The 57,491-nt window shown below is 38.6% G+C and overlaps 2 protein-coding genes across 4 annotated transcripts; one reads left to right on the plus strand and one right to left on the minus strand.

Annotated features, from left to right (window-relative positions):
- Positions 1-6,587: 6,587 nt before the first annotated feature.
- On the plus strand, positions 6,588-20,133 carry LOC115754381 (vacuolar sorting protein 3; the record flags this gene model as incomplete). The annotated part of the gene is made up of 14 exons (XM_030693380.2): positions 6,588-7,871; positions 9,838-10,113; positions 11,051-11,247; positions 11,399-11,540; positions 12,345-12,617; positions 12,705-12,777; positions 14,977-15,025; positions 15,447-15,735; positions 16,156-16,211; positions 16,595-16,663; positions 16,772-16,883; positions 18,480-18,569; positions 19,551-19,721; positions 19,962-20,133. Coding segments are annotated over 14 exons (3,174 nt in total), but the record flags the coding sequence as incomplete, so codon positions are not given.
- A 2,480-nt stretch (positions 20,134-22,613) lies between these two features.
- Positions 22,614-38,620, minus strand: LOC115754382 (peroxisome biogenesis protein 1). Of its 3 annotated transcripts, XM_030693383.2 has the most exons (18): positions 38,276-38,620; positions 36,227-36,400; positions 35,545-35,641; positions 34,571-35,053; positions 32,499-33,233; positions 31,181-31,272; positions 30,257-30,330; positions 29,907-30,129; positions 28,870-28,963; positions 28,585-28,739; positions 27,522-27,752; positions 25,993-26,193; positions 25,396-25,521; positions 25,240-25,301; positions 24,550-24,667; positions 23,461-23,745; positions 23,302-23,365; positions 22,614-23,030 (listed from the first exon to the last, which is right to left on the minus strand). In XM_030693383.2, the coding sequence occupies exons 1-17, from the start codon at positions 38,480-38,482 to the stop codon at positions 23,327-23,329; spliced, it is 3,396 nt and encodes a 1,131-aa protein (XP_030549243.1). In that variant the 5' UTR covers positions 38,483-38,620; the 3' UTR covers positions 22,614-23,030; positions 23,302-23,326. The 3 variants fall into 3 exon arrangements, 2 of the variants coding, with proteins under 2 accessions (XP_030549243.1, XP_030549242.1); XM_030693382.2 differs by lacking the exon at positions 22,614-23,030 and having other exon boundaries at positions 23,049-23,365; XR_007197782.1 differs by lacking the exons at positions 22,614-23,030; positions 23,302-23,365 and adding an exon at positions 24,819-24,959 and having other exon boundaries at positions 23,727-23,745.
- Between the last annotated feature and the right edge of the window lie 18,871 nt (positions 38,621-57,491).

The raw sequence follows: 57,491 nt of genomic DNA on the forward strand, positions 1-57,491 counted from the left end.
TTAGGATAGTTTGCATTTACTTATGTCACTGCATTTAAAATGTTTTCATGCATTGCATTTACTTTATTTCCATTAAAAAGCCAAAATCCAAAAGCGAGAACAATTTCTCTTGGCGTATGCTTCCTGCGATTACCTTGACCTCTGGATGTTCAATTAATTGATTGTGCAATCGCATGATAACCTTTGTTAGTGACTTAGGTTAAAATCAATTAACGTTGCTTGACAAAAATCATTTTTATGAAATAAAATGGTATCGAAAGGGCGTAAGAGTAATCTAGCGTAAACAAGTCCCCGGGCTTAGTATTTCTGGTACATAGAAGTAATTTAGTTCTCCCATTAATTTACTTAGGTTTCTAATCGACCTGCCAAAAACGATTAGTACAGACTCCAATTTAAATATCTTTGCATGTTAAGTTGCGATTTCGTATGGACTTGGAGAGTCCGAGATAGGTTAGTTGAATAATTGGCCTCATAATCCATTAGCGTAGAGTTTTCAAATTTTAGGTCGCGATAATTATAAACATAAAATAAATTATGAAATTAAAATGATAAATAAAAATTCAAATGGCGGATCGAGTGGCCAATGTACGAGTTTGGGATGAGCTGCCGCTCGGCAGTGTTGATGCCGAGCGACTACCGCTCGGCACGGCAGCCCTCTCGGCATCAATACTGCTGAGCGACGGCCCGCTCGGCACTTATAGTGCCGAGCGGGGGAGCGCTAGCGTTTGCGGCAGCCGGCCGGGTGTGTGATTGCCGAGCCGAGCTGACTATCGCTCGGCATTATGACTGCCGAGCGACACCCGATCCGGTAAATAAAAAAAGTCAACACTTGGTTTGGTAATTACTTTATTTTTTCCACCTAGTTTGGAAAAAAACCCGAAAACGTCCACAGTGGAAACTAGGGTAATTCATTGGCGACGTGAGGAATGCGAGCAGAAGCGATGAGCAAGGTAAAAAGGAACAAACAGCTCAAATGCAGAGAAAAGAAAAACAACACGAGAAAGGAGGTTCTACATGAAGTAAACTAATCCATCAGCTCAATGGGAGCTCGCCGGACCGAACAATGAATGATCTCTATCCCGCGAGCCCCTTCGTCGAGATAGAATAGCCTGGAGAGACTAACCTGTTCGAACTATGACTGGCTGTAAGCGACGACTAATAGGCGGTGGTGGGCGATCGTAGTATTCTCTCAACCAAGGCGCGATCGGTTTTCCTCTTCTAGTGCTCGGCTACTCCAAAACCTCCCTCTGTTCCCTTTCCATTTTTAGAATCGCCCACCGAACCCACAGCCTGCCCTCTCACTCCTCTTTTATGCTTATCTTGCCTCCTTCAGCAAGTTTCATCATGTGGATGGGAGTGAATTCCATTTGATGGGGACGTGAGTGAAAGAAGACCATGGGGGAGAAGTGAGATGTAATCATGTACAGAGAGTTGGTAATGGGGAAACTGAGATGGGGAAGCTATTCTCTCGTTCACGAAAGTGGGGTGAATTGTGGGCTGAAGATAAAAGAAAAAAAGAAGAGAAGATGGGTTGACGAGAAATAAAAAGAGGAGATGGGATGAGGAAAATAAAAAGGAGGATGGGCCGTCTGGAGGTGAAAAGGGAACATGGGCTAAGGAGGAAGAATAGAAAAGAAGAGGTAGGCTATCCTCTTGGGGGAAAAAGAAGCCCAGTTGGGCTGGCCCGCCCGGGCCTGCTCCGAGTGAGAGGAATAGAAAACGCGGGCCGAGTCTTGCCTGAATGGGCTCGAGCTGGGCTGACCATATCAGATTTTTTCCTTTTTTTTCTTTTTTTAAAATAAATTTTTAAGACTTGTATATACACACACACTTTTCTTTTCCATTTTGGGAATAAAAAGAAGAGAACACATATATGTATAAAACACATAAACATGCATAATTAACAAATTAGACAATATTCTAACGGAAAAAGTAAAATAAAATAAAATAAGATAAAACAAAACAAGGTACGGGATCGCCAAAATTAGGTGTCAACATGATCCAATTCTCCACTGATCACAATAGTCCAAAAGTCCTTCGTGGAATCTGGCGCGTCCAATCAAAACTTCAATAACTCCATAGCTAGTTGGACACACCAATTGAGAGAACATTCACAGGACAACCTCTACCATCAACCGAGACGATGCCGCTGTTATAAGTTTCGCACTTCGAAAGCGATCTGTTCCTTTACTCTGAGTCTCACGCAGATGATGTTGTTTCCGGGTTTTGTTTTAATGCGTTTGTCTTTGCAGAGTTCCCGCAAATTTATCATGGAAATCCATTCGTGTTTGAGAACACCCAGAAGATTGTCTTTTTCTCATCATCAATTCTTCAACGTTGATCCCAACTCATCATCCAAGGTCGGGAATTGTTAGGAGTTCAAATTAGTCCACCAAACCCTTTTGCCTCCACTAACCGAGAAGTCCGGCTAACCCGAGAGCCATGAAGAGTTCACCCGCAAGTCCCCATCCAAGCCAGTCCGAATTCAAGGCTTGGTCGTCAAGTTTCGGCGGAATTCAAATTGGAAAGGTTAATTTCCTATCTTGAATTTTTGATATATTGAATTGCCTATCTTGAATATATTTGCATATCTTACGTTTGCATATTTGAGCATATCTTGCATAGCATCAAAGTAAATATTTTTTCAAAATACAAGTTGATTAGGAAATTTTTCTTTCATAGTCCGCAACTTGTCACACGATCGAGAACGTCCATCTTTAGGATTATTGATGGAATACTCGATTAAGCAAGGATTTGAATTTAATCGTTAATCGTTTGATTATGAATTAAAGATTAACTCAAATATTCGCGAAATATTTCAAAACTTGATTGATATATCCACTTTCTTGATTGATATTGGTTGGCATATTCACTTTCCTTATTTTGGTTGATTGTCATACTTTTTAAAATATATTCGTCGCATGATGTAATCTCGAAAATTCTAAAAAAATTGCATTCGTCCATTTTCCATATTTAAAAATTACATATCATTTAACAATAGCATCATGTAGATAATTGCATATCTAATATTTTTCGTAAAATAATTAGGTTAGATTTCATTTTAGGATAGAAAGTGCATGTTTAAATAGAATCTCATGTTAAAAATAATTTATCTTTAATATATTAGGGTTTAGGTCAATTTAAACTCTAAAATATACAAGATAAAAATTATTTTGACATAGTTCTATTTTGGGGAATAAATTCATTTGAAAATAAAATAAAATAAAAATTATTCATCCTTGCCACGTCATCCATGCCACATCAGCCATGCCATGTCATCTTTGCCACGACATCCATGCCATGTCATCTTTGCCACGACATTCATGCCATGTCATTCATCTTCGTTATGTCATCTCATACCATGTTATACAGGTCGTATGTTAGTTTGCATTGCATGTAGAATTGTATGCTTTGGTTAATTTAATTGATTCCAACATCGCATAATCAATTTAATTAAACTAAGAACATATCTTTATACATTAGTTTAAAATTGTATATTTAAAATTTTAATTAATTTATAGGTCACGAAGTTAATTTTCATTTGCATGTCATCTTTTGCACGTCATTTAGCTTAGTCTTGCATTTGCATCACGACATTCATCATATATAGTATAGTCTTTCATGCATTCATATAAAAATTGAAAATAAAAAAAAATTGTGTGATGCGTGCTCCCTTGATTATATTAACTTCTAGATGTTCATTAATTGATTATGCACTCGCATGATAATCTTTGTTAGTGACTTAGGTTAAAATCAATTAATGTTGCCTTCTCAAATGATTTTTCATGAAATAAAATGGTACCGAAAGGGCGTTAGAGTAATCTAGCATAATCAAGTCCCCGAACTCTTAATCTACGGTTCGTAGGAATAAAATAGTTCTCTCGCTATTTTATTTAGGTTTATAATCGACGTACCATAAATGATTAGTGGCGGCTCTAAAATTAAAATATATTGCATATCAATCAATTGAACCTTAAGTTGCGATTTGGTATGGACTTGGGAGAGTCCGAATTATATTAATTAAATAATTAACCCGATAATCCATTAGTCTGGAATTTCTTGAATTTTTAGGCCCGTGAGGGGCCAGGCCAGTTCCGGTTTGGAACCGGACGTTTAGAGCCGGTTCTGAAATTTTTTAAATCGTAATCGGCTTGTGAGGGGCCGGGCCAGTTCCTTTTTGGAACCGGCGATCCCGGTTGATGGGCTGGTTTAGATTATTTCATGAGCCGGTTTCGAGCCCAAACCGCCCCGTGGCCATGTTTACATCTTATGCTAGGTATGATTAGGGGTGATCGGTCCCCGGTCCCATCCGGTTCCCCTCAAGAACCGAGAACCGGACCGGTAGTCTCGGTTCTTAATTTTCAGGAACCGAGAACCGGACCACCGGTCCAGTCCGGTTCCTGGGCGGTTCTATTGGACCAGACAGATGCCAAAAAAAAAAAAAAATACACCATTCCTAACATTGAGCACATGATTTGCCGTTCAAGGTGTGGCAAGTCAAGGTTTATCCCACAAAGAAGGTGAGCCTACAACACTCCGCTATGGAGGATCAGCAAATCGATGGTGTGGATTTTGAGACCCGTCCGGTATTGTCGCCCTTGTGGGTGGTGAAAAAGCTTTAGGTTTGATTTAGAATAAGCCTTGCTCGATGGTTGTCCGTGGAACTTTGTGTGTTATACTTCCCATCGTTGAAATTTTGGTCGTCCGCTCTCTAGTTCGAGTCACGTCTGCATGACCTAGAAAATAATTCGATCGGTCCGGTCCGGCGCGATCCGGTCTTAGGACCCTAGAACCGGGAACCGGACCGTTTCCTCTAGAACCGGGAACCGGACCACCGGTCCCGGTTCGGGTGGTCCGATTTGCTCACCCCTAGGTATGATGTCATAAATAATTAACAATCATTCTTCACGCTGTGGAATAATTAATTATATGATGCCTAATCTTATATTAAAAAATTAATCATTAAAAGTAGGATCGATTGTGTGAATCGCTAATCTTTCGCTACGGTTGATAAAACTCCATACATGAGGGGGCGATGAATGAGCCATTGTTTATACAACTTTCGTGAAGCATATGAATTTGTGGAGGGAAAACTTGTCAATAGACGCTCTGTTTAAAAATATAGGGATTAAAATGAGATTGACATTTGCTAAAAAAATCCTAGGGGGGGGGGTAGGATAAGGTCGGATAGGATTTCTCTTATCCGTCATATAAAAACTAACTTTCTTGTCTCATTTTTTTCTATTTTCATTTTATTTATTTTTTTTTGCAAAAAGGTTTGAAAATCTAATAAAATGTGTATATTTTCAATTTTTTTTTGTGTATGAGAACATTATTTTTATAGTAATAAGATCGGAATATTTCATGAGCATCACGTAAGGCATATACGTCCTTTATATTGATATACGGTTTCTACCAAATGCGGGATAGGATAGGATATGAGAATATCCGACTTTAAATCCGTAGTTCACCAAATGATGGATAGGATATAATCAAATCCCTATATTTCTTATCCTATCATATCCAATCCTATCTTGACCAAAAATCCCGACGACCAAACGCAGCTTTAGAGTTTGAATGATTGAGAATAGACAACATGTACATCATACTCATACATATGACAAACCTCGTAGATAAATATTGTAAGATATTTTAATATATGTTAGATATTAAAATGAAGCCTCTTGCTTGATGATTAATGAGGACTCGTACACAAGGACAGCCTATCATAAAGCAAAGATGGACCATTTTGCTCTTTATTGTAACCTCTACGAATTTCACTTTTTTTTTCTTATCTTCCATATGTTATTTTTTCATATATACTAAATGTTTAAGTTTTTCCATAACCCACCACTTAATTATCGCGAGGCAACACTCTTTTTATACGATTATTTTATTTACCATAACTTTGTGGAGCTACTAAACATGCACGGGTAGCATTTATAATCAGCGGCAACAATTCTCGTCGCATCATATCGATCGCATTGTGTCGAGACACGACAACAACATGAATATGACTAATTCGAACATAGCATATTTAGTAAATGTATCGAATTACCTCAATCCACTTAGTAAAGCAGGTTACACGATGATACATGAATTCATTTATAGATAGATATACATTAATTTGCGTATACGCTAAATATATGTATACACGATAATTAATATATACAACTCCATATTATAATTGAGCATATTAATGAGTAAATGTTTTTTTAATGTTTAAACTTTTGTATCCCTTCATACATTCATTTCTTTATTTTACCCTTCAGGCGAGGCCGTGTAATTGATCTGTTACAAAACCTTTGATGGTCCGATTGAAGTGCAAAATAAAATTTTCGTCTTTTTTACAAGAAAAACATTTTTACATTTCTCTTTCCCTGAAAAAAAAAAAAACATATGTACACTTTATTTTTTAAATGGGCATAATAAATACGTTTACCACTTCTGCAGAGCCGGAAAAAGAGGGTAATCGGCCGCCGGCTCTGCTGTGAAATGCGCTTGACGAGAAGAGTCCGCCAACAAGTCATTTCACAGAACTGGTAGTTGTCTTGTGTGCAACTCTCTCTCTCTCTCTCTCTCTCTCTCTCTCTCTCTCTCGATCGAAATCTCCGACGAACTATCTCGCCGGCGTTTTCTCCGATCAGTCAAGCTCCGTCGATGGCAGCTTCAGTTCCTTCCTCCACACCCTGACACCCCTCCGCTTGCTCCCACAAAGCCCTCCCCCCATGGCAGTGGCGGCCAAGTCCCGGACCGTCGTCGAGCCCTTGGCCGCCCAGTTCGATCTCTCCGATCACTCTCACTCGCCCGTCCGATCCGTCGCCCTCTCCACCCTCTCCGATGCCCAGACCCTAGTCTACCTCGGGACTCAGTCCGGCACCCTCGTGCTGCTCCAAGTCGTCGCCTCTCCCGAGGCTTCTCCTCCCTCCTCCCTCGGCGACGGCTCCAGGGCTCTCTCGCAGCCGCGGCAGCTCGGAGGGGGGAGCGTCTCTTTCCTGCGGAGCGTCACGATAGCTCGGGACTCCTCCGTGGATTCGGTGCATGTCCTTGCGGAGATCGGGAAGGTGCTGGTGCTTTCGGACGGGTCTCTGTTTTTGATTGATTCTCTTCTGGCGCAGCCTTCGAAGAAAATTCCGCCTTTCAAAGGGATATCAGCGGTCGTGAGGAGGTTCCGAGCGGGTGGTGCGACTGGGGGCTCTGATTTGTCCGATTACTCCGTGAATGCTTCGGATAATCCTAGTGCTGGCTCCCGGTTTTTACAAAAATTGGGAAGTGGCATTCGTGCGAATGGTGTAAAAATCAAAGAAGCAGAGCAATCGAGCCAGCAACCCGAAGGTAGCTATATTTTTGCCATTGTGATCGGCAAAAGATTAGTCATAGCCGACTTCAGCGCTATTAGTGAGTCTTTGGTTGTTTTAAGAGAGATGCAATGTGTCGAGGGTATTAAGGCGATGGTGTGGCTGGATGATTCGATAATGGCTGGCACGGTTAGTGGGTACATTCTATATTCATGCATCACGGGGCAGAGTGGTGTAATATTCTCATTGCCGGATGTATCTAGTTCGCCGCAGCTTAAGTTGCTGTGGAAGGAGTGGAAGGTTCTGTTACTGGTGGATAATGTTGGAGTAATTGTTGATTCATACGGCCAGCCTGCTGGTGGGAGCCTGGTCTTCCGGCGTGGTCTTGAGTCAGTAGCGGAAGTATCTTCCTATGTCACGGTTGTGAAAGATGGGAAGATGGACGTGTATCATAAAAAATCTGGGAGTTGTATTCAGACTCTTCCCTTTGCTGGGGAGGGTGTTGGGCCCTGTTTTGTTGCTGATGAAGAAGATGCGAATGGCAATCTGGTTGTTGTAGCATCACCCTCTAAGGTACGAATAAATCTGATCCAATGATGCTGGACATGATTTTGGATAATAGGAACGTATTCTCGACAGATAGGTTAGATAAATATATATACACTTTTGAGTCATGGCTAAATATATTTGTTAATCAATGATGGTAGAAGTTTTTCTTTGTGTCAGATATCAAATGTGCTGTTATGAGCGATTGGTCTGTCTCATATATGGAGAATGTAGCCTTAACTAAGTTTCTTTGATTGTTAAACAGAAGATGCATGTGATATTGCAGTGTCATAAACTTGTAATTAAGATCTTATACTTCCCAGTCCTATGGATATTAGATGTAGATGGTGATTAGTGCTGTCTAATTTCTACGCTTCAAGTAAATTCCGCCACAAGTTAATGTCTTTTACTTTTTCTTTTTTTTCCTTTGATAGAAGAACACCATCAAATTAGTAATTAAGTAACGTTTCAAACCGGACGAAATTACGCCATGATAGCTGAATATATGGAAAAATGTGTAACTATAACTTCTTTCTTCTCATTAATGTTTTTCTTTTAAGAGTGGATGAGTAGTTATGTGGGTTTCTGATTTTAGGCAAGACCAGGGGTTCTAAGGAAAAGAATATTTTGAAGGAATAATATATCGATTATCTTATACTGACAGAGAAGGAAGAAAACCATTTCTTGTTTCCCTTGTACCAAATATGGAGTAGAGCACCTACTTTTTCTGGTAGATCTTGTTTCTTGAGTGTACAATGTCTTTACGAGTGTTTGTAAACCTGGACGGGGCCGACTTTTTGAACCTGTTGGACAAGGAACCAGACCATGGTCCCGTCCGGTTTTACTGAGTCACCCAGCCTAGTCATGAGCCGTTCAAACTAGTGTTGACCCAGTTCAACCGATCATCAGTTTTACCGGATCTTTGACCATATCGTTGACCTTTTGAAAATATTTAAGATGGGCCGGGGGTTCGATCCCTCAACTTCATGGAGGTGAAAAGAGCATCTTATCCATCTAAGCTGGTAACTCATATTTGCCTAAATGGTATACTTGGATGTATTGTATATTCTGTGGTTAATTGTCCAACTTGTAGACCTTGCAGTTCAGTTGGTTGAACCGTACAGAAACATACTTAGTAATCTCACATGGACATCTGCTCCTTTGGCAAAGATGTTGCATAATGGTTTTCTCATAGAAAGATAGTAAATACTGGAGAAAGAACTAGTATATCCTCCTTTCCTCTTGTAATATCTTTGTATGAGCTTGTCATCTACTCTCTTTTGAGAAGTTATCATGCTTAAACTTTGGTTCTTGGTTGCAAAAGTTGTGTTTGTGGACTACATTTTCTTATGTGGTGACTACAGAAAAAGTTTAGTATGAACTTTAGCAATTTAGGCCCGCATGTCTGGATGAAACTATTTTCAGGCTTAATGTTTTCAGCTGAAAGTTTTTTCAAGGGAAACAATTTTCTCAATAAATTTGTCCAGTATTTATTATGTGCACCAAAAGAGAATTTCTTTCACAAAGTTTGGATGGGTGGTCAGTTCGTTAGTAGAGTCCAGGGATACCAGTGGGCTAGTTCTGTATAGGCTGGGGGGATTTCTGAATCAAACCTGATTAATCATATTGGAAGAAAAGTGGCTCAATGAGGCCCAAACTCAGTATTAATTGAGATAAATGATATGGGGAAATATATGATAGGAAGAGGTTCTCATGTAAAAGCTACTACCTGATGCTCAAATGAGTAGACTGCTTTGCGAAATAGTCTTATAAATACTAGAAGTTGGGGCTTAGGCTAGACTTCACTTCAGCAGGTGTGGTTGGGCAAAGTGCTGTGCCATTGGGATGTGTTTCAATGTACTTTTAGCTACCTAGTGGTGTCTGCTCTTCTACAAAATGGATTTGCTTCATTTTTTTGTTATTACGAAATTAATTGCATAATCTGATGGGAAAGTATATGATTAAATTTCTCCTTGTTGCGATTGTTTCTTAGGTGTTTTGTTATCGAAAGGTCCCTTCGGAAGAACAAATCAAAGACCTTTTAAGAAAGAAGAGCTTCAATGAAGCGATATCCCTGGTGGAAGAGCTTGAGTCTGAAGGTGAAATGTCCAAGGATATGCTCTCCTTTGTTCATGCTCAAGTGGGTTTTCTGTTGCTTTTTGACTTGCATTTTGAGCAGGCGGTGAATCACTTTTTGCAGTCAGAGATAATGCAGCCTTCTGAAGTCTTTCCTTTCATAATGCGAGATCCCAATCGCTGGTCACTGCTGGTAGCGGTCACTACTCTTATTACCATCTTCTTGTCTCTATAGTAGTCTGTTATAAGTTTTGTTAAAAAAGTGTGTAGTAACATTATGGCCTGAATCCTAGAATAATGCGTAACATTGCATGGTGTGGGGAAATTGGAAATTGGTTGTTGAGGGCGTATCGAAAGTTCTGCAGAAGAAGACTTCTCTTGGCAAACAATAACTTTGGGAATCCCATATAGATTATGACTTGAATCAGGTCAATTCTTTTTCGAATTTTGAATAAGAGTCAAGAAGACCTTATGAAAATGGAATATTTTCGCATGGAAGATGTAAAACAGATATTGGACAATCTAGAGAACACATATGCTGATCTTTGTTCTGCATTATCTAATGCTGAATAATCAGCACAAATGGAGGTGATTTTTGTTCTTTGTGTGCCTTCGTGCGTTTTCCCGCCTGCGTGTTTAACACCATTTTAACAACCTTTATATCATCTCTAGTGCAAATGTTGAATGTGGGGAAAATTTTTTTTTCCTCTTTTTTTTTTTTTGTTTTGAAAAGTGTCAAATGAGAGCTGAGAAGACGTAGGTGGAGTTCTAGCTTAGCATTTTTTCCATGAGGTTTTAGAACCAGGGGCAGCACAATGGCATAGACATGGTAGGATTAGTGTCTTCAAGGAAGTGCCACGAATAATTAGAATGGACAAGTTTTCTTGAGAACCAGTGAAATATTCATGTTAATCCAATCTAAGAGCTTGGAGTTGTTTCTTGGAAGTACTGGATGAAGTCATGTGAGTAGTTTCTACATTGATTTATTATGAACCTGAAGAGAAAGTTCCATGATAGTAGTCATGTTATCAAGTTTTGTTAAGTTTGGTTTTCTATTTCATGTATTATATCTTATGAGCTTCTCGAGTTTCCAAGAGTCTTTGGTGATATAGAGCAGACTAATGTTTTAGGTTCCCAGAAATCGATATTGGGGTTTGCATCCTCCTCCTGCACCTCTTGAAGATGTTGTTGACAATGGATTAGCAATTATTCAAAGAGCTATATTTCTTAGAAAGGCTGGTGTTGAAACTTCGGTGGATCATAATTTCCTTCTGAGTCCTCCCAATAGAGCTGACCTACTGGAGGCAGCGATCAAGAGTATGACAAGGTGTGTAATTCTTGCTCCGTCTATTTGTTGTTCTCTGGATCTATTTTGTTGTTTCCTGTCTATGTTCCTACTTCCTTTCCATTTAGGCTGCTGATTTTGATGTTAGAATGTCATTTAATTGCATCTTGAGTATAATTTCAATGTAATGCAGGTATCTTGAGGTTTCTCGGAAGAAGGATTTGACCTCATCAGTGAAGGAGGGAGTGGACACACTTCTGATGTACCTTTATAGGGCCTTGAACTCTGTTGACAAAATGGAGGAGCTTGCTTCCTCTGAAAATAGTTGCGTTGTGGTACGTTTCTTGATTAGCTAGGTTGGGTAATGGAACATAAGATTGTGAAAGATCCTTCAAACCGAAGGTTTTGCACATGATGGGAGAACACTTGTGAAAGTTCAAGTGGCATACTGTTTAAACTTCGCCTCCATCACCATAAATTTTCAGCTTTTGCAATCTGCCCCACCAGATTTGATGATTGTCTATGGAGTCAGCAAACTTGTCTCTCTTGTTGAGTTTTGACTGAAAATTGATTGGGGAAAAAAAAAAATAGAAACTTCCATCGAGATATTATGGAGAGTCTGAATTGAGTTTCACTAAGATTATTTATGGTAGTGAAAAATTATTCTAGTATCTTTGATTCTATTGAAATTTGTTAAACATAAAGAATGGAAGGGCAATCTAACACGTTTTTCATTTCTTGAATGGCCTGTGAGCTATCCGCAGAATTCTTATACCAAAGAATGGGGACACTTTTTATTCTCTCTCGGATTTAGCAGAGAAATCTCCTGAGATGTGCCTGCATTTAGATGAAGCTACTCCTGGAATTGAACTAATAACTTATTCTTTCAAGAATAATAACTGTATCATGGGTTGAAATCCAGTTGTCTTATTGATTTGGAAATATCCTTTTTAAGTCTTCTGGACCTGGAACCATTTTACAAGCCCCGCAATGTCACTCCGTCTGGTTTTAACAAACATGATATGGTAGTTTTACACATTGTAAAACAGTGCCCCATGTTTAATGTGTTGCAAGTTGGAATTGCTGTTTTCAGGAGCTTGCCTCAAAGATTGACTGTATGGTGCATGTGTGTGGTGCAGGAGGAATTGGAGAATTTGTTGGATGACTCCGGGCATCTTCGGACGCTTGCTTTCCTGTATGCCAGTAAAGGCATGAGCTCAAAGGCTCTAGCTATATGGCGTGTCTTGGCTAGAAATTATTCATCTAGTATCCGGAGGGACTCTGCATCCGATAATGAACTCCAGAATAGGAGTTCAAATACTCTAAATGCTCGGGAGACTGCTGCAAGTGAGGCATCAACGATTCTTGAGGAATCTTCTGATCAAAATTTAGTTCTGCAACATTTTGGATGGGTATGTGGTAATTTTTGAAGTTTTGAACTATTTTTCTACTGTTTATTTTGCAATTGAACCGCTGAAGGAGATGTATCCTGGCCTTAGATTGCAGATATCAACCAGGTTCTTGCTGTTAAAGTCTTGACATCTGAGAAAAGAGAAAAACAACTATCACCAAGTAAGTATCACATCTGAAAACCTTTTGCAGCCTCCAGCAACTAACGTCGGGGTGTTCAACTTGTACACTGGTGCTTATTGGTCCCTTTGTGCTTTACTTTTTCCCTTTCACAGGCCTTTTGCTGGTGCCTTTTAATTTTTTTCCTCCTTTTCTTAAATAAGTTTTTTCTCTATCTTTTTTTTTTTTTAATGTTGCATATGATTGCCGCCAGCACCATCGTCGTCATCATCATAGGTGTAGCCATCTTTGTAATGGTTATCTCCATCATCTTCTTTGACAGGGATAGGTTGGAGTCTTACCTATCTTTACTCATCTATGGAATTTATTGAGTCAAAAGGGTTGATGCCTGTGTTGGAGAGACATTAATAGAGGGAACAATCTTACTGAAGTCCCAAAGTAGCAATACTTCTTTGTTTCGGGTGGGCATGATAAATCTAGGATGCCCCAGAAAATTCTTAGATTCTAGAACTCACTACTCAACAATCACAATGCGGTCTGCCATAGTCATTTTCTTCCAACAGTGATACTTGGTCACCACTTCTTAAGATTGTAGTCAAGTTCCCTTGATGGATAAAGCTGAGAGTTGACCTTAGCAGGAGCTTCCTATCACCTCTTCTAGGGTACTCCAACAGTGCAAACTCATATTCCACTTCTGGGCTGTCTGAGCCTCTGTTTTTAATTTTAATTTTTAATCTTTCCATGTTCCATTCCACTATTATAGAAATCTTAGTAGGAGTTACAATTTGACCTGCATTTTTTTGGTCACCTCTGTTAAGGTATTCTTTCAGTGCAGCAGCTTCTATGCATGTCTCCCAAGAATAAGGTTCTTTTGCAACAGCTTGACGTCTCAAGTAGTTGCTTCTAGTGGGACCATGTGCATTATCTGAACTAGATAACTGAAGTTTGTACTTCTAAACCGCTGTGCCGCATAGCCTCCTGTGTATTTTCTTAGGCAATCAGTCATAAAAGAGATTTATGATGTAGACAACATAGAAATTCTAATCCGCACTGCCTCATAGCCTGCTTTGATGTTTTCTTAGGCAATTAGTCAACAAAATGAAGATCTTATGATTAAGACGACATTGAAATTCTAGAATTATTTGATTCAGATTCTTATTGGGCTGTTCACAGATTTAAAAGATGAAAAAAATGAACTGGAACAGCTGAGGCTTTGAGCTGGAGCACTTAATCAATATGACTTGTTACATATGTATAAATGTTATGCTGGCAGTTTGTTGCCTGGCTTAATAGACATGAAATGGGATTTGATACACCTAATGGAAGACAAGAGTAAGAAAATCAGTATAGATCATGTGAAAACAATGTGTACTTTAACGTTCCTAATTTTAACTCACACCTCGTCTCAAACAAATTAGAACCTTTATATGATGCAATTTTTAGATTAAAAAGTATGGGCCATTGTATTTACTACCATGGAGAATTCTTGCTAGAACTTTCTTAATAGTTAAGGTGAGAAAATTTGAAAAAAAATTGCATATGGGTATGGTCATAGTATTTTAGGTTGTTTAGTTTGTTTTGTGTTATAATTGTAAATGTGTGTCCTCATTTGCTGGCCTTTTGGGTTGAATGAAGTGAACTTTTTATGCTACTATGTCTGTTTTGATGAGTGAACTATTAAATTATTTAATTTAGTAAGTTAATTTTGATCTATTTTTTTCCTATGATGGAGAAGGACAAAATAGCCATAAAGTTAAGCCAGATTCCTTTCCACTCCTCTTCTTCAACCAAACATGAAATGACTAAATTCCCTTCATTTCCTTTCTTTTTTTTCCTTAAGCATCCAAACAACTATCAATTTCAAATCCTCTCCTTTCCTTTCTTTTCTCTCTCGAGGTCATTATCCGAATCTTTTCTGTTCCCTCCCAATCACTACGTAAAACCAAGCATTAATTTGATCAAACCTCCGTACTTGTAATTTAAGATTCTGTGGTTAGAGGCAGCTCTGTTTTTCCATATGGACAGTTTGAATAAGATATAGTTTGGCCAATTATTTGTTATACGATCTAGCTTTACTTCTGTAGTCCTTATTATAAGTTGAAGATGTAAAAGATAGCAGGATATGTGCTTTTCGATATGGATGTTGTCTTGCCCACTGGATAATATTATTAACTGAAACTCCAAAATTCGTATGCACAGAGCACTTTTTAATTGTGTTGATCATGGTATATTCTTTTGTAGGTGAAGTGCTTGCAGCAATTGATCTTAAGAAAGTTGAAATTCGCCAAAGGTATGACAGAATTTAGTCTGGTAAATTATTAATACAAAATTGTAGTAGCAAATAGCCTTGTCCTTCAAGGACTTTTGAGATTTGGGAATACTAGGGCGAAGTTCTTACTACAATCATTTAAAAGAAAGGAATAAATACGAAGAAGCAGTTGAATATGTCAACGTCAGGATGAGAAAGCAGTGAAAATGTCAATGAACTGCGTCCGAGTTCTTCTTGACATGCTTTGTGTTCTGTCTTGTGGGTTATGACATTTTTAGCTGTAGATTTATCCCGTATTGGAGTAATCTTCTCTTATACTTCCAATAGCATCTTTGACTCAGTTTTTGTGTCTTGTTTAGTTGATATTTGGCATTTGTTATTTTCATGCAAACCTTTTAACTGTCTGTATTATGATGTAGTTTAATGAGGATTGGTTTCTCAGGTACCTTCAGTGGTTGATTGAAGATCAAGACTCTGATGACACTCACTTCCATACAATGTATGCTATTTCACTTGCCAAATCAGCACTCGAGTCTTATGCAAGGGAAAGTATGTATGGTGAACATTATGTGGGAAACACAGGAGAAAAGAGCACCTATGATTCAGGATCACATTCAATTTTCGAAAGCTCTGTCCGGGAAAGATTACAGATATTCTTGGAATCCTCTGACCTCTATGATCCATTGCAAGTCTTGGAATTGATTGAGAATTCAGAGTTATGGTTGGAAAAGGTTTTGCTGCTCTCTCTTTTCTTGTTTTTTAGCTATGAATTTATAAGGCTTGCCTGCTTATAGGGCATGGCCCTGATGGTAGGGCATGGCCATGATGGTGGGACATGCATTCGGCAAGTCAAATTGAAGGCTTCTTCATAATTCCTCCAATGCAGTTCTGTTAACTTGTTACTTTTGAGTTCACAGACATGTCTCTTTCTGGTGTTTGAAGCATGATTCCTTTTCTTGTGTGATTTTTCCTCAATTTGAGGCTATGCCACTGTTTATCTTCCTCTGCATTAGGGATATAACGACGGTTGCAACCTTTCGTTCTCCTTTTTATATTTATATGGATGCATGAGTATTCTAGCATTTTAAATTGAAAGAGGGGTATGTTCACTTGTTACTTCTGGCTTTTGACAATATTTTGTTGTTTGGCAGGCTATTCTTTACAGAAAATTAGGGCAAGAGACATTGGTTCTACAGATATTAGCCCTGTGAGTTCTGTAACATTTTCAGTAATTTAACAAATAATGTGGTCATCACTTTGTACATTAGTATATATGGTTTAGGCTATATTTAGTGGATGATTTGTTGGTCACATGAAGGCGGCGGAACTTTCTTCTTTTCCTTATTGTTATTTTTTTTTTTTGTGCTCGTCATGAAAAGAGTTAGTTTTTCTGTCCTTCGCTTTTGTAATGCCAATGATGGTGTGGTAATTAGACTTCGTTTACGATGAAAGAGTTGCATGGTCAATGTTTTTAAAACTTGACTATGAAGTTTTAGGATGTCATGAGCAAAAAAATTACTAAAGCGATTCTGTGTGCATCCACTCAAGATGATTGTTTAATAACTAGTTGTTGTATGTACGGGGGCTCAGGAAGCTGGAGGACAGTGAAGCTGCTGAACAGTATTGTGCAGAGATTGGCAGACCAGATGCCTACATGCAGTAGGTTTAATTCTTTTGGCTACTTTTCTTTGGATTCTGAAAGAAGAATGTACAGTAATGATAATGAAAATTTATTCTGCGATTCTGACTTAATATGATTTAATTCAGGTTACTTGATATGTATCTGGATCCACAAGACGGTAAGGAGCCTATGTTTAAGGCAGCTGTTCGGCTTCTCCACAACCACGGTGAATCTCTTGATCCTCTACAAGTTCTTGAGGTATTGAACCCTCCCTTGTTTTCTATATTCTCTCACATTGCTTATTTTACATTGATTTCCTTCAAAATTCGTTTTTTGTGGTGTGGTTCATGCCATGTTCAGTGTGATGAAACCCTCTATAATTACAGTTTCCTGAAATTTAATAATTAATGTAGGTTCAAAATGCTTATGTCGGGTATAAGAATTCTTGGAAAAAGAATCATGGCAAAGCCCCAGTGTAGGAGGTTACATATAACATTATCATCAAATACACCGTCCTTATCTGTGTTTTCAAACTGGACCGCGAAATTTCAACTGGTTGAACTGGAAATCAAGGCTGAGTTCCTCTGGCTAGCAGTCACGGTGAAAACCAGAAATGAATCAGGTTTGACGACAGTTCAACGGGTAAACTGGTAACCTGATCGACCTGGTTCAAGTGGCTAAAAAATTCTGAATTTGAAAAATAAAAATACTTTGGCATGTGTGTGGATCAGCCCAACAATCCCATGGAATTGTACTCCACCCACTCATTTAAACCTCATAGTCACTTTGTGATATGTCATTTTTTTCTCATTTGAACTTTTAAACATTCGACCAAAAAGGAAAAAAAAAATTCTAAACAAACCTGAAAAAAAATTAAAAAAAAAACTCAAGTGGGCATATCAGAGAGCTATGGACCTTATATGTCTTCACTTGCAGGCATGTGTTAACTGGGCTAGGGTGAAGTTCTTGTTCTGATCCACCGTTAACTTTTGTATAACCCTCACATTGCATGATGAAGTTATCAAATTCTGACCTAGCAGTTCAACCAGTTAAACCGGACTACTCACTGGTTTTTGCTCTGGTTCACGTTTGAAAACGCTGGTCCTCGTCGATTCTATCCGGAGTTTTTGAGTCAATATAGTTTTGGATTAGTAATTGTTAGATTAATTACTTACTAAACTAAGCCTTAATCTACTAGCTTAAGCTTTTAGAACATTTGGCAGTGGTCCCACAAAATCTCACATGATATCAGAGCCGGAGGCTCTGAGTTCAAACCTTTTCAGGTCCCATTTGCCTCCCCAATTAAATATATCCACGCCTAGCACTAGGAAAAAAAAGACCCAACTAAGCGTAAGGGGAAGAGTTGGAGTAATGAAATATTAAACTACGCCTTAAGCTAATAGCTTAAGCTTTTAGGATATTTGGCAGTGGTCCCACAAAATCTCACAGGAACTTTGGAAGGTTAAATTAGGAGTAATACTGACGTTTTCCTTATGTATGGTTTTATCTTGCTGCATGACATGTTTGAAGTACTTTCAATGTGTATTTCGCAGATATAAAGGCCTTGAGATGTTGCATGGATGTGTGTTGTGTACAGTTCTCACCATATTGTAACAATAAAATAATAGTCCTGGACATTGCAGGAATATTTGACACCTTATTCATGGTTTAAGTAGGGTAAATTGATTTGGTTTTGGTTTTGGTTTTAGATTTGGTCGTTTTTGCTAGATCTGGACACTTCTTCAAGTAGTAGATCGAGATACTTCCGTGTATCCTCATGTGGATTGAATACATCTTTTGTTTTCTGCTTGGTTTGCTTGCCTGAATGGAACATTATTATTTTATATGTTGCAGACATTATCTCCGGAAATGCCTCTTCAACTGGCCTCAGAGACAATCTTAAGAATGTTGAGGGCCCGGCTGCATCATCATCGTCAAGGACAAGTAAGCTTTAAGAATGCCAATTTCCTTTAGTTGGCTGATTTAGGTATGAAATGTGCTCTGTAAGATTAACCTTCTAGGGGATTAAGTTGCTGGTGAACTGATCTTTACATGCTTCGATATAGTTAACCACTTCATTTTTTGCTAGACTATATTTATTTCCTGTCGTTTAGAAATGGTCCTAAATTTAGTTTCCCCTCTTGGTTTTAAAGTAATTTTCTCTTTGGTGTGAAGTCCTTTTCCTTGGTACAACTATTTTCTGCCCGCTACCATGAATGAATCTTGCACATTTCATCCATTTCATGCTCCCACTAAGCTCATTTTTCACCAAACATTTGGTCCATGTTCTGATTAGATAGCTTAAAACTGGCTTCCATTATAATGCGATACATAGGCCAAGATGTAGCATTTAATTACCTAGTTGTGTGAACATTTGGTCACAATTGAATATCTGTGTACTTTTTTAGTTTTACTTCGAGCATCAAGCTATGAGTTGGCCTTCCCTACGTAAGGAGCTGAAAGGAGAAGCTTTGGAGTACATATTGGAAAGTACTCAATGGCGTGATCCTCTGTTATAAGGAATGTCGCAAGAAATAGTGTATTTGGGGCAGGGGTTTTTCTTTTCAGTTTCGATCCATGTTGATTGAGCATCTATATTTGGTCATAGGTCTACGATTCAAACTGAAGTAGTCTGAATGGTTTACTAATCCCAGTCTTTATTGATTTATTTTTGTTGGATTTTTCTTTCTTTTTGCTGTTGTACGTTTCTGATGTACTAGAACTGTGTCTTCGCCCACATCCTTTTTTATCTATTAGAAAAAGCACATTTCCATTGATAGATAAATATGAATGTGGGAAGCATCTTTATACGCAATTTGTTGTTTTCCATTTATTGGTTGTCTCAGAAAATGGCAATAAATTTAGTTATTGCTGCTATTTTAGACCTTTTTCATCCTTGTGCTTTTGTTTGATCTTTTATGACAGATTGTACACAACTTATCTCGTGCTGTAGACCTTGATGCAAAATTAGCGATACTGGAGGAGCGATCACGACATGTACAGATCAATGATGAGAGTCTCTGTGATTCATGTCAGGCTCGTCTTGGGACTAAACTCTTTGCTATGTACCCGGATGACACAGTTGTCTGCTACAAGGTCAGTGATATACATTTGTTGCACAACTACCCAATCAAATAAAAAGAGAGATAAACTGCAATTGTTCCAAAATGATGAGGTCTTTTCTAATTCATGAACCTTTTCCCACTGATTGTTTTATATGTGGCTGATACACTCAAATTTCAGAATTATATTTAATACAATATGGTGTTTACAGAATTTATTTTGGTAAAAAAAATTCTATTTATTTAAATGGCTGAAAGTTGGATGTTTCTGCAGTGTTTCCGGCGTCAAGGTGAGTCAACTTCTGTCTCAGGGCGTGACTTCAAGAGGGATGTCTTGATAAAGCCAGGGTGGCTCGTGACCAAATAATTCTAGATGTGGTATTTGAATTCTCCAACTCATTGAAGGCTGAAGAGGATTATCATTTCCAGTTACTTCAGCGTTCTGGTCTAGAGTTGTATGGAGTCAGCTTGTGGACAAAATGGAAGGCGATTGTCTTCGGCGAGGAACATTGACGACATCTGTAATTTTGCCTTCTGCCATGCTTAAATCAGAAGATTCTTTTACCAATTGGGTATTCACCAGAGGATAATGTACAAGGGTTTCCAACGTCAATCGAGTTGTCACCGTCTCAAGCTGATAGCAACAATTTTTGGTCTAACAGAGTCTTGAGTCAGTTCTTTTCGGCATTGTACATCCTTCTTGACAAGCTTCTTGCATGGTTCTATTAAGGTGCTCGAGATAGATCCCGTTCAGGAGTGCTCTGTTTCTCTGACCCCTTGATGGGGATTAGGCAATAGATGTATATGAATTGGAATTATACAAGAAGATGATGAATAAGCAATTTTGTATGGTCCTTTTTCCTTTTTGATGGATTGTTTGTCCATGTTCGCTATGTATGGAAGAAAATGGAGACAGTAGCGTGTATAAAGAGGACGAGAAGTTTCATAGCTGAGCACTCTAATCAGATGCGCCATACAACTATTGTGCAGAGATTTTACCAAAGAAAGTAAGCGGCCCCAGATTTTTCCATTTTGGAATAAGGCATTCGAGATTCTTTGAGGACTCGATTTTGAAAGAAGTTTTCTGATGACAATTTGGCTGCGTCATGCCATGCCATGCCATGCTTTCGTTGAACCTACATCGTACTTTTTTTCTGCCAAAATTTTACTTGAAATTGAAGCAAAGAATTTTGTTGTGTATATGAGCAAGGAACCTAGTAATCATAGCTTCCTAGATTTACGGAAATTGCTAGTCTCCAGCAACAAATATGATTAAGAAGCATGAGTTACATCTGACCCTCCCTACTAGTAGAGAAGCTATGACACATCTAAAGAAATCAGACCGAATGAGTTTAGTTGTCAGATGGGGAGCTACCTAGGAATAGGTCAAGATAGTCTTCACATATGTAAAGCCACGATTAGCTAGTTGAAATGAGTTGTACGCACACCTTGAATTGGGTAAACAATTCAATGCCACAAGGCGTTTTGGCAGGGGAAAAGTATGAAAAATCAGTCTAACTTTTCATCCCAAGAGCAATTTGCATTCTTAAATTTTATTGTATACAATTTACACCGGACCCGACAATGGCGCTATCGAGCTCGAACCAGATATAGTTTGAGCTCAACACTAATAGATTTGAAGGCCCAGCCCTTAGATTTGGTGGCGATGGCCCCTCCTTAGTCACTGAGCTTGACATCATAGCTCAAATCTTGGTGGCCATGGAGGAGTCATTGAGCTCAACGCTGGATGAAGGTTGTGAGTGAGAAGGCAGTAGTTCAGCCGTCGTGGAGGAGCCATCGAGAATTCGAGATTTATGCTAGACAATGAAGTAGAGAGAGAGAGAGAGAGAGAGAGAAGTGCCATTAGGGGAGGAGAGAGACTCAGGCTGGGTAGGCTCCTCGTCGAGGGTGATGAGGTAGTGGCTTGACTTGGGTGGTGACACCATAGCAGGGGTAGAGACACCTTGATGAGTGTCGGTTGCGTCACCGAGGATAGATGCTAAGCTATGAGTGTATCAGATTAATAGATTTGGGTAGGTGAGATTTTACAATAAGTGGCTTTAGAATGGTCGGAGGGCACAAAATCATGAGAAAATGACAATTCCGTAAATGAGATGAAAATTATAATCCTTTGTGATGCATCTTGAGATGGAAGCACAAAAGTGGAGATGCTTATCGTAAATTTTAAAATCTAAGAATGAAGATTGGTGTTAACATAGAAGTGAGGATGGTTTGATGTTTAGTACTCTTTCAATCTAATCGACTTGTTACAGGGTAAACTTTGTGTGAGATTGGACCTCACTAAGTTGTTAATGGGCTTTCCATTTTAGCTACTTACAGCAGTTGGCGAAAATAGTGATCAAATGATCCAATTCTAGCGCTTTTTGTTTTTTTTCTCTCATATATCTAGCTCTCATCTTTCTGACTTTTACTCTGCTTCTTTGCAAAACGCATGAATCAAACCCCGCACTTGTGATACTAGCATTGCCACCCCCGACTTCCTTTACCAACGAGGCCATGCCTATTGGCCAATTCTAGTGCCTTGACCACTAGTTATGTTGACCAGCCAAGAGAAATGCACTACTTCTCCAAATTACAAAAGATAAATTCAGTTTATTCACCTTTACCAAAAAAATAAAAAATTCAGTTTATTCACAAGCCAGAACAAAGTGCACTCTCCTCACCACCATGCCTCGCTCTTAAGCTGGTCACATAGTCCTCTCGTGCCTATTAACATATTCATGATTTGTTTGAATTGCTCTGATAAGACCAGACTTGCAGAAAGACTCTTCCAAGCCAAGAACAAGAACAGGCGACGCCCAGGAAGACTCGCCGTGACAATACGAAGCCCTGAATTATCTGATTCCGAGCACACTTCATTGAACCCTTTCGTTGAATAAATTAACGTATAATGTGATTCGAATAGTGCAGACAACCCCATAAGAATTTGGAGTTTCTGGAAAACTGATGGTGGACCGTACCATTGACCTGCCGGAGAGATTATTCTACTAGGCTAGTAGTAGCATTACTTAGGCTCATAATTTTACATGTCCCTCGCCAATGCCGGACCTTAAGTCCACAATTTGTGAGACCTTGTCGTTTCTCAAATGAACAACATTTGGGTAGGGGCAGACGTTAATTATAATCAGAGATGAAAGGTTTTTAAAGATGGGATTCCACAGCTTCCGTTGATTTTGTAAAGGGGTGAGATTGGTCTCCTCAGTTTGAATGCGGTGCTCAAAGCCAAAGAAGCTGTGGAAATGGCAGCTTCTGCCAAAAGGTAATCTTTGCATCCTCATATGTACAACTCCGAACGCAAAGGGATAGCCCCACCAACTGCTCACTGCTCAAAGTTCGAGAATTGAATTGAAAAACCAACCTGAGAGCCTGCTATTTTATTGATTTATTTCCGAATATGAACATCCTATATATGTCGCATACCCCCGATGAGAATGACTATTGCGAGGATTAAACTACAACAGATGCATAACAAGCAACTACCAGAATCCCCAGTTAAATTTCCTGATTGGGGATGCACAATTATAGTGTTAGGGAGAGAACAGAATTCAAAGAACGACAAGAATATATAGCCGTGACGAAAAAAGAGGCGATGCCATGGAAATGATTCCAGTTTCCTTATTATGCCAGAGTTGCCCTCTTTCCTTTTGCATCTCTCGACTGCAATGAGTAAGTTGTCAACGGATTAATGTGGGGAACCGTGTGTGTGTGTGTGTGTGTGAGAGAGAGAGAGAGAGAGAGAGAGAGAGAGAGACCTGAACAGCAGTAGATCTTTTTGAATCGAGAAATTCGCTGTAGATGCTATACAGTCTCCTCTTCTCAGCATCTGAGACTGATGGCCTCGCCTTTGAAGCAACGGACTTCAGAAGACTGTCCGTTATAATTGGCTTTTTCCCATGCTGATCAACATCCCCCCTGTCGAGAAGATCATGCACAGCTTGAAGCTGTGCATCTGAAAGCAGAGCTTGAAGATCAGCTCCACTGAATCCTTCTGTCATATGAGCTACGGCATCTAAGTCCGCATCGCTGGCCAAGGGAAGCTGTACAAGGGCATTAAAGCAGACACTTAGGAAAACATTTTTTTTTTTTTTGGTCGAAACAGTTAGGAAAACTTAAGCGTTGCCCAATGTTGCTATTTTTACTGCCTGATTATACTGAATTGAAATAAACTAACGAAGTGAATCCACCCAATATCTTCCTATTAGTGAAAAGAAAACAAAAGGAGAGGATGACAATGTTTAGAAAGGTTATACAAAATGATAAACAAAGCTAAGTCTTAGTCCTGTTTCATGGATTAGCTATACAGGCCTTTTTTAACTTCTTTCTCAGCAACACCAGTAGGTGTTACATCAATCAATCTCAAGGTCCAAGGTTGAAAGTGATTTACTGTTGGACATCCGAACTTAACTGAGCGTCACCTGAGCAGGTTGTAGATCCAACCCGCACTGCTTTTTACTATGTTTTCCTCTAATTTACAGCACCCTAGGGTGGTTTGGGGCAATACGACTTTTAGAGAAGTCATGGGAGAAGGAATTTTTACTTTTAACTTAGCAGATTGCACCAAATGTACTCTGACAGATGCCTTAAGTTCTTAACAGTATCTTCAGCCACTCAGATTAACTCTATTTCTAACTCTATTTATTTTTTTGTGTTTTTCCTCAAACAATTCTCTGTTCATATGTAATCTAACTGATACATCTACCTCGAAAAAGTAGGATTGTGGATATATAGTTCTTTAACATGTAACCCGATAAATTTCAATCGGTACAACCTGTTTCAGACCATATCAAAGATGAAATGCTAAAAGCAAGCACTTTGCAGATGGATGGAAACTAAGTTTCTACCTTCCTCGATAGAACTTTAAAAATATCCAGCCTCTCCTGTTTAGAAGGAAAATCACAGAACAAAAGTCGGTCAAGCCTGCCAGGTCTCAGAAGCGCAGCATCAAGCAAGTCCGGTCTACTGCTTCACATAAAATGCAACATGATTAGCCCTAAAAGCACATAACTAGACACATATGAAATAAAGGAAAAGGATCCCTATAAAGACAAAGTGAATTAGAATTATTAGGTGACAGATGAACCCAGACCCCTGAGGAAAACAAAAAGAGCACCTCATGCAGCAAAGATGTCATGATATAAATGAGAAATTGCACTAGGCTCGATGTCACAAGACTGAAACGATCAGCATCAGTTGATGCTGTTGTAGAGGCTCAAGACCAGCTTAATACAATTATTGTAATCAACTTCAGCAACTGAAAAGTAATTCACACAACCCAATTTGTTACCTTCTCTGATACGTATGTAGTTTATCCAACACTGTGCATCCGAGGTTAGAACAGTTCTAAATCAACAAAAAGTCATATGCAGCAGTTTTCTGCCTTTAAGGATTATTACAGTGTCTCCACACTAACTGTTTCCTAGAAAATGTTCGATGAAACATTCATAGCAGACATGCAATTTCCACTAGCAGTATATAGTTAGCGGGCTAATGGAAGAGAGCATTTTTGTTACCATGTGCAACAAAATTATTACCTTGTTGCCGCAAAAACAAACACTCCGGTTAAAACTTCCACACCATCTAATTCAGTCAAAAACTGCAGCAAGGAATTACATAACATTAGTAAGTCATTCAATTAACAAGATTTCACATGACCACCTTACAAGTGCTATTGAATGCAAGAAACTAACTTGATTGACGACACGGTCAGTGACCCCTGTATTATCATGCCCCCTCTTTGGAGCAATGGAATCAAATTCATCAAAAAAGAGAAGGCAAGGTGCTGCAGCTGCTGCCTTCGAGAATATATCCCGAACCTGTAATTTTTTAATTGTGGTAAGTCTCAAATATGCAAAAATTGTCCAGTTCGTTGACAAAATCAATGCCATCCGTATGCAGAATAGCAAATCCAGTACAAATTTGATCGCCAATTACAAATTCCTACTATAAAAGCTTCACATAATTTACATCTTAATCTTTCTCTTAATCAAATGTTTATAGAGGATCCTCACGCATCATCAATCCTTTTAACTTAGTCACTTAAGTGGTTATGAAAGGATCCTCATTGCTGTTGTAGACATAATTCAAACACCTTGGCTGCCGTGGGAGGATCCTCATTGCTGCTTTTAGTTTATACTATTTTGACTGCTCGCATACATGAAGGGACCTCTATTAAATGCATACAAAAGCACAAAATCGCAAAATGTCCAGAAGTAAAATAATTTAAGACATGATTGCACAACATGGAATACAATTAACATTGTTGTAGTTGAAACGAAGCCTCTTACAGCTTGCTCAGAAGCACCAATGTACTTATTCAACAGCTCAGGGCCCTTCACTGATATGAATCGAAGAGAACAAGCTGCCGCAGCAGCACCAACAATGTGTGTCTTACCACAGCCTGGAGGTCCATATAAAAGAATGTTTGACCGTAGCCTTAGAGGAGCTTGCGAAAACACATTTGGGAACTTCGAAGGCAATTCGATCATCTGATATTTCACCAAGTTTAGAGACAAGGAGGCATGCAAAAACACTTCATCAGCACATGTATGAATGACAAACACAAAGATCAGATAGGTTCATATAACAAGCTAACATTAATGATATTATTAGCAAAGAGTTTGTGATAATTTTCGTACAACCAGTCTCTTCAGAGTAAACAAGGACTGTTTCTCAGAAATTATGTAAAACCACATCAAGAAGCAAATAGATCATGTTCATTGAGAATCATGCGGGTTTAATATAGTATTATTGACCTTTTTTTTTTGGTTGAAATAGTATTATTAACTTGAAAAGGTCTGTTCTTCATTAAATTCCTAACTTTACTAAACCCAATCTAGAGAGAATTAAAATTCAAGGGAATCGTGGCATAAGATACAGAAACTAGCGGGCTTTGGAAAGGGAATAAGAACTTAACCTTCATGCAACAACTTAAAGACCACTTCAAAACTAGTAGAATACATTATTCTCTCATTTACTAAAGCATCTAGTAAGCTCCAGGGGCACCCACGTTAATACTCCAAGGTGGACGAAGGAATCTAACACATCAAACGATGAACCACCACCTAAATCATCCTACAATAGTAAAAGTTCACAATATGCTGACTCTCCAACAGAAACATAATCTCATTTAGGAGTATAGAAGATTCTCATCAGTGAGGATGGCCAATAACGAGATTACAAGCAGACTGCAATACATTCATGGATGAGCCTTCATAAGGATATCAAACAGGTGAAGGCAAATGTCACGACCTAAGTGCAACTTGAGACATGCATGAAAAAGAATGGAAGGCTGTATTTGCCAGAGACTCAGTAGCTCCTATCAAATGCTAGCTACTTGGAAAGGGGGGTTTACAGTATACTAGCTTTCCTTGCTTCAATAATGCTCAAATTAGTGGTCCACTTCTACAGCTATCGCTCCATAAAAGTTCATGGTATAGGCATCAGGTACTATCTAAAGCCCAACATATAGGGAATGTGTTTTCCATTGACACAGGAAGAAAAGTAAGACAACAAGAGACTTGACTTTGTATTTTCTTGATATCCTTGAAGAAACCTAAAGAGGAGTAACGTGTGTATTGAGATGCAAAAATAAAAAGAGAAGAAAACAAATATTGAAGTCACAAACTTCAGCACACATACCTTACCCAAAAAAAAACTTCAGCACACATAGAGTTGCCAATTTTTTTGGGCTAGTCTCCATCAGTCGAAGCACACAAACATAAAAAGATTTATTGCAATCATAAAAAAAAAAAAAGGGAATTTCGAAAGGGTCAGTAAGTTTCTTCATATAACGAAAAGGTAAGAAACATTTTACCTCCTTAATGGCATTCCTGATATCACTAAGTCCACCAACATCATCCCACCCAGAACGACCACCTTCAGGAGCATTTTTTGTGATATCGCGCATAGCAACTGGAAGGAAGTCATGCAGTGCTCTCAAAAAATCATCTCTGAGAAGACTTATCTTCTCAGGCCTCTTCAAAGACAATGAATAAGGCATAAAACGGCCAACCGCAGCATGAATAGCTCGATCAACTAATATTTCCTGAATGAAGTCAATAAAAGATTTTGGCTCCATTTATTTTACAGGTAAATCAAATGTAGAAGACAACTAAAATACCAGGCTGAAAAGATGCAGATAAAATCGAAAGCATGCACAACATCAAGTTCACAACAGTGATATAGCTTACAGACAAAACGGTACATATCTAAAAGGCCATTTTCTTTTTCAGAGTTTATCTATACTTTATATTATCTGCTCAAGGACTAGCCTTAATGTACTACATTTCCCTGATCAACTTCGACAAAGTCTCGTTAAACACATAGATATCTAGATTAAATCGTTCCTCTCGGAGTTTTAAAGAAAAGGATTTAAGTGTTTGAAAGGTGTTTCTCCCACAATGATATAGAGGAGACCGTGGCTCATCTTGTACACCAATCATGGACAAAGCACATCTCCAGAGCCATTTATAGAGAGGAAACTGTCGCTCATCTTTTGTACACCGATCATGGACAAAGCACATTTCCAGAGCCATTTATACTCCTTGAACATTGTTACGTTACTTGTGTTTTCTAGATTTTATTCCTTTCTACTTACATGGGGGCATTATGGTCATTGTACAAGTTATATATTAAACAGCAGTAGGTATAGGGAAAAGAACACAGAAATTGAGAGCCGTTCTTTTGGCTTTACGTTTCTTTCTTCCTCTATTCCTCTCCTCTTCTCGTTTTCTCCTCGTTTCCTTCTTCTCTCTTTCCTATTTACCGCAGGTTCTCTAATCAGCTTTGTGACAAACATCTTAGTTTGGACTCAGATTCTACTGAGCAGAAAATGTTGGTTGAGAGAGAGGGAGGGATCCAGGTCAAATTCACCATACCAAATCATAGGCATCATAACCATCACATTTGGATGCCACTTCATGTAGGATTTCGTCAGTGCAATCTAACAAACGCTTCTGCATCTCGTGATTCAATATTGCTTCACGTTCCTTGGCAGCAGGAGCAGGCAATTGCACATGGAAGTCAAACCTCCCTAACAGTAATAAAATTGACAAACTGCAGTTAGAGTATTGAAAAAGAACAAAAGAAATATGCAGGAAAACCATATATCACGAAACGTTCTCTTTCAAGAAAAAAAATACTCCAGCAAACACAAGGCGAACCTGAGGAACTCAAGGACTGCGGAACTTTATCTAGAGCTCTCACTGTTGCAAGGAAAGCAATGGGACCGATTCGACATGAGCTCGTCCTTTTTTCCTGGTTGACATTTTTAAATGAGATATGAATTGCGATAATATATCCAAACAATGCACCATAAAATACTAGTACTTTCTGTCATTTTCCTACTCCCCAACTATTGAGCAGGAAATGCCTCAACAAATTTGATGCTCCATATCCAAAATCAAAGTAGATGTTTAAATATGTGTGATTAGTTTTTTTCCAGAGAAAGAAGACTGGAATTGGGGGTTTAGGAACATGGCTCAATCATTCACTTGCCCCTTGAACTCGAAGCTTAGCCAAAACTCATCCTTGTTGCTAGGTTTCCACTCCTTGTCTCAGATAAAGGATCTCACTAACCTCCACGCCATGAATCTAATTTTCACTAAAACCAAATGAGCTCTCTCAGCCATGCAAGAATCAAATCACGCAGTCATGCGCGCTAGAGAGTCCTTATAGCCTTGCTCTTGAAAAGTAGCGATAAAATGAACAAACCTTTTTGTTACAGATCAGAAGTAACAGTCTTTGCTTTCTCAGCAATGACCTTTCTCTCTATTTGGAAGTTATAATCGGCAATACTTTTTTGCAAACCAATAGCCTTTAAGCTGCCAAAATTGGTTTCTGACATAAACAACATATAAGTAGCTAGATATGGATAAAGGGGGCATGGAATACATATGGTGAGCTACAACAATGGTTAAAGAGCCTAACACAAACAGTTTGCAACTTGACCAACTACCACTAGAACGGAACTCCATTCGCAGTTTATAAAGTCTCCTTATAAGCAGCATTAACGACCCCTTTTTCTCATCCTCTTAAATAAGCAAAGAAGACGGTATGTCCCAGCATCTTGGAGTATTAACACATGAAAGATGGAAGAATATTGCATCTACATCTTGTAAATACTTCAAATAAAAGGGCAATGCACAAGCTGAAAACATATTCTAAATCTTCACTTAGCAATTTGAGGAAACTAGCTTACCGCATAATCATCCACAATGTCAATGAGAAAATCTGTAAGCTCCATAGCAGAAGTCGACGATACTGGCCCTTCTGAATCAGAAGAGGAAGAAATGATGCTATCGAGATCATCGAAGACAACAAGTGAAGGTGCGTGATCTAAAGCATTGGTTATGTATCCAGATAGTTTCTGACGGATGAGGGAGCCCTTTTCTAGGGCAAACCGAGAACAATGAATAAAAACTCTGCATAGCAAACAAAAGGCTGGACTTAGGTCTCCAGTTGGTAAACTCTATTCAGGCTTCGCCAAAACTACAAAAACCAGAGAAGTCATCTCACGAGAAGAAAAATAATATGAATTAGTTTTCATACATGTGAGCAAAGATGTCAGGCTGATACTTCAAGCTCTTTGCAACAGCTCCTGCCAGAAGTGTCTTCCCAGACCCCTAATAAAAGATAATCATGACAACTATTATCAAGTAAATTACAAGATACCATGCTCCAATGAAAATGTTAAATACATTAGGCCTAAAGCACAATGCATTTAAAAGAAAAGGACCAAGATCGAAGTCCAAACTAATTGACTAACATTAGGTAGTTCACATGCTAACTTTTGCAGACATTTACTTCTACTTATCTAATCAAACAAGGTCAACTTGAACCATGTCAGCGGAGACTATATTGTCAAGATAAACTCCACTGGTAAGACCGAGTGAGAAGTATAAATGCGCAAGTCACCTCAACAACTACTTAGGCAAGGTGTAAAAGAGCAAGCACCTGGGTGTACATGGATATAACAATCCCCAGTTAAAAGGTCCCATTTGGCATCTCAACAACCTACTGATGAAGATAGCACATACTACAAATGATTCATGGACGTGTATGGCATAAATACCCAAAATCTACTAACAATTAACATCATGATGAACTCAAAAGGATTGTTTTTGGCAAAGAGATGCTATAAGTGATTAAGCTGTTTTGGAATACATATCAATGATATCATGAACTTAAATTCGGTAGATTAAAGAGCAACAAACATAAAGCATGATTCACAGACCTCTGAGGGCTAGAGTTGAAAAACAAAAACATTGGAATGCTTTCTAGGTTACATATAGCAGGCCCAAAAGTGCAAATAAGATTGTAGTACATAGAGTACAGAAGACGGGCGCATGCAGCAATCCCACAGTGCTCCCCTCCACACCCAATAATGATTAAGCTTGTGTTAGTGTAGTCACACATTGCTAACAAAAGTTGATCCCAAACTGTTGAAATTTCAAAATTTGCAGATGTACTCACAGGAGGGCCATGTATGAGGACATGTCCAGGCAGAGGAAGATCATACTTGCTGAACCACATCCCAGAAGCTGAAGAGAGCAAAATCATCAACCCTGCATTATAGAACTATAATGATGATGGGATCTGTCAAAAGGTAATTACATTTGTCCTTCTCTGTTTTCCTTCAGGTAAGTATCAAATGTATAAGAGAGGATAACAATCCGCCAAAATCAGAGAACACCATAAACAGCAGCATAAAGCTGTCAAGAAAATGTATGTCTTCCCAGTTCCCGCACAAGAAGTACATTGGCAGAATGGGGGACCAAATTGATTATAGCCCTATATGAACGTACACCACAATGCACAAGTAGCAACCTTCATAAAACCAAAAAGCAGCATGCAAGAGGGTTTCAAAGCCCTGTCATTTAGAGAAGAAATAAAGCCGAGCAACACAAATTGAAGTAAAATGCACAACAAGAAAGTAGCATTCAATACTTTGGAATTTCCAGCAAATTAATTAAGTCAAAACACAAAGAAAAAAGAATCCTTGCAGCATCTTTGAAACTCAGCTTCCGCATATAGATGATGATCAATCTGGATCCATAGATATTTAAGCAATACAAAATACACGTAGCATAAGAGTTCCCTCGATGAACATCTAATGTGCTATTCTGAACTTAAGCGAATTCCAGATCCTGCTATAAACTGAAGAGATTGACATCAAGTCTGAAATTTAATTTACCTCCTAAATGAGGCCTTTTCCAATCACATGTCATCGTGAAAATATGACACAAATTGTCAAGCTCCATTTTATGATAGAATACCTAAACTAGTGCTTGGGATTTCAACCTCCATCTGCTTGTCATGATGAAGCAATGAGAGGACGTCCCTATGCAATCAAATTCCAAACACAGGAGAGGTGATGCTTTTAATATCTATCACACAGATCACATCGGTAGGAAAACCTTTTTTTCTGCATCAGTTACAGTTTAGGCACACCCAATTGAAAAGTCAAATGTCATAACACTTTTCTCTTCCTTTTCTGTCCAAAAACAATTCAGTCCTTAGTCCTAGTCTGGATATCTTTATATGTCAGCTAGAAAAAGTGATGTCTCAGACAAACTTTTAAGGTTTCTATTTTCTAGTCAGAATGAATATTTGGTGCTTTAGGAAAGGACTTCAAGCTAGTAGGGGTATCCTGTATGTATACAAGTTCCTCTCTATCTCTCTCGCAGAGCAGAGTTATGTGCTCAAGTATAATCACTATAACTTTCAATAGTTACAATAACAAGTAAAACGTAGATGCCTACAGCTCTAATTTCTAAGAGGAAGTACCTACGGTTGACAACATCAAAAGCAGCTGTCTGCATCCAGCTCAATGAAGATAAATCTGCATCGAAGTGCTCCTCGGAATTTCTATCTTTGATATAATAAAAGGAAGCTGGGTCACCCCAACCCAACTTTTGGCCCAAGAACTTCATATCTTCATTGCGCTTGTCTTTCGCTTCATTTAATGCTATCTCGTATGCACTGAACTTCTCATGTTGGGTTAACCCACCAGATATAGCCAGTGAGAACAATATTGAAGTTCTCTGTTCTTCCAATTTAGATCTGTTAGCCAATAAGTTGTTTAATAACTTCTCCTTTCCTGAAGATCCAAACATGTCCATTTTTACAACAAAATGAAGCAAAGTCTGATTCCCCAAAACCAATGAAGTAACTTCCTCCTGAGAAGTAGAAGCAATAGCATCAAGATGTGCCAAAAGCCAGTGCTTAAGAAGACAATGTAACCCAGAGCCATATAAATTCCCATCGTCCTTGTTTTCAGAAAGCGCATGAGACAGGGCATCAACGACTTTATTATGAGAAGACCAATCTTCAGATTCCATAAGAAACCCCGTGTGCGCATCCAGATGCATCTTTTTCTTGCTTTTGTATCTGTGCAGATTAAGCTCTCCTTCCCCATTTTTCTCAGGAGTTTTTTCCTTCCCTAGCAACTTAAAATGGGCAGGAGAGACCAACATCGACGAAACATTCTTGTTCAAACTTGTAAAGGAACTCTTCACGTGAACCCCTACAAACAAGAGGGAAAATCATTTCATGGCTTAACTACATGAAATAAGTCAACTAAAGGAAAATACACATTAGCAAACTCAATTGAGATATTACAAGTACAGAAGCAAATAATACAAAAGCAAAAACTTGCTCAGTAGCCAGCCAACCAAAGTTAAAGATGACAGACTTTCAGAGACCAGAATGAAAGGATACATGCATGCACAGGCACCATATACAATATCAGGTTTTGTTTCCCCATTGCCAACAGAAAATACAATACTGACACATATATCAGTTGACACTAAAAGAAAATTAGAATACAAAAGAGCTATCGAATTGATAAGTAGGTTTAACTCATTATGCACTGGTAAAGCATGGGAAGTTTGTGACACTGATCCTAGAGATAATATATGTAATGAAGACATAAAGTTTGTAATGTAGCACTTATTCATCAAATTTAACAGTTATCAGGTACTTGCAGCATCATCCTCCAGCAATATAAGCAGTGCCCCTTTTGTCTTTTGGTCCTGGGACTAGAGATTTAAAGTCATTTCTTCTAATTCACCTTCAATGGTTAATTGTCTTAAGTAAGTTTAGCTGTTGGCGCAAACAAGCAGATAACTTTAAACAGCAGTTTGCAATGATACCACAGCGTAATTACGAACTAACAACGATATTATCATCTCTAAAGAGTTCCCGCGAGAAGATTTTATAGGTAATCATATATAAGCACCAAAACTCAATTTTCCAATGACCATTCATGATGTGGGCACTTTGGGATTTAAAACAATCAAATAGTAAAATGAGCTGAAAGGGATTTTGGATCTTTTACATAGTAAGAACCTATCCCATGCCAAAATAAACGATGTTATTTCCTACGTTGAAAATGGCCATTTCAAATTGGAACCAATTTAACTTAGCCGGTAGACTCAGCAGAGAGACATTGCAACACAGAATTTCAGGGAATAAAGAAAAATGGCATCCCGCTAACTTTACGGGAGAAATTAGAAACGCAATTCTCCATCAATAAATCTTCCGCTGGAGATATTACTTCACTGATATAAGAAATTACTTAATGAACTCCAAGTAACTTGACCTTCATTAGTGAAACTATCACCAACAAAAACAGAACAATTAAGAGAAAACAAGAAGCTGCTAGAGCATTAAAATAACATGAAGTACTACCTTATGATAAAAATCAAATAAGCATTTGTGCTCTAACACATATACTGAACTGTGGAAAGAACATATGATTTTCATAGGCATGCAAGCAAAATTTTACTGCAGTCACATTATGCCAAAAATCAAAACAAATGGAATCATTACATTGATTCAAGATCTAGGAAACTTACGTACACGAATGAAGGCCAACTCCAAGATACATGCAAAGAGACTGCGAAATCATAATATGTCCTTTGGCCACAGATTCAGAAATCAAAAGACGAACTACTGCATTACATACTTCATTCTTCTCGATTCCTCTGCTCCCTTCCTTTCCATTCAAATTGACTTTTGGTCTGAAGGAATTGATTGCAGGATTCTTGTTGCTCTCCTTTGCTGAAAAGGGCATAATAATAACCGTACTAAGAGGATCACAGCCAAAGCTCCTAGCAGTTTCTGGATGAATATAAGCTATAGCTGTGAGAACTATCCCTAGCTCAACACCATTGACTTTATTCACGTGTATCAATCTCTCATCTGGTTCTTGAATTCGCAATAATACCCTTTGTGGTTGTTGCTTCCTGTTGGGAGACTGTGTGGAGTGATCTTCATTTCTCGGCAAATTTTTCCTGCGTCTCTTTGGGGCAACAGCAACTTCAGTCCCAGGCACAAGTTGGACTGAGAAAATTCTCACATCAGTCATGTTAGTACAAACACACTTACAACCACAGGTTACGCATCTATACAACAAGTTTACACATTGCTTCACCAATCAGGAATGGCGGTGCATCAACTTCCACATTATCGAGAAATGATGAAATAGACCCTACAGTACATGCAGTTGTACCATGAGAACTTGCTCTGAAATGTTGCAAGAAGTAGCACACAACGCAACATTGAAGATAATCACTTTAGTGAAGATACATACCGAATCCTAAAATCATACCGCAAAAGCTAACACTTCATCTTCATCACGTTTAAGTTTGAGTAATCAGAGAAAAAGGTGCAACTAAACAGCAAAAAACTGAATCTCTAATCAGTCTGGAAAAAAAAAAGGGCAAGGTAGTGATTCCATGAAGCTTAAACATCAAACACTGCAACAATTGCTTGCTAAAGTGCCTCAACTACAGTAAAGATAGACAAAGCAATTGATGAAGATCTCATCTTACCTACAGCTTTCTCTGGGTATGTTGAGATAACACGAAATGTGATGGCTTGGCCATGCAACCACAAGGGGAAGTTCGCTGTTTCATGAAGAACCCGCACCTGCAAGCGAAAGAGAACCATGTATCATAGTAAGAAATTGCTCGGATGCTGCTTCAAACAAGGATGCTACATAGCCATTGTAGCAGAAGTGAATTAAGAATATGAGGTGACACCAGTTACTTTATTGAAACGGCACCAACGTAATGCACAAAACTGATATGACCTGTCTTAAAAGCTTTAATTAAAGAGAAAGAAAAGCATGCCATAGAGCTAGCCAAAATTCATCAATATCCCCTAAAACTTTCTCTGTTGATAAGACTCATCCCCAACCTCCACCCCCTTCCTAAATAAGAAAAAGAGCTTAAAGAGAATAATAAATATATAAGCAAACCTTACCAAAAAAAATAAATAAATAAATATATAAGCAAGATATAAGAGACTTAAGACTTTCTTTTAGAGTCTAACATAAAGCCCTAAGGAACGTCAAATTATTTAAATTGCCAGTAGCAAAAGGCATCAGTGCGAAAAATGTTGGTCCAAAACATGGCTTGCTCATACTCAACAAGACTTCCAGAAAAAGATATCCTTATGCCAAGGTTCATAAAGTAGCTATGACCCAGAATCAGAAACTGTTGACAGAATTACCTGCTTCAATATAGCAGCCTCAGCATGCTCTGAGTTCAGCTCCAAAACTTCCCAATCATCCTCACTAAGCGGCTCCACCAGAACTAGAGTAGCATTGGGCAAGTTTGATATAACCCTCACTTTAACAGTAACTCGATCAGGTAATGAAATGCAATCAGAAAATTGCTGAGAAACCTATAAAGAATATGAATCTGTAGTCACAAATATGGAAGATGAAAGTTCCCATCACCAGTAATATGAACACAAAATGACATGTATATTATGAGTCTCCAAAGGAGTAAAACATGTCTGAATGAAAAAACTCAAAAAGTAAGTTATAGATGTTTGTTGCAAGGAGAAGAGACAAAACACGGACATTGCATGAAAAGAAAACCATAAATCTAAGAGGATTCTATATTAAGGTCTATTGCATCAATATCATCAATGGAAGACATTAAGATTACATTTTCACCGTATGTATTATTGTGCATGAGCAAGCATGCAACTCATCATCAGATACAATGGTCATACAGCTCTTTCTAGCGAATGTTCTATAAGATATAGAGAGAATCTGGGATTGAAGAACTTGGGACATACATGACACAAGCGGTGAGATCAAAAGCAAGTGATAAAGTTCCAAGATCTAGAATGCCAAAAAATGAAGATAATGAAGCTAACAGAGAACAAACTGAGGACGAGGCTAATGGTCGCAAATCTAGTGATGAAGGGGATAAAAGCATGGATGGTGACGATAATGATGTAGATGATGTGGTTGATATTCGTGAAGATTGGGCTATCTTAGAACATAAAGTTTGGATTTTGCCTGCTGAGTTTGAGTTCTAAATTGATAGAAATCAGATTCTTTTCTATTGGAAGTTTCAAAAGCGTCCTTAATGTTATGTGAAACTCTTGCATGATATTTTATCTCAGGATAATTTTGAAAGTCATTTACACATTTTATAACTTGTTTGGCGAAGGATTTATTGCAAATATTCAACGTAGTGCCTCCATCGCTTGAGCAAGCACCTCCCTCGGCTGGGTGAGCACCTAGTTTAATGCCAAGCGCCCTAGGCATTTGGGAGCTTCTAGTGACTCAAGGCGCCTAGCGCTTTTAACAACTCTGATCCTTTATATCTAGGACTAGATGGTTTCATCATCCATCCAAATAAATAAATTGTTTCCCTGGTGGGATCTTTGTAGTACAGACCATTTTGACTCTCGGAAAAAGCATTTCCTTTGCTCTTACTCTTACCTATGATCCATTAGTCATTCACACAGTTTTATTTTGAAGATTTATGATCTTAACGCTCTTCGAGAACACTAAACCAATGGAAACAACAAGTTGCATTAGGCAATTTTCAGTGATTATAATTATTTTCAATGGTATAATATTCTCAATTCACTCAGAGAAGGCAAAAGTAGAAGTGGTACATGCCGGACCAAACTGGTAGCTGGCATTTGCGCAGACCAAAGTACAAGAAAGAGCCACTGCACGCGAGTAACAGGACATATTTCAATCTTTCAAAAGCTCTATCTTAAAACAAGTACTTGCATTCTATCTCCATAGCTTTACCACCAAATCCAAATAAACCATTTCCACTACCCTTTCTACTGTCCCTCTGGCCCTGTGTCAAAACAAGACTTTAACATAACCTGCTAAAACACGGAGCCACTCTGCCAATCGCAATCAATGGTTCACCAAGTAATTGCTAAGCCAAAAATCTACTCCCAAACAAAAAAGAAAAAAGCTTCAAGAGCAACCGCATCATCTCTAATGAACCAGGACCCACATCAAGAACTATTCTTCCCAATTTCTCAGAATAGTAAGAACACAAATTCTGGACAGAAAGACACACACACACGAACGCCCAGTCCGTCTGTGCCAACTCAATTGAATCCTCACATTCAATTTAACGGGATTTCACACGCTAAGTGCAACTAAGCCTCGACCCAAAACCACTCGTGCCAGAAAAACCGGAAAGCACGCTACGTCGCACTTCCCGTATGCAGGTCAAGTAGAAATAAGATTGGAACACTCTTCCTTTCCCGCACAAGAGGAGCAAGAGAAACCTCGATGGCCGACGAGGAAGACGTAGCGCCGGACCAGGCGACGACCCAAGATTCGCGAGTGCGAAGGCAGCGGAGCTCGAGGGTTAGGAGGTGAGGAAGGAGCCCAGAAGGCGTGGACTGCTGGAGGGTCTGTATCAGCGACAGAGGAAGCGACACGAAGCAGTCCTCTATGCCGCCGACCGCCCTCACCTCAAACTCCAGACCCATCTTCTTCTCCCTCGAGCGAATCGAGCGCTCCGAGCGCAGCGCCGGGCGAAAAGTTTCTTCAGCAGCTGGGGAGGTCGGGCATGTGGAAGAAGCAGAGGTAAACAAATGGTCGCCCAGGAAGAGAGAGAGAAAAGTTTGTAATATCGAGGAGATAAAAACCCGGTTTTGGGTATCTTCAAATTTTATCAAATAAAAATATTTTTTTATTTTTTTGGTCAAAAAATAAAAATAATTTCCTATGTAAGAAAAGTCCGTAAATCTGCAAATTGATTGATGAGTGGCACTCGGATTTTTTAATTTGGTGAGATCAAAGTCGGTTTGTTCAATGAAAATAAATAATTTAAAAGTAATAAAAAAAAACTCTAAATAAAATATACGGAATTATTTATGTTAGTACAGCGTGTCACGTAGGATGGTCGGCTCTAACTAAACTAGTGCAGCGTGTCACGTAGGATGGTCGGCTCTAACTAGGCTTCCATATGAGCAATTTTTGATCAAAATTGATATAATTGAAAAATTTATGACTAATTGATAAGTTATCAAAAGATTTAAAATTTAATTGGTAAAAATTGAAAAATTCGAGGTTGAATTGGTTGTGGCACTGTCAGATTTTGTATTTTTGTGGACAATTTTCTCATATATATCTGCTCCATCCACAGTAAGTCCAAAAACTTGTCGGAGGAAAAATGGTAAGATCTCTTCGATAAAGGAAATCTTACCGCCCTCAACATTAGGCGTTTAACAAATGGCTTGTGTACAAATTTTATTTCATTAGCCAGTGCAGACAAGACAACGGAGATGGGCTGTCGTGAGCCCGAGGGACCCGACTTGTGTCGGGACAAACCATGCCGAGCGCACTCAGGAAATGAGCTTCCACTGCGTTAATGCAGAAAATATTAGGTGAATTGGTCTTTATCACGTAGGCAATAAGACACTCCACTTACAGATCGCTACGCGTCCGAGTGAGGCCGGCATTTCAGATTTTGTCTCATCATCTCTCCTCATTTCATCGTCCACTCAAGTGGCTCCTGTTGTGTTTGATATTTCTCAACTTCTTCTTCTTCTTCTTCTTCTTCTTCTTCTGCAATGTCTCTTTTCACATCAGCAGTGGCTTCGCCACCTACTCCATGCCTTCAATACCACCCGGTTGTCCGACGGCTTCTTCACTGGCGAGTCCTCCGTCGTCACTCCAATCATTGATTTCTTGCCCTTGCCAGATCCGGTGAAGGCCACTGTGGCCGATCGCCGGCTATGGCTGATGTATGAGCATCCGACACTTCGAGACAATCATTAATCTCCGATCTGGTTCCGTCGGCAAGTCCAACGACATCGTTGTTTGTTCAAGCCAAAATTGATTTCTACAACTTGCTTCGGTAGTGTGAAGTAACCGATATGAAGGTTAGCAACATGCCGACTAGGGAGCTACCAAATGTTGACCTAGCTGATTAAGTCCGATTTCCCCAAGATAGTTGTTGATTCCATTTCGGACCAACAACATACCAACGCTGGACTAATTTAGACTATTTCCTTGGTTATTTGAAGACTTCCTATAATCCGCTAATCTAGTCTGGTGGACGAGATTTCTGGAGAGTCTAAGTGAAAGTCTTTATATCGTTATTGTTTTCTGGTTTCTAGTTGTCATTTAATATTGTTCTAGTTAGTAGGAGTTCAATTACCTTCTGTTCCCGAGTCGTCTAGTCCTCATGTCCCTTATTATTATTCTATTTCCTACGTTTGAGTCCCTCTATATAACGAGGAAAGTTAACCATTGCAAGGCAAACTTGATTGAATAAATGAGAATTCTTTTTCGTGACTTGAATTATAAACCCTTCGGCATTTTTATCCTTGGAGAGTGGATTATTCATTGGTGGTAATCTAAAAACCCTTTAACCTCATCGGTGGCGTAGCTTATATACTGTGGTGGTGAGCTTATATCCAATTTTGATCTTTATCCTTGGCTGGTGGTATCTTTAAACTTTGGTGGTGATTGTACTATCATTTCATTCTGTATCATCGGCTGGTGATTCGTCATATACGCCTCGACATAAATCATATTCTATCGGTTACTTACTGTATTTACACACTCTTACATATTCTATCCTAGCCGATTGCAATTCATAACGCGCGGAAACCCTTATCAACGAAATCACTCGCCCATGCATGCATCAATGACCTAGTACCAGCCAAAAGCCAAAGGGAAAGAAAGGTAAAGAGAGACACCAAAAAAAAAAAAAGGAAAGAAGAGAGGAAGAAATGGTGAAGAAGAAGAAAAACATAAGGTGTAGAAGAAAGAGCCAAAGAGACCGATCAATAAGGCCAATTTGGACACGTGACGAGAGCTAAATGGAGTGTCTTACCGCGTACGTGGCAACACCGGCCCGCCCCATTTGTTTCTCGTGCGATTGGGGAGCTCAAGCGATGCATCAAAGCGAGAGAGACCGAGGCGGAGATCATTATCATGATCACGACCGGGAATGACCCGGTCGGGATCATGAAATGCTGTCCTGGCGGTCCATGGTTACGGTACGGCTTGGAGGACGGTCCTGCTGTTTTGGACCGTGATTGGGGTGCTCAAGGAAATTTCGCTCTCTTTAGCTTGCTTGCTTGAACGAAATTTATCGCTCTATATTCATAAGTAATTCGTGCATGTATTGTTGCATCTATGACTTTGCAACTATTTGGTGCTCATCTCAATCCTTACTTTCTGTATAATTTATTTTGTGTTTGTTACATGTATACTTCTCGACATGTTTAATCTAACATAGCTTGTGCAACTCAAGAGATTAGTCAAGATGGTTAAATTCAACGCCAGACGTTATGACGGCGTGTAAGTTCCATCTTTAAGATACCTTTATTTGGGCCATTCATGCAGGCCTTTTTGTCTCGGTAATCACGCAATTGCGGCTGGACAAGAGATCGGGATGGGTTAGTTTTCATGGTGAGAAATTGGGAATGTCACACAATCTATAATCATATATTTGAATTTTCAGGACGCGCGACTTTGAAATCACGTTTACACATAAGCCTCATTTCTTCGTTTTTTTTTTTAAACTTAGGCCTCGTTTAGCCGTAAGACATTGTAATCATCAATGGAACGAGTAGGATACCATTCTTAGCGGACCAAAGTTGAAGAGATTGGCTTGACACGTGTTGCAAATAATTTCTCACCCGATTTGGATTTCCGACAAAGCATGAAATCGAAGTTGTGCTCTAGTTCCACCCTTCAAAACTTCCGACATGTAGGCAACTTAACCTAATTCCTTTGAAAAGGCTCTCATCGACCCCTCTTTCGGTCTATCTACATTCCAGGAAATTCATACGCTCCCCTATCAACTTCGGTTATCACCTTCCGTGCCTCCTTGCCAAATTCAGGATATTCCGCTGCACGGATCTCGTTTCCGGACGGTGAAGTGAGACTAAGCTCATGAGCTTATTATCCTACATTAAAACAAATTGATAGGATCCCCTTCTGATGTCCCCATGCCCCTCCCACGTGGCAACATGGGGTGAAAAAGGGAAACAGGTAGGCCTAAGTGAAGTTGGAAATGAAATAAAAGATTAAGTAATTGTATGGGATTTAGGCAAGTGGCATTGTATAAAATGTCACTGCTACATTTAGGAGTGATCTTTCCCTCTTTTGAAAAGGAAGTTTTTTGTGCTTTTAGTTTCTCAGAGCTGCTCTTTTGATACCTTCGAATATCTAGTGACAATACTTATTACGATAATTTATATCAATGGAGCAAATAATTTCACCAAAAAATAAAAAAAAATAAACAGGCTTTGCAGAACGATATGATCTATAAAACAATCGATAAAGTTTGATTCCTTGCCTCAATTAGTAGTAACTCGAGAGTCCACTTCTTCTCAGTATTATGTGTGAAAGAAAAAAATGTAAAGACTACCATTAAAGCGGCGCAAGCAAGACTTATTATATCCATGAAATCATTGCGTCCACTACAAACATAAATAATTTTTCGCGTTTATCATTGGATGGGTGATATGTGTGCTCGAAGATATTCATGTAACCACATCCATCCGCGTGTTCACCCTCTTTGTCTCTTGAAACTTATTAGACTCGAAAACAAGTGCACGTTTTTAAGACCCCCAAGTTGGACAATTAACAAAATGTCTGAATTTTTCGAAACCTCATGGTCAGATCCAAAATCCAGTTGCGACTCCGAAGACTTTTTGCATTTCATTCATCAAGAAACCATTGGTATCCATAAATTAATTTCCTTAATCTATCAACTACACATAAGGAATTTTATATTATCCGCCAATAGCTTCGCCGAATTCCACGCTCATCCGTCTCGTTTTCTCACTCAAAAGAATCCATTGGAAAGAAGAGAAAATGTTATAAAACAAACAATTCTCTCTTTCGCCTATTTTTATCTCGTGCTATTTATAAAGAAGAAAAGTTTCCAAGTTTTATATAACACCAGTAGATTGGTTCTTTTTTTTTTTTTTTTCATGTGCCAAACAAGCATAGTCAAAATAGGGATCGGTGTACTGGACGTACCAAAACTTGTCACGAAGTTGCAATTGAGTCCTAAAGCTTACAAAAAGCGCAATTGAATCCTAAAAAAATAGCTTACATTTTAACAAACATTAAAGAAATTGTACAAAGAATCAGATTTGGATTAAAACAACATCTTTTGGGCCACGTCATCACCACGAAGGATAGAAAAAAACCACGTCGGTATTTCCCGTCAATCAAATTGGATAGAGTAAATTGAAGGATTCAAATGCCCCAATTTAATAAGTTTTAGAATTTTCTTGTACTTTTTGTAAGTTTTACAAGCAATTGCATTTTCGTGACAAATTTTAGGACTGTCGGTGAACTTATTCTGTTAGAATATAGTTAACTTACTAAAATCATGCAAACATTTCAGGCACGGTAAAAGTAAACCTCAAGAAGCTCCTTAAGCTAAAAAAAACTATGTAGATGCACATGTTAGCACTCCTTTTTAATCCGATTTGGTGAGATGGTCCGAAGTGCACGCGCGACCTAGAGCAGAATCGAGGGCACTGAAACAACAACAATCTAGATAGATGCATTATGCATTATTCGTGCGTAGGATGCACCACACACTCAATCTCGACTCGATCGACTCATACGTCACCGAACCTCTATAATTTGCCGCCATGCATGTGACGACTTGAATTTCGCCTAATTAAATTAATACGCGGAGCCATTAATTTTGGCTTCGGGTAAGACAGACTTTAGCTTTTAGGCTTAAGTTTTGGCGTAGTCGTCATTGAATCAAATGTTGTGGCAGGCGCGACAGTATTTAGAATGATGAGCCGATGGGCAATCGGTATTTGTTTTGGGTCTTGTTGAATCGGTTCACGTGAAAGTTGATCCGGGTTGAACCCGCGAAGCCCCCCAATCGACCTAGCCCCTTCCCCCCACTATACAAGGCGTCGATTTTCTCTCTCTTCATTTTTTTTGTGGACAATTTCTCTCAAGCTCTCTCAACTCTCTCTCTCTCTCTCTCTCTCTCTCTCTCTCTCTCTCTCTCTCTCTCCCTCTCCCTCTCCTTTGCCCAATAACTTCCCAGGCTTAGGGTCAGCAGTCCCCCGAGCTCGAGCCTCGACCACAGCCCCTTGTTGGATATTTCAATATGTTTTGAAATATTAAAAACTATATTATTGCAACGGCTTTTTACCGTCATCAATTCATAATATTTTTTGTCCTCCATTAATATATAATGCAGTTCTATAATAATTTTTCAACGGCTATATAGTGGTTTTCTAACGGCTTTATAACAACCGTGTAATGGCTTTGTAATGTCTAACTTATTTCTTCATAAACTCTCTATTATTTTACAATGGCTTTATAACTATATCTCAATGGCTCTATTTTGTGTGAATATAATTGAATTTCAAGAGACAACCTTAGTGATATTCAAGGAATTGCTAACAGAATTTCCTTTCATTCTTTTACTTTTCCTTGCTGGGTTATACATATAACATTATTCCTGTTCTTTCTAATATTTAGTACGGAGTATAGAAGGATGTCTGTTATATCTTTGGAGGATAGCCGCTTGAAGCTTTACGCACCGAGTTTCATACTCGGATGAGTGGAATTATTCTTAAGAACAGTGCTTGCACACCTCGGACATTTGATCTTCCTTTTCTCATCTTTTCCAACACCTTTCCTACAATTCTTATTTTTCATGTTATTTAATATTTTTTCCAACAATCTTAGGGATAATTACCTTATGGATTTTCAACCTAGAACTACCATTGCTACCACTGCTTTGGAATTAAATGAGGAATTGGAGATGGTGTAGGACAAATATCGCATAATCTTTGGGCGGTTGTCGTAGAACATTAGCGAGCATTCAACATAGGCGAAAATGCTTGTCAAGAGACACGTAGAAATCAAAAGGGTTGCTCTCATCTACTATGGTAAGCTCGTCGTGTTCGTTGATGTCGTCGACCAGAACCCGGACCAGGTATGCAGTCCTCCTCTTTCCCATGGCAAGCTTGAAGAAAACCATCTATGGTTATCTATAGTACTGTAATCCTGTCTGATTTTTAAGGCCACATTTGATGTAGCAAAGCGCCTTTACAGTTGCGAATCTGTGGTTGTTTGATGAAGTTTTCGTAAGATTTTAGGGGGGTGGTTCTTGTTTTGTCTCATTGCACTTGCGTACAAGAGGACATGCAAATGAGCGCGTAACAATCGTCCGAAAGAAATTAAGTTAGGTGATTTTGGCTGTTGGAATGACGTTATTGTGTTCAATTGAGTAAGATTTTATGAATCGCTTGTGCTGTCGCCCAGTTTCCAGTCTGAATTGCTATTTAGCACTTACAAAGGCTGTCATCGAGTTAATCTGGTTGAGCATATATATTTGTTGAGCTTGTGAAGAGCTTTGTAGCATACGAGGGTTGACTTCAGATGACGGGAAAATGGTTCTCTTTGTGGAGTAAATCAATATTTCCTATGTTTTTAGCTTCTGCCTATTTCTTTTTGTATAGATAGGGAAATAAAATTCAATGCAACTTTTCATGTTTAATCTAGAAAGATAGAAGGACTTTAGGATTACATTTTGAGCTTGAAACATTTATGGCGAAGTTCCATGGGAAAGTTTATATGAGGTTCTTTGGGGGAAAAGTACACTAGAAAGGTCATAATTTTTGTACATCATTCACTTAAATGCTGTAACTTGCAAAAATCGTTCACTTGAGTGTCATGTTGACGTGGACGCCAAAAAAACTGATGTGGCAGTCGGAAAGCCGACGTGGCACACCAGAAAACTAACGTGACTCGTTGGAAAGCCGACGTGGCACGCCGGAAAGCTAACGTGGCTCGCCGGAAAGCCGACATGGCTAGCCGGAAAGCTGATGTGGCTCGCCGGAAAAGTTGTTGTAGCACTCAAGTGAACGATTTTGCTCCAACGTGGTACTCAAGTGAACGATTTTTAAAAGTTATGACACTTAAATAGACGTTTTAAAAGTTATAGCACTCAAGTGAATGCCGTACATAAGTTATGGCACTCATGGTGTACTTATCCCGCTTCTCCGGTGTGAGTAGTTCCATTTGATAATCCTGGTGGTGCATGTGTCTTGGTTGCGTGGCACTTCTCCATTAGTACAAAACGTGGGTCTTCCCCACTGAGATTTATAGCATTGATGCACACGTTACTTAACATTAATCACTTGATCCGTTCCTTGAAAAGTCAGTACTAGTGTGGCATCGGAAGAGGGATGCTTTCTGCCACCATAACTACTTTGCTGTTGTCAATATTGACATGTGCATTTTGTGCATTCTCGTTTGTACTTTAAAGTGGTGTTTGTGTACATCCACTCTCGTACTTGGGGAAAAGTACACTAGAAGTGCCATAACTTGTGTATGACGTTCACTTGAGTGCCATAACTTTCAAAACGTTTACTTAAGTGCCATAACTTTCAAAAATCGTTCACTTGAGTGCTATGTCGAAGCAAAATCGTTCACTTAAGTGCTACAGTAACTTTTCCGGCATGCCACGTCGGCTTTCCGGCGACTACAGTAACTTTTGCGGCATGATACAGTAACTTTCCGGCATGTTACAGTAACTTTCCCGGCTGCTACGTCGCCTTTTCCGGCTGCCACGTCAACATGGCACTCAAGTGCACGATTTTTAAAAGTTATGGTACTTAAGTGAACGTTTTAAAAGTTATGACACTCAAGTGAACGCCGTACAAAAGTTATGGCACTTCTAGTGTACTTTTCCCCCCGTGCTTGCTCCCGTGCTTGCAAGTTGTATGGGTGTCTCTACGCAAGCGTATTCATAAGTTGTGCAGTCCCCGGATTTCTGAAGCGTTTGACCTTCACCTTTCGAGTTTTTCTTGCGCGTATTATTGCTTCGATAGCTTAAAAAAATTATATCTAGTGGATTTTTCCATTGTATTGGAGGATACAATGACGTTCACTGAATCTCAATTTCAGATGAGAAAAAATTCGAGAATGAATAAGTGTTCACCTTTGTGGGGATGTTGTAACTTGGAAATTATCCAAATAAAATTATGGAGGAAATGACAATCCTACTAGATCAATAGTTAACTTGGTTGAAGCAGATGATCTGATGATGTAATTTTTGCGAGCATTTTCAAAGCCAATATTGTGGCCATTGTGAGAGAATGGTTGGTAGACTCAAGTGCTACTGGACATGCATGTACAAACAAAGTGTTGATCCTCATATGATCTAGTAGGGGAAGTAAGATAAAAATATCTTATTTTGGTAAGTCAAGAACTACTCAAGTTCTAGAAAATGGAATGAAACCAACACTTTACGTGTCTACGCATTGTGATTGCCAAGTGGCAATAGCCATTGCAAAGAATGAAACATTCAATGGTAGAAAGAAACACGTCCACTTGAGACATGATATGACAAAGCAATTGCTTCAAAATGAAATTATGTTCATCGATTATATTATGTCATAAATGGATTCAGCTGATTCTCTAACTATTCATCAAGGGGAATGGGACTTAAGCCAGTTGAAGAAAATCAACAGTGATGGTAACTCGACGCAGCTTTCAGCAAAGATAACAAGCAAATGCTTGCTTAAGAGAGAAATATCGAAAAGTCTGGTAATAAAATAATAATCCTCCAAAACATCATAAACACACCTTTTATAGGGTGTTAACCCCAATCCTAACCCTAGTAGGATTCTAAACATCAAAATTCAAAATTACAAATTGCCATTAATAGTAAAATAAATCCTAAAAATACTATATAAAAAAAACCTATCTAGATGATCCCGAATCGCCAAAATCCATCGTTAATCACGGCCAAAGGTGTGAATATTGATCAAGACCATTTCGCTTCAGCCAACCGAATTTGAGCCCGATCCGATGTCGTAGGCCCGATTTGCCGGTTCTTAGCACATTACCGTTTCGCCTTTTGATTGGATTTTTGTCTCGTCCAATCGATCCGAAACACACTACTAATACATTCCGCATTATAACCCAATCCATGTGATTGGTTTATATGTGTAATAACAAGTCACTTGTTGATCTAATTATGTACTATTAAACTTTATGTCCCTCTTAAGGTGAGAATAGTACAAGATTGCAAGGAAAAAGAGGTTGAGTCAAGCTCTTAATAAATTTCATAGCCATTATTGGTGGTGTATTATGCTGCAGAATATATTTGATGGAATCACCTATATAAGAGTGGGGTGGGGCTGCTCCTATGAGAACTTTTTGTGAAAATATCTAGAGCATTTATGAATAAACCAAGCACGTGCATGGACTATTAGCGCAAAATCGCATTGAATAACAAATCTTATGGGAGTGTGATGTGATTGGTAAAAATCATAATTCAGAAAAGGAATTCTTTGTTCATAGAAGTTCTAATTTCACCAATGATTTCGTTTTCATTCTTTCTAGTATTGGTTCATAGTCTAATAAACACCAGTACCGATGCATTACACTCCAATAACCCATCATTGCATTATTCTATTTTTTTTTCTTTTCAAAACCTGTTGAAATATGGGGGGATTCTTGGATATTTCAATATGTTTTGAAATATTAAAAGCTATTATTATTGTAATGGCTTTTTACCATCATCAATTCGTAACATTTTTTGTGCTCCATTAATATATAATGGTTCTATAATGATTTTGCAGCGATCATATAATGGTTTTCTAACAGCTTTGTAACGGCCGTGCAATAGTTTTGTAACGTCTATTTATTTCTTCATAAACTTTCTATTGTTTTACTTATAAAGGTTTCTCAATTGCCCTATTTTGTTTGAATATAAATTGAACTTCAAGAGACAATCTTGGTGTTATTCACGGAATTACTAAGAGAATTTCCTTTCATTCTTTTACTTTTACTTGTTGGGTTATACACATTACATTGTTTATGTTCCTTCTAATATTCAGTACGGAGTATAGAAGAATGTTTATTGTATCTTCGGATGATAGCCGCTAGAAGCCTTACGTACTGAATTTTGTACTCCCAGGGGTGGAATTTTCCTTAAGGACAATGCTTGCATGCCTTAGACATTAGATCTTCCTTTTCTCATCTTTTCCAACACGTTTCCTACAATTCATATTTTTCATGTTATCTAATATTTTTTCCAACACCCTCGCCTTCTCGCCCTTGACCAGCTCTCTCGCTCGTTCGCCTTCTAGTTCAAAACTCGATCGCGCGCAAGAAGAACGAAGCCTGAGCTCGTTTTGGTGACAGTTCGACTCCCCGTTTTCTCGTGCTTTGGACCAGAGGTAAGTAGAGCCTCTAACTTGCCGTCTATGTTGTCTACTAATCGCTCAATTTAGCGCGAAATGCTGATTCAGTTTTGGGTTTGGCCAAACACTCTATTGCTTGCATGTTGATGATCCTTGTTTGCCTATGACTGCTGTTACTTGAATTAGTGTCTCGTGGTCTTGGGTTAGTAGAAATGTAGAATCTAGGAGCTGATCTTCTTGCATGCTGTCGGTTTGACATGAATTGAGGTTGAGGTGAATACGGTTTTCGACCGTGAGCTGTCATAGCTTGATTGTGCAGTTCTGTGCTTTGCATGTTGTAATTGACGGGCTATCTGGCATCTCGTGGTGTTAGGTGATTGGTTTGCAGTATCTGATCATCCTGCATGTGAATCCTGTGGTCCGATTTGGTCATAGAACCGTGTAATCGAACGACCATGAATACGTATTGTGAACCATTTGTCTTGGCACGGTAGCATGGATTATTGATTGTGGAGTCCATCTTGATGGTGGCATGTCACGAGTTGTGGTTATTGTTGTTCATTCATGCATGGGCTGTAGGTCAACGGGTCGTTGCATTAAAAGATGAAACAAACAAATGAGTGCGCATGAATGAGAATTGAATGCGATATTTCAGTTCCCCTGGTATTGATGCTCTATTTCAGTTCGTCTGGTAGCGCTACGTTACTTCAATGTGTCTGGGAAAGTTGTTACGTTGGATGCATTCTAACAATACCTCATAGGAGCCAAAGGAAATTCGGGATGCCGTTGATCGGATGCCATGGAGTGCGAAGCTCGAATTGGTTCCTAAAGTCCGGATTGGTCCTAGAAGAGATTGGTAAGTCCCGAAGGTGATTGTTGGGTTGGTCCTATAAGATGGGTTCGTCCCACTCGACAATGATAATGAGACAAATAGTGTGTGGTTCATATGGATTGTGGCTTTGCATTGCATTGAAGGAGTCTTGTGATGACACGGAATAGCGAGTCATGCGTATGCTCATGCATGTGCTATTCACGAAACCGGTAAAAGTCGTATGGCATGAAAGTAGAGTCTTTGTTGGTTTTATTCTATGTCGTCTGGAGCCATTATTGTCATGTTCGCTGAGGGTCCTTGCCTGTTGCTTTGCTCGATTGGGTGTTTGATGGATAATGTGGTCGTCTGGTTAGATGCTTTGCTTGTTGAGTGTTATACTCACCCTTGTTGATTTTTCACATTTTATACTAGCCGTAGTATAACAGTAGTAGTGACGGCAGCACTGGTGGCCAGGAGCAGTGGACAACCAATGGTGGTTAGTGTGTACAGACAAGCTTTTGGAGGAGTCACGGCTGCGGTTACCTTTTTAATGGCGTCGTAATGTAGATAAGGATGACAGAGATGGTGGTAGTAGCATGAACAATGAGGAGGGGAGTAGATACCCTTTTGCCTCCTAGTGATAGTTTTTGATGATGACTAGTAATCACATGTAAATAACCGGCTACGATATCTATGCATATGAGATCGGGTGTTTGTGATACATGTTGGATGATATTATTAAATGACGAGTACAGGTAGTGAAACCTATAAAGGTCATAACCCTTAGCTACACGTTATCTATTGATTGGTTGTGTTATGGCCTCATGAATGATTTGATTTTATTTGTATTCCACATGGCCTCATGAATGATTTGACTTTATTTGTATTCCACATGCGCCATATATTAAAATAATAGATTAAAAATGGGCGCGCCTTGTACGGTGACGCCCTTGGATGTCACAATGCATGTGACATGAACCAAAGGTCATCATGGGCCGAGGAAGTGGCCAAGATGATGGGACAAGCCTTGAAGCCTTTAAGGGCCCATGAATTTCATGGGAAAAATTACTCCGAAAAGTCTTAAACTTATTGAAATTGTATTAATTCATTCATAGATTTTTTTTTGCCAATTAAGTCCTAAGTTTTTGCAATTGTGCAAATTCAGTCCACTTTCTTGGCTGGCGCTAATGTGAAAATTTGTTAATAATATTTTAATAATTTTTCTTTTTTTTTCCTTGTTTTGTTCTTTTTTTTTCTCTATGTTTTTTTTCCTTCCTACTTCTACAGTGACCGGCGAGGGTCGCCAAAGCTTGCCGGCCACTAGGCGAGGCCGCCTCGCCCACGACCACGATGGCATCAATGGCCACAGTGGGAGTAGGGAGGAAAAAAAAGAAAGAGAAAAAATTTAAATAGTAAGGAAAAATTTTAAAAATAAAATATTATTAAAAATTATTCACGTCGGCGCCAATCAGTAAAATGGGCTAAATTAACACAATTGCAAAAGGTTTAGGACTCAATTGGCTAAAAAATTATTTAGAATTGAATTAGCATAACCGTAATAGGTTTAAGACTTTTTTGGTAACTATCCCAACTTCATGTGTTCTCCACAATATCCTTGGGGACAATATGGGAAATCTAGGCTTGTATTCTAGAGTATTCCTTAAGAGTTAAAGCGGTTCATTGGTAGATGAGAAGATGGACATCCACCGTTAGATAAGGGGAGATGTACAGCTGAAATGAAAGGAGTCCATGTATAAATAGGGATCCCTCTCTCATTTTATCACCTAACAATCTAAACACAGCATATAAGAATTCAGAGTTTCTCTCCACAAGGTTTTCTCTCTAAAGTTCTTCTGTAACTGCGAGTAAGGCTGATTTGGGAATGGATTTCCTAAACTTCATGGTACGGAATGCTAGAATCAGCATGCCACATGCATGCCAATTTACTAGCCTGGCACAAAAGTATCATACCATAATGGACATGTTCTTTTATTTTTTTGGTCCTAGTGGTGCCAATACAATCATATGTGAGATTCCTTGTGTAGTCAAGTTCGTAATAGGGAAATTGTCAGAAGAGAGGATTGCAGCGAGTCGATGATGGCTAATGAGAAAGCCAGAGAAGGAACACCGAGGAATATACCTAAGTGCACATAGAAGGAGCATGAGAAGTATCCCACAACAACACAAGAAAGGTTTGGTCAGTGATATAAAAGTAAGCATCAATCCAGCTAGTGATGTACTAACTGAGACACATCAATTGCTGGTTGAACACTATTTCCAAACCCCTTTTCATAAAATTATTCAAATTCGATGCGAGGTGATAGATTTGTTAAGTTTTCATAGTCTCTTCGCAAAAAATGGCATTATTGACAATTTGAAACATTTGATCAAAAACATATTCTCATATGTAGCTCTCATTACGATTATTCAGTATCTTGGAAATTATGTAAACAAACATAAGCTATATGACTTTACCAAAAAAAAAACATAAGCTATATGAGATTCTTAGGCCTTAAACAGTTAAATTGATGAAGTCCCGGATTCGAATCTCCCCGGCTACGGCTTGGAGAACTTAACTGGTGGCATTGACGCTCATATCCCCACCATCCCGAGGAATAGTCTATTGTAGGTGGAAAATCTCGGTTACCAAAAAAAAAAAAAAACAGAAGCTATATGAAATTAATGAGCAAATGTCATATCCGTAAAAAAAGTGGGGTTCTACAATTAAACCTGATATCGAATTTAAAAGCGCATTGTGCAGGTTTCATATTTCGAAGTCAACAAAAAACAAAACCTTATGTTTCCTTTCAGTCTATTGGGTCGAGGATGTCATTTATTTCAACAGTTGAAGCTTTTTTTAACCACCAGTATACAGTTGAAATAGGACATTAAAAGGAAATTTAATAAAACAAGGGGTTACGTCAAGGCTCGGGGCAGAACCATATAACGTTCAAAGGAAAAAAGGTAAAATGATAACATTTAATCAATAGAGTGTAAAGCCATGAGACTGTTCATTAAAATTATCTCAAGCATGAGTCCGTCAATATATATTCAGTTAGACTCACATTTACTCAAAAACTTAAGTTAATGAGTTATGAGCCAACTAAGATATATTAAGCGATGCCTCTTTGCTCGGTGCATCGTGGTTTCTCCCCCCTCTCAACTCGGGCTTTTTTTTGTTAGCGGATATCCCTACTTGTTAGCCCGCTTGTTTTTTGTTTTCTCTTTCCCTGTTCTAGTTTGTTGGCCATCTGTTTTGGCCATCCTCTTGATGTATTTTACAACCGGTACACCGTCGAACTCTCCATGTCACATTATGTGACATATTGAGTTCATGGTTTTTGTGTCCGGTTCTTTTGTATCTAGCTTGTTGAAAGATCAATACATACTTGCCTTACCAAAAAAAAAAAAAAGATATATTAACCGATCAACACCACACCAATTCTCCAATGTGGAACTTCTTTAACATGACTTACTTGTACATCTCAACAAAGACAATAAGTTGCTTATTACCTAGTTAGTCAATTGATGTAGTAGAAACGGATGATAGCACAAATCTAAAGAAAACGCTAATTTCGTAAACACAAGTGACAACTTGCAAACGTACAAATTTGTGAGATAGTAGAGCAATTTCTCACAATGCATTAAATGGTCAAAGGAGGTAGATTTCCGACCAAAAAAATAATAATAGTGGAGGTAGGCTGTCCTTACATGAATATCGTAAAGCAATATTTACACCTAAAAGAAGCAAGAGCGGAATATATTCACACTGAGAAATACCACTAGATAACCTAGTTCAATAACTTTTACGTCGAAATGAACAATAAATATGTAACCCTCATTAGATCTAAAAGATAAAAGCTGATAAAATTATCCCGACCTCTAAGATAATTACATAAAAAATTTAAGATCTCAAACAAGCAGAATAAATCGTAATCTCGAATCTTATCACATCCTGCGTTATTCAGTGTCCTTTCTTGTTCGGAGCCTTCAGGCCATCAAACCATACTATTGTAGCAAAGAAATTCTTGAGCGAGCAAAAGGTATGGGTTTAATACACCAAGAAAAAAATTAGGTACTTTCAATAAAACAAAGGGTTTAACTTTAGCCATAAAAATCCCCGTAATGTCCAAGGGCATAGGAAGGTATCATTAGAAAAAAGACCAACACAATAGTCAACCTAAATATAAACACGGGTCTTGTGACTAGCTAGAGCTTGCCTGCTTGGACTTGTTAGGAAGACCAAAGCATGTTTTGGTTAGGTCTAGACAAAGAATAGTCCCTTTTAGGCTCGAAATTGGCCCACTTAGGCCTGGTCAACGCCCGCCTAGGCTCAATTATGGTATGAAAAAGGACTTAGTGACCATTACATTATCTTATCACCAAAAGATTATTACATTATTGTGGAGAAGTTTTGACAAGGGCTTTTGGGGTGTGTTTGGTTCAACTTTTCCAAAGGGTTTTGGGTCTCTAAAGCCCCTTGGGGAAAATATTGAGATATTTGACAAGCCTTTTCAAGGGCATTTGGATGATTTTTGAGAAAAGTGTCAAAAAGTTTTAAACCTATTGAATTGGTATCAATTTAGTCTTAAATCTTTTCCATTGATGTCAATTCAATCATAAACTTTTAATTGGTGCCAATTTAGTCCTAAACCTTTTACATTTATGCCAATTCAGTCCTAAACTTTTTGCATTTATGTTAATTGAGTCGATCAAGTCAATTTTGGCCTAAAATTCGCTGACGTGGACGTCTATTGTCCTACGTGGCACCGCTGGCCATAAAGTAGATTTTTTTAACATTTTTTTAATAGTTTTAATAATTTTTTAATGAATGAGAGAAAATAAAAAGAAGAAAAACTAAAATATTCATTAAAAAATTATATAAAAGTATTAAAATAATATTAAGGAATATCCACGTTAGTGCCAGCCATGCCATATAGGACAACCGCCGTCCACATCAATGAATTTTAGGCTAAAATTAGCTAGATTGAATCAATTAATACAAATGTAAAATGTTTAAGACTGAATTGGCATAAATGTAATCGATTTAGGTCATTTTTTACACTTTCCCCGAGGACTTTTAGACTTGGTGTTGAGCCTAACTCGCCCATTGATCGGGTTTAATAGATAGTGGTTAGTGATCAAGAGGTGAAGATGCATAAAAGAGGCGAGGGAGTAAAATAATTGACTGGGAAGAATAAGAAGAATGAAATGTTTATCAGAAGTGTAAAACTTGGGTTATCGAAAACTCATTATAAGTGCGTCACTATCTTTATCTAGATAATACACGATTTTCCTAAGAATCAACACATGAAATGGATAGGACCAGCGTTACCTCCGATTATAACATAAGCTATCTATTTCGATTGTTATTAAGTTATGTATGCCTTCGACCGAAAAACAAGAAAAAGTTAAGTATGCCTTTGCTATTAAATGGAAGAGACACCGAATCTCTTGTTTCCAAAGCTCGAAAGCGCATTGTCAACGGTCCTCCTCTTCGACCAAAAAAAAAGGGTCCTCCTCAATGGTTGACTTTCTATCGCACCCCTTCCTCCACGACACGTTGCGCTTTGTCTATCAAAATCTCCATCAACTCCTAGGTCGAAGCTTGTGCATCGAGTGTCCAATTATTTTTGCCAAGTTTGTACTTGTCTTGAAAATAGGTGGTCAAATTTGTTGAAATTCCAGAATCATTTTCCATATGAGGTGACAAATTTGTTGGATTTTTGCGACTATGGATAGTCTCACTGCAGAGAATGACGGTATTCGTAGTTTCTTCGGATAAATGAGTTTTAGATTAGGGTTAGTAGCAAGAAAAATCTTCTGATACACGCGTGATAAATTTACACAAAACTAATCTTTTGACCACCAAAAATTTTAACTCGATACACTTGTGACAAATTAATCATTCGTTAGTTTTCATTACATTTTACCATCAAATTGATGAGTTAAATGACACGTGACAATTGACGAGATGCACAGTTTAGGATTTTTACCATCCATTTGTTACGGATGTACTAGTCTGTGATTTTTTGTGATAAAAAATTAGTATGGTCAAATTTATCATAAGTATATCAATTTGGGATTATTTGTGATAAAAAAAATAGTTTGTGGTAGATTTATCACATGTATATCGGTTTGAGATTTTTCATGGTATTAACCTCTTAAATTATTTCTAAAAATATTGTTGGTTGAGCACATGTTCTCCTTACGTGGCTCTCATTCATAAGGGGGTCCAACCTGATTCAGACGAGACCGGTACCCCATGCCGCCTAGCAACGATTTTTTAAGATAGAAAGTTATCTGCTCAGATTATTATAGATAGTAGAAATTCTATAAACAACATTAATGCTGGTTTCATATTTTAAGTACGAAAAAATAATTATTATGTTACCTTTATGTCTGTTAGGTCTAGGATGTCATTTTTGTTGTTGATAGCACTATCATTCGGAGGGGGTGAATAGGTAATGTGGACCAAACTTGACAAATCAAAGCATAATTAAAACAGTAAAGTTTAATATCACGTAAAGTCGGGGACTGAAGAAAAACAGTGTTGTGATTAGATTCATTTGTACACAATGTATTATCAATGATAATAACAAAAAGTTCAGCGATATAGAAAATTTGCACAAGAGGTTATAGTGGTTCGGCTTATTGCAAGGCTACGTCCGCTCTCCACGCACACAACCTATTGACTAGATTTTACTAATGAATCAATAAGAAGTTACAATGAGTGTACTTCTCAGATTGACAGATCACACTATCTCACATCATCATTCTTTTCAAAGCCTCTTGAGGATTACAACTTTGAAGCCCATTGCACAAATGATAACCATTCTATTTATGAAATCAATTTCTAAGCAGAAATAGATTTTTTTTTCTATTTATAGGTTCTGGACGAGTTTTTGAGCAAATAAACTCGTTTAATAATGACAAAAAATTTTGGTTCTTGAAACAGAAGTTCATTTGATAATAGCATAAAATTTTGAGGGTTGTCGGGAATTGACAGATTGGAGGACCGGCAATCGATGAATCAATGGACGAAGGACCGATGGATAGTGAACCGGCGGACCAATGGATGATAGACTAACGGACGATGGTTGAGAGGCTGGTGAACCGGCAGACCTGTGGTTGGCGAACCGCGAGACAGTAGACTAGGGAGTGGTAAACCGACGAAAGGGGGCCGATGGACAGACGGAGGACGTATTGGCGAACGGGGGGCCGGTGAACGGCGGACTAGCGAATCAACAATTGGCGGACAGGATGCTGATGGACAGCGGATCAATGACCGGCACAAGAGAGAGAGAGAGAGAGAGAGAGAGAGAGAGAGAGAGAGAAGAATTCTTATTTCTCTTTTTTGTTCCAAGATCGGAAAAGCTGAAAATTTTAATTTCTTATTTCTGTTCCAATACGATTTTTGGAACAAGCTTTTGTTTCGGAGATAGAAAAATGAAATTGTGTTACTAAACGGATTTCTATTCTAAATTTATTCTAGAAACAGATTTGGATCAGAAA

The sequence above is a fragment of the Rhodamnia argentea genome, chromosome 3 (genome assembly GCF_020921035.1).
Source record: "Rhodamnia argentea isolate NSW1041297 chromosome 3, ASM2092103v1, whole genome shotgun sequence".
NCBI lineage: Eukaryota > Viridiplantae > Streptophyta > Magnoliopsida > Myrtales > Myrtaceae > Rhodamnia > Rhodamnia argentea.

Excerpts from the sequence above, each read along its gene's own strand:
- LOC115754382 (XM_030693383.2), bottom strand. The coding sequence starts at position 38,482 with ATGGGTCTGGAGTTTGAGGTGAGGGCGGTCGGCGGCATAGAGGACTGC. Across the intron at positions 30,331-31,180 it reads TCCTCATACATGGCCCTCCT|GGGTCTGGGAAGACACTTCT; the intron begins GTGAGTACATCT and ends ATCTTTTATTAG. Across the intron at positions 25,522-25,992 it reads TTGGTGCTTCTGAGCAAGCT|GTTCGGGATATATTCTCGAA; the intron begins GTAAGAGGCTTC and ends AAAAAATTACAG.